Source organism: Anopheles funestus, chromosome 3RL (genome assembly GCF_943734845.2).
Source record: "Anopheles funestus chromosome 3RL, idAnoFuneDA-416_04, whole genome shotgun sequence".
Taxonomy (NCBI): Eukaryota; Metazoa; Arthropoda; class Insecta; order Diptera; family Culicidae; genus Anopheles; species Anopheles funestus.
This window is the reverse complement of record NC_064599.1, coordinates 73439090-73511178: the sequence shown is the minus strand read 5'-3', so window position 1 is coordinate 73511178 and position 72089 is coordinate 73439090. Positions and strand designations below refer to the sequence as shown.

General features: G+C 39.0%; 1 protein-coding gene and 1 long non-coding RNA gene across 5 annotated transcripts; both read right to left on the bottom strand.

The window, feature by feature from the left end:
• Nucleotides 1-21032: 21032 nt before the first annotated feature.
• LOC125770385 (uncharacterized) lies at nucleotides 21033-28703 on the bottom strand. 4 transcript variants are annotated; one of them, XR_007419201.1, is made up of 4 exons: nucleotides 26691-27365; nucleotides 24256-24356; nucleotides 22489-23539; nucleotides 21033-21919 (listed from the first exon to the last, which is right to left on the bottom strand). It is a non-coding gene; the product is annotated as an uncharacterized LOC125770385 (long non-coding RNA). The 4 variants fall into 4 exon arrangements; XR_007419200.1 differs by lacking the exon at nucleotides 24256-24356 and having other exon boundaries at nucleotides 22489-23640; XR_007419198.1 differs by lacking the exons at nucleotides 21033-21919; nucleotides 24256-24356 and adding an exon at nucleotides 24781-25595 and having other exon boundaries at nucleotides 22997-23014.
• Nucleotides 28704-40209: 11506 nt separating this feature from the next.
• On the bottom strand, nucleotides 40210-65864 carry LOC125770379 (protein TIS11). The gene is made up of 4 exons (XM_049439878.1): nucleotides 65397-65864; nucleotides 64027-65293; nucleotides 45664-46307; nucleotides 40210-45529 (listed from the first exon to the last, which is right to left on the bottom strand). The coding sequence occupies exons 2-4, from the start codon at nucleotides 64084-64086 to the stop codon at nucleotides 44614-44616; spliced, it is 1620 nt and encodes a 539-aa protein (XP_049295835.1). The 5' UTR covers nucleotides 64087-65293; nucleotides 65397-65864; the 3' UTR covers nucleotides 40210-44613.
• Between the last annotated feature and the right edge of the window lie 6225 nt (nucleotides 65865-72089).

Here is a 72089-nt window from a genome sequence, read left to right as displayed (position 1 = left end):
TGCACAAGATGAGATTTACGGTTGCATGAACAGTTGGTGGAACATGTTGTCGGATAACAGCATCAAAGCTTACAGATTCATGCTAGATAATTGATAACTGTTATAAACTATGTTGTCATACAATCAGAAAAATAATGTCATTATAGATGCAAATATATTTTCTTAACAGAAATATAAAAAGGTAGATAAGCTCTAAATTGAATGAACGTACAAATTAAGTTAAAAGAGAATTAATATTTGAAATAAAACTCATATATCTAAAGTTGAAAAGAAAAAAAATAAAAGAAATGCGAAAGAAGCTAAAAGAAAATTATTATTTAAAAGAAGATCAATATATCTATTAAATATTAAGCTGATTTACAAATTGAAGTATGCTATAAAAACAAGAAAGTTCCATTAAGGGGCTTTTATAGTAACATTTTTCTATTACTATATTATTAGTACTTAAGTAGATGTTTAAAACACTTTTAGCAACTTTTCAGTCCAGTATAAATGTCACATAAATGTTCATATCTCGGTCGCATACACTGTTTTGGGAAAAAGCTGACATTATGGCTAGTTTCAAAGACAGAAGAAAAATCCTACAAACAATAGTTTTCTTTCGCAGCGCATGCACAATGTGACAGCCCAACTCTTTCCATTCCATCTCGCCCGGCACAATGACAACAAGCTATTCAATGTTGATGTGTGTTTGTATCTCCGAAAAATATGACACTGACAGCTAAATGCCGCTCCGGCTCTCCGACTTAAAAAGGATGCAAATGTGCATCCGAATGTAGAGAAACGAAATGTGTCTCGTAACCGAACAACGGACTCCCAACCCCTTGGCAGTGGCAGCAACAATGACTGACTCTGCCGAGTGACCCGTTACTAAGCCGTCAAGATGAACGATGTGAATAAACTGTACATTTTGTGTGGCCTTAGCGTTGTGCGGTTGGTTCGATGGCCAAACTGCACACCATACGCCCGGTGGGTGGTACGATAATTTGCATCAACCGCTTTGTTGGTGTCGCCCTGAGTGCTTTTTTTTGCTTAGTGCAGCGAACTGTACCACGCCGTGCCGTTGTTTCACTTTCCATTGAGTCAGCTGCTGTTCCATGCTTTTTTGTGCTGCAAATGGGGAGCTCAAAAATGGAGTAATGGTATTGAGCAGTGTTTTTTTGCACTCTACTGTACATGGCTACACAGCAAGAATCAATTCAAGTGTTGCTCGACACTTAAAGGTTGCCGTTGCTTAGTCAGCATAAGTATTTCTGTAAAGCAAAATTCAAGTTACATGTTTAAGTAATGATTACAATGTTACTATATAGCAATGCTTTTAAAAATTACGCTTATGCTAAAACACATATATTAAATTAGATAGGTTAAAGATAATTGATTATATTTATATGTTTTATATTTTATATCTTGGTGCATTTAAAATAAAATAAACTGACAAAAGAGTCTATTTTTGTATGTTTCAGGCTCATGCTGGTATGACAGTAACATAAATTACTAAGCCATAAAAAATTATAGGAAACTTTATTTTATAGCAACCTATATTTTAAATTTTTACTAACAATTCTGCGAAAACTATGAATTATATAGGATAAAGAAGAAAAATTATAGCAAAAAATTATAGTAACTATCAACAAAGTTTTTTTTTATTCACTCAAAGACCGCCTTTGTGTTTTAACATTTTATGAGAAACTGTTAAACATTGTTATTAAAAACGAATTTTCTCATTTTTCCCATCAGCTTTTATTTTTCTTTCTATCTTTCAATACCGCACCGGTGTGACATTGATGCTCAACCACCAATCAGTGCGAGTTCGAGGTACGGAAATTCAGCAACAGTAGCGAAACACTAGGAAATTCCATCTCTTTGCCCTCTCGCATCTTGTCCCCCCCCACACATACCGAATCACCCTTTGTCCCTTCCAATTTTTGTCCATCATCCGGTTCGGTTGAGTCGTTGTCATTGAACGTGGTTCCACAGCAGCTGCCGCGGTACACTATTACGTTGATTATGCTAAAGATGTTACGTCTCCAACCGAAGCCATCGCTTTTGTCCGATGGCCCATCACATTACAGACAGCTACAGCTGGGTGCCGTGTCTCTTTCTCTCTGTTCCTTTTTTCCATCTACCTCATTGTACTGCTTTTGGTGTCTTGCTTTGGTGAGCGCACGCTAGACGAAACATTAAACCTGTGGCGCACTGATGGAAGATTGATGACGTTGGGACGCGCTACTGCACGCTGCACAGCAGTGTGAATGCACACCGCAAAGCGCAGGCAACGGATGGCCTGCGCGATGGACACTTTTTGGGAGGGACAATAAACTGGCCACCCTCAGTTTGCCTTGGCCTCCACTACCAGGGGGTGCCGCCACAAGGGCTACGGGACCGGGGTCTAAAGAGTGCCGCCCTGCCGTGTGCCCTTTAGCAACCGTTAGCGCATTGCTGCCACCGCGGTGGTAAGGCTGATTGCTTTTCACCGGTGTGCACCGGGGCTCGTCAGCCCTAGGCAGGGTAGCTTATGAAGACTTAGCCTTATAATGTCTGCACACGCTGGATGAAACAACCGATGCGCACCGAATGGTCATGCAGGCTGGCGAATGAGGTCCGCTGTCCTAATGCTGATGCACTTGAGCACTAACTGTCGAAGTTTGCTAGAGCGAACGTTCTTCGACCGAGCTTCGATTGTGGAACATTACAAGAATTGCCTAAAGCACTGCAAAAGCAAGATGGAGAAAACTTTGTACCGGTCTTGCATTAGACACTGCCTAATTGCTGTCAAGTGTTGTAAGTGAATTTTGATGTTCCATTTACTAATTAGCGATTGAGTGTTTTATGTTTGCTTTGTAATTATTTTAATGGTAAGTACGCTATTTCCTGTACTTTATCTAACATTTATATTATATCAGTTGATGGTTATTTATTTTTTGTTGAACTCAATTCTTTACTTTAGTTGCTTATTTGATCTTTAATAATTTCCTTCTATTATTTGCAGACACCAACAACTACAGCTGTTTTTATACTTATCATGTTTTACAAAAATAATTATTTTTTATTGTTTTTAATTTCTACATGTTGCTTTATTTAATTGGCGTTTTATTTGTTGTTGCAGCGTTTTTATTTATTTATTTGTTTATTTATTTATTTTTTGTTATTTGACAAGCAACTTTGACCATTTTGTATTTCTTAATTGTAATTCTTTAACTTTAACTTCTGGTTGAACTGGTTATACTAGAATCCACACATCTAGTTTAAACATTTTCACACAAGCACGTTTTTCAAATGTCATAAGTTAAACTTAAAGTGCCCTAGGCTTTTGTTATATTTCTTAATTTAATTGTGACTGATTGCTTTACACTACTTGCACTCGTCACAAATTTGCCATTTCGGTTAATCATTAGGATAATTTTAGTTGGAAAAGCCGCATCACAAGAGTATAAGCTGTAACCTTATTTGTTCGGCACACACATCGAAGCAGACATTTTCCACATTCCGCAATGTCTTAACCACCACTTCAGCAGATTTAATTGAAAAGTTCCGATAAGCGGGTGCTGGCAACAGTGGAGCAGCAATGGTGGAGAACAAAAGCCTGTTGCCTGAACCACTTAAGGGGGCCACTAATTTTCTTCACCTTCACCATGACTAACCCCCTCAAAAGTGCCCACAAATTAGATCGGATCCGAACGGTCATCGATATGTACGAGATGTGGTGTGTTTGCCCCTGGTCAAAAGTCAAGAGTGTACGCCTAGAGCACGCATGGAACGGACCGTTGTGAAAGTGAGAGTGTTTGTCCCTCAGCTGGTATGGTGGGGTTGTGGTGAATCTGCCATTTTCTACCGTAAATGTTCGATCGTACAACAGCATATTAGCACTAGATGATGGTGGTGATCGGGTGGTGAGAATGACTCACTCGGTCTCACCACTGCCTTCGGCACGGTTTGACTGATTTATCGAGGTCTTCTAGTGTTGCTGCCTAATGTCAAGCTCCACCTCAACCAGCGCAGGTACTGTTGCGGCAATGGGCGACGGTGGACGACCCGGTGGCAACAAATGGACGATGAAGCTTTTCTTTTTTTTTCGCATCTGCAAAACCACCCCAGTGCCGGGCGGACCAAGTGTGGCGAGCAGAAGTACATTATCTTTCGCACTGTTATTTATTTACTTTATGATACTTAACTTCCTAACCCTTGCGTCCTCTCAGACGAAGCTGCAGCTTAATGTTACGTGCAACAACTGCAGACAACCTAAGGGTAGGTGTGTTTGAAGCGACTGATGATCGAGCTAAGGCTACGGTACGGTTTGCGGTTGCAAAACGGCGCAATGATCCTTGGCTAGCTGATCGTTGCGGTCGGTGTTGAATGAATCGGCTGAAGCAGTGAGTGGTTGCACTCAGGCAAATGAAGCAGAAATGAGCAGAAGCTCATTTTAGGATGTCGGTACAAAATATCTTTAACGTGTTTAGCTGATCAATATGGTTAGCAATTAAACTGATCGATGTAGCTATCAAGAAGCAAAAAGCATACATCTATCTACACTGGAAGAAGTCATGTGATTGATTCGATTTCTAGCATTGCATTTGCTAGGGATTGGCAAATACATTATCATTCACTTTCATGCTCTCAACTGCTTGCCATTAATCAATAAAACATTCCGTAACGAAATGATCAATTTCATGATTTATTTATGTTGATTGTATACAAAAAGAGTACCAGCTGGAGGACTTCTTTCAGTAGTTTGCTCCAAACTAAATTTTTCACTAACAATCTTATATCTTTGATCTAAGTAATTCTGGAATATCTATACAGTTAATCCCTTAAATATCTATACTGTGATATATTCTTCTTTCTTAGCCTAACGACCTCCAAGGTCACGCCGGCCATTTCTGGCTTACTGGACTTATTTTTGTCACATAGCCGGATAGTTAGCCCTTATTACGGGGGACACGGTCCGGATGGGATTTGATACACGGTTCGGTCGTGTGGAACTGACTCCGTTTAACATATATGCCACTTGGCCGTCCCATAACCACTGTGATATATACATATACTGTTTTTATAGTATTATATTATAGCTGTATAGTATAGTATTATATTATAGTATCTCGTAGTAGTAGAATAGTTACAGAATTAACTTCATTCTCTGTTCGTAATTTATTACGCTTTAAGGCGATTTTCTGAAGGAAATATTTAACAAAAAATTATGTAAAAAAACAAGTGATTCAATTAGAAGACATTTTCAACTGTAAATCGTTATAAATCGATCAATTTTTCCTCTTCTGCAAAATTTTTTTGATGTCCTTATCTCTAGTTTTTTTTTTGTTTCCACTTTCATCTTCATCATTTCTCTTTAATAATCTTTCGTCTTCGTCTATTTTCATCATTTTTCTCATTGCTAATATTTTTCTATGATCAGATATTTTGTCTTATGAATTTTCTTTTCGGGTTTTAAACAAATTACTAAGCTTCACAAACACAGAAATGAAAAAATATAAAAAAAACAAGAAATTAAACAAAAATTAAGCAAGAGCTAAATAAACTAATGAAAAGATACGGAAATATGTAGAAGCTTTAAAGTAAATAAACTTTAAAACCAAAAATAAATATATTGAAATTAATAAACATTTTACTATTTATGCTGTAATCTATACTATTCTGATTCATTCTGATAAATCTTGAAATCATTCTGTTAGCTTTACTATTGCCAGCATTGTTTATCAAACATATTTCTCTGGTTTCTATTCAACATTTATCAAATTGTTGGTGCATCTAGCTTGCTCAACTAACTATCACCTAAGTAAACACACACACAAAAGTAGGCCAACACAACATGAAGCACTTCATTCCGCTGCATAATCTCAAACATCTTCATGCCCCATATGCAGCGCAATATTTGTCCACAGGCAATAGCAAAACCAGCACATGTTGTGTCCTTCGAAGGTGATAAAAGTTAAGATTCAGCAGAAAAAGGGAAAAAAAACGAACCCGATGGTCGGTATCGCAGCCGTCCACTGGAGCAATGGTATCGCATAACGCATGCTAAGATGGTTCGAATGGCCAACCATGCACGATGATTCCGTTCCCAAGAAAACGGAGGCCCGTTGCATATCGGAATTCAAATTTTGGTTTTTTTCCTTTCGCACCAGGCGACGGCATTCTGTTGCACTTTTCACACTCACGCGCATGTGACGGTTTTTGCTTATCGATGCATTTTGGGATTCGGTTTGGTTGGTCTTGTTTATTCAGAACAGCGGATAAAATGTCTCACATCTGGTTGAACTAGGCACCCATGTGCCACCACTGGGTGCATGGAAATGTGATACGATCAGCAGTTTTGGGTTTTGCTGTTCTTTAATCATTTGGGGCTATCATTGCGGTATCGAAGATAACAATAAACGACAATGATTTACCCTTTGAAAATGGGTTATAAATTTGTTATATATCCAGAAAAGTCATTAAAAACGATTCTATTTAACGCATGTTGCATTGTTTCCTATTTTTTCTAAGTCTCTCTACATTCTTCATATGATAATGTGCGATGAAATATGATTGGAATTATCTGCGCCAAAAAGTATGCAATTTGTGTTTTTGTTTATCTTTATATAAATCTGATGGTACCTAAATTATGACAGTTTACATATTTTTAGACCTAAAGATGACTTAAAGATATATATTGCATAGATCTAGGCGTTTGTAGCCAAGCAACTGGCTGAAACAGTCTAATCTCTCACAATGAATTCCCTTTCTAACAAGTTTTTCAACTATTTTTTTTCAACGATTTTGAATATATAATTTTCATAACTTTTTCAAATATTGACATTAATTAAAAATGTTACATGCTCATCTATCTGTCAATATGGCACCGTGAAACTTATTTTTTAACATATTATATAAATGGGATAGAAATGATCCTCTCGAAAGAATCGGCTTATAACTCGTTATAAGTGGATTGACTGTATTTTGCTATTATATTTTTAAAGATTATTATTACAAAATATGAAAAAATACAAACATTTAAGATAACTTTTCCTTAGAGACTTCCCTGAACTTCCGGCAGCTATATCAACTATAACTTGTTGCTAAAACAAGTCTCAACAGAAAGATGAATGGTCAGGCAGCAATGCTTACACTGCTTGAATCACGTTTCTTTTTAATGCGATGCGTAATTTCTCATACAATCTGTGAACGCAAAAGTTGTGCAATCATGTCAGCAAAGCTGCTCAGCTGTCCGGACCCTTTGGGAGACCACCAATGCGAAACGTAACGGCGCAGTTACCAGGACGATAAAGCCGATCGTTTCACACTATCAAAATCCCAACGCCAAACAATAACTGTATGCCAGCTTGAATCGTAAAACGGATAGCCAGAGAGGTGGCGGGAGAGAAGCTAAGGGATCCGAGTGGTTCGTGCTGACCACTACTATCTTTGTGCAGTGTCAGCTGTGTTGGAAATGAATGCCTACCCATTCTTGAGCGCGACGTTATCGGCAGTAACGCCGATGATAACAGACCGAAAATATTGCTCCGGATTATATTTTCCTCCCTTCGGTTTCTCTCTTTCTCCCACTTTCCCCCCAATTCGCATCGTCACAATGACGTTCCGATGGGTCTCCCGACGCTAAGGTCCCGTAAGGTTTTATTTGTTCGAATCGGTCCTGCACGAGATATCGCGCCCGGTAAAGGTTCACACTTAAGCAAACGTAAAGCATACGACGAAAGGGGCGAAAAAAAGACGGTTTTGTAACACAATCGTGAAAAATCGAAAGAAAAGCCAGAAGAAAAAAATCCGTTCCTCATCGTCAACTGTGGTTCGACGCTTTGGTTGTGCTTCCGATAAGACGCAAAAAAAATGTCAACAACATTCCCACCGGACCCAACCAACGGACTGATACGACACCGAAGGATCACGTCACGACAGAAAAAAAACGTCTTTCTCGCTTGAAGTTGTGTCAAGCATCTTGAAGTAAATAAGTCAACAGATTTTTTTTATTCTTACTTCCATCCACCGTTCTTTAGTGTTTTCTCTTCCGTTCCGAACGAACGACGGGGTTCGGGCTCTTCTTCCATCGAGCAAACACACAACCCGTGGTGCTATCGGTGGGTCAATATTTAAGTCACCGGAAGGCTTACACGGAAGACCTCATAATATTATTTAGTGCCAAGTGATACCGGGCTGGAAAGTATGTGCGACCGAGGGCGAGATAGGCTGAAGGTGCCATAAAGCGTGTATGCGTAGCCAACCACCAAAGCCACTTATTACAAAACCCCGCGCGTCGACGTCTTATCGGGCGTTGATTTAGAATCGTTCCTTATTCGCACCGAGATTCGTTCCCGTGTGGTGGTACGCTTATCGGGCGAAGCCAGCATGATAGATGGGTGATTGTATTTTTGTAAAAGAAGGTTTTTTTCCCCCTTTTTCCATCCATCATACCCACACCCATCTGCCAGGCGTTTCACTTTCTTCAAAATAGAATCGTTTCATTGGATCACTTTTTCTTTACATTGCGCGAGTGCACGGCAAAGCGGGTTTTCAGCGTTTAACAGAGGTGCAGTTCGTTTCTTACACGCAACACAATTGAAGAAATTGTTCATCGCTCCCCTATTTTTGCATGTAATATCTGGTAAATGATCCCTTAAGGGCGCCACTCCTGTTAGCTGATTGATACCATTGATGCCTTGACTGCTTGCGTACTGGGTGAGGATCATCGATCATGTTTAAGCTGTGAAATGGGTGTAGCTTAGATGGGCGTTGGAATGTTTAATTTGTGTGTTAATTTGACTATCTAATGCTAGCCATTTAGCAGCTTACATTATACTTTAAAGAACAAATGTTAGCAGATTTCTTATTAAGTCACCAATGTTATAAGTGTTAAATTGTATCTACCATTATAACTTCAATATAATTTCAATTTATACGTTAGAGAAATTCGCGATAAGACTTATCACTTATCACAAAATACTTATTAAATTTAAATTCTTCCAATTTTTTTATAAATTTTGTTGAAAGAAATGAAACAGAAATAAACTTATGTACTAGCTTACAAAAAAAAAGTAAAATATAAAAGAAGACGAAAACATATTCGTTAGTACAGGGAAGTGGAGGGACTGGAATGAAGGAGTAAGGATGGGATCGATGTTGTGGATTGCTTGAAGCAGAATACTCCAGAGACTCCGGGTACTCCACCACCGAGCACTCTGTAAAAGCTGAAGATCCTCAGTTCCTTTTCACCACTAGCTCTCCATAAGCTATCTTGTTGTGGGCCACCAGATACAGAACGGATCTCTGTACGGATGCAAGCTACCGAGTGCTGATGTTTGCCCAAACTAGTCACCAGTTTTTGTTTGACAATTTCTACTCTATATTCAAGTTCGAAACCCCTGGAAGCTCATAAATTAAGAGAATGTTTTCAGAATTACTTTCTAGATTTGGGTGTTCTGAAGTCATTGAAGTGTTGCCCATCGATTCTACGCACATACACGGTCAAAAGTCCTACTTAAATACTGTATGTATGTCTTTCAAAAGTGTTGAAGAAAAGTGTCCCATTTGTTGTCGTCAACTTAGAACTTACTTCATCTGTTTCTTATTGTGTTAGATGGTTGTGTGATAGTTGTTTTCCTGTTGTTCTTTTAGAATTCTGACAAAGCCGTATGCATCTCCACCATTATGATAAGATAGTCTAGTTCTTTCTGAGAACCTCGGAAGAATTTGCTGAACGAGCATTTCGTTTCGGTGTAATGACGTAAAAGGAATATGATACAATGATAGATGAAATCTCCATAGTTAGAGATCATGGAATGTTGAGGTTAGGATTCTTCATAAACATTTTTTCTGTAAGATTTATGAAGCAAACTTTGACAGATTTTGATCCGAAGGTAATCAACTTGATCTCAAATTTAAAGTGTTTTTAACTAACCTGAAAAAAATTATCTAATTTTCAAAAGATCTAGATATGAGATTGTAGTACAAAACAATCAGGAAATAGTTAAATTATAGTCATAATCAAATAAAATAAAAAAAAACTTTGAGGTGAGGATCTTTTATGATCAAAACAAGCTAGACATTTTGAGGCAATCCTGTTCCTGTAAGGTTATAGCTCTTTACCCTTTATTCCCACTCTTATTATGCATGACACATTTTATTGAAACGTGAATCGAATAACAACACATCTGCCCGTGGAAGTAGATCAAGAAAATATCAACAATGTTCCAACCACAGATCGTCCCCAGTTTCTTCCGAGATCGATTCAATCATACGAAACCATCGTCCCTGACCCAGTTTAAGTTGTTGCAGATTGGCGAAAACTGATCCACGCCAATACGGTGCACAGCGATGCGGATGCCACCGTTTGACAATACGCGGTGACAAAGAAAAATCTGGCCATCGAGATGGAAATGTGAAGAAAATACAAATAACATCATCGTCATCACCTGCAGCTGGCAGCATCAGCGAATACTTTCGCGTCATACTAACCGAAGCGTTGATCGGCAGATGCGTTCCGATGTGTTGTGGTATGCTAGCCATGGGACAGCATAACCTACCACATGCAACCGGTACAGCTACGAACGTGAATGAAACTTTCCACCTCGCGTGCGGTGGAATGGAGGCAAGCAGTAACGCCTTGACCGAACTGTTTACCAAACAAAAGACGCAGCCGTCGGGAAGCTCGTTTCCTTCGTCGCAATGTGGGGAAATTTGTAACACCGGCAATGCCGGCCATCGGCGAACAAAGCATCGGAAATGGGAAAAAGGCGAGCAAGTCCATTTCACGGTCAGACGGTTTGGATTTTCGGGTGGTGGCAATGGTGAATGGTGATGTGCTCCAAACAGAGACCAATCTGTGAACCAGCTTGGTCTCTGGGTACACACTGTCGAGAAAACAACAAAACCAAAGGAGAGAGAGACAGAGTGAAAGAGACCCACCGTAATGATAGAGTACGAAAATAGATGTTCCATCTTTATAGCACGATCGGTGTAACGCCGCTTCTTGCGACGGTAAACTAGGAATATTTTTAGCGGGTCGTGTGATTTATTGTAAATAATGCAGCTGAAACGATGCGACGCGCGTTTTACTTGGCCGACCGTGCGGAAGATGGGCTGGAGGTCAATTGGAGCCGGTGCAATGGAGGGCTTCCTGTTGCATCTGATTCTTCACACGTATGGACGTGTGGATTGTATGCATTTTGTTGGTAGCAGAGGTCGTGTTTTTTTTGTTTACCTTCGTTCATTTCCCATTTGTTTCCGAACGAGGAGAAAATATCAATGACCGATCGAACAAAGTTACACAAAGTTCGGTAACAACGGTTTTGGCATTGGAAAGAAAAGAGTTTCATTCGTTTTAATCCATTTGATTCATCAAGCTATTCATATATGCTGCCCAATTATAGCTAGTATGATAATTTAAAAATATAATAATCCTTTAAGAATCTCTAATATTTTGGCAATAAACATTTATTCACAAATTTGTGATGTTTTATAACTAGTTACACAAGTCACATACAATTATAGTATACCTTGTGTACAAACATATTCTGCAAAAGGGGGTCACGTATAATTGATTTATAATTCATAGAAATAGAAGTTAAAAACAGGTAACAAACATCTGTAAACTTAGAAATGTTTTAGAACAAAGTTTAAATGTAAAATAAAGTCAATATTATAATATAAAATATTATTAATCGAATGTTATACATAGTACTTCAAATAAAAAATAAATTTAAATGAATAATTAAAAAAATATGGTGTAAATATGACGGTAAGCATTGATGAAACATACGAAAGTAAGCAAATGAAACTTAAAAGTAAAAACAAGAAACTATTTAATATTACAATTATTAATGAATAATGATGCAGTATATCTGTGTACCTTGCAGTATATCTTTACGACATATAACAATAATAATAAAATAATAAAAGTTGCATATCTGTATTATAAAAATAAGTAAAAAGATAAATTACAAACAGTCAATAACCATAAACTGTGAAATAAACTATTCCCTACTAAATTATCTTCGTTTATTGTAAAAATAATAATAAAACAGGTAAATCAATATACAATTTCTCATAATTGAAAAAAAGGATATTAATGGCATTTGTTCTTTTGATTAGAAATATGTAAACAAATTTTGCATACAACTTAACTGATAAAGTTCCATTAACATTAAGAATGTAAGTAAGAAAGTTTGATAAATAGATGCCCACTTACAAGGAACAAGTGAATGTAATAAAATATGATATTAAGAAAAAAAAAGTCTATTAATATATAAACGAATAATTGGTTAGTAATTAAAGAAGGAAGATTAAAATCAAGCAGAAAGGAAACAAATATGAAATAAAATTACTAAAACACAAAAGCAACAGTGAGTGCTATAATACATTCATATGAACCATAGATACTTCCATCAGTTCAGCGTACACTGACAACTGGATAATGCCTGGTGCTCTAGCTGCCGCTCACACACTGTTATTATTCTAGTCATGGATAGAAACATCAAAATAAACTGCAGACTTCGTCTCCCAGTGCGTCGTGTGCTTGTCGACCGTCTCGCACCATGCCGGCAAGATGCAGCATTTGACTAATTTTAGCATCCGCAGCCGCAACCGATCCGGTGGAAAAACTGTTTATTTTCGTGAATCGGCTTTCCTTTGGCCGTTTGTCTAGAGACTATTTTCACGGCCTTCCACGCCGTTCACGTTTGGCTCCAGGCCGACAAAAGCCAACACCATGAACCGATGGTCTCCACGTGAACGACCTCGGTCGTTGCATGCGAAGGGCCACCCGGTCATAACCTGTGCGATCTTTGTCAATATTACCTTCTCCCTCGGGGTGAAGGAAGTCCTTCGATGCCGTTCAACCCGTTCATCTCTGTTCACTGCTCAACTCACCCTCAATGGCGTTCAATGTCAATGTGATGTCGCTCATTACTCACGTGTCGTGTCTGTGTTGTCGCGTCGCTAAATATGGCCACATCGTACTTCCGGCCTCGTACCGGTGCGCACACAAAGGAAGACACGTTCCGAACCGGCAGGAAAAACCCACTCGGGCGATCTTCTTCCAGCAGGAAGTGTTTGACCAAACAAAACCGGACACACCGAATCACCCACCCCATTTACGATCCAACTCGTTCGGTTCGTTCCTTCGCAAAACGGAACTACTGCAAAAGCTCCACCCGCGGTTGCTTCCGGTCGAAGCAGTTTTCCAACCCGCTCACTCCAGAAGCGTTAAAGAGTGAATGTTTAACAGAAAAAAAGGTGCAAAACACGCTGGCATAGCGAAAACACACCTCCAATTAATCGCTTAAGGTACACGCACATGCAACACCTGGTCGGGTTTTGTGCACCGAAACCATTTGTGGTCGATATCGTATTGCAGAAAATGGAGTAATTCCGGTTTTTCTCCCCCTAGACAGAGAGTGTGGAAAAATGCAGGAAGTAACCGATGGGCCGTAAATTCACACCCAAGCGTGTTTTCCTTGCATTTGATGTACGGTTTATGGAGCGAAAATGGAAAGGTTTCCACTTTTTTCCGCACGGCTCATTCAGTCAAGCAAATGTGTGGCAAAAATAGCCTTTTGGAGAAAGATGTTTAATATTTACTAGATAAAACTAAAAAAAAATAACTAAATAAGTTAAAATAAAACTAAATTAGTTAGAATTATTAAAAGATTTGTGCTTTGCCAAGAAGTGAGCCTTATCTTCATTTTGTTAAAGAATTATTTTTACTTAAGCAAGGATACTCGGAAAATATTCGACTAGAAATGTAGAGTTTAAACAAGGTTTTTAAATAAATTCAAGGTCAGTCAATTCAGTCCAGGTTACTGGTCCTATGTTCCGTAACTAAGATATATTCTGTGGATATTTCAACATTGTTTAATACCTTTTAAAATAGCTCTCATCTAAAGTAGATTAATATTCCTGAGAAACAGACTGTAAATATGTCATCTATTTACGCTCTTCTAGCATCAGTTTTTAGCTGATCTACAGGCACCTTTGTAAGAGAATAACAAATGGTTTCATATTCTTTAACATCTACAAAGGTAAATTATTTTCCAAATGCCAATACACATTTTTCTTAAAGTTAAAATTCAAGAGTAACATAAAATTGTAAAACTTAGTTTTCTTTTAGCCTTAAATTTGTTAAGGATTAGTACCCGATTCTTTTCTACAGTTTCTAATTGTTAACATCATTGTTTTAAATTTTCCTTCCAAATAAGCTAAAGAGTCAAATAAATGATTAAATATTATTTGAAAAATAGAAATTATGCTTCTGACCAAAACATCTTCGAAATAGTTCCACAAATTGTTACCTTTTTTGTTGCTTCCATACAATTTGAATATGTATATTGAATATTGAATATGCTAACGAATGAAACCATTTAGATTCACGCTGGACATGTAATATGAAAGACATCGGACAACCTAGTCCTTACGTTCGTGTACTGTGCACCACGTGGCCATCACTAGATGGGAAAAATCCAAATTTATCCGGAGTCGGAGTACTCTAGTCCATTCTGCAGTCGTTTCCGTATCAACTCCGAAATTTGGAGGATATCAACAAGATGATACGGAACAGCAGAAACCACGCTTACGAATTTACGGAAAACTAACTATTGTAAACTCATAAAAATTGTGACTAAACCTCTCTGAAATCTCGACGACAATGGAGCTTTAAAAACATTGATGCTCAATAGCAATACCAATTAAAATCTATGAAAAAGACCAACTAAACGTGTTTTAAACACCAAAAGTTCGAAACATTGAGCAAAACTGTGGAAAACTCCGAATTCGAATAATCTCCAATAATGCGGAGTTGACTTCGGAGTTGAATCCCGATTCTGTCGGAGTCGAATCCGGTTTTACAACTCGGAGTTCTCATCACTAGTATGAACTATGGTAGAATAAAAAACATGAACAAAATACAACAAATGAAATTGTGTTTTTGATACTTAGCCGAGTTATAAGTTATAAGTAGACGAGTAAAAGAACCATTGACGACAGCAAGAAAAAAAAAAGAACTGAGATAGATGATGCACAAATGCAAATGAGATTATAGCAACTACGTTTACTAAGAATCGCTGCAAAGATACACATTTTTATCTTCAAGTTAGTTATTTCTATTTCACATTCACTCCATTTGCGATCAAATTATCGGAACAGCAAATGGAATGTAGGCTGTGTAGGTTTGTAGTATGCAAATGGGAACATGAATGGCGCCTCGAAGCTAATCGAGTAATCGCGTGAATTATTTATCACCTTAAAGTTTATCTAGTCATGTGCTTGTCTTTCCCATCTGGCACCTCGTAGAACTGCAGCAAACGGTACCGATGGCAATGGGGATTAACCATTATATTGGTTTATTCAAACGATGCTTAGCAAATTTTATTATTATTGCACATCTAATGATTGAGGATGTGAACAAACCTTACACGGTATCGTGCAGTTTGCTACTCATGTTTCGTGATGGATTACTTTTTTTTTCTTCTTTCTTCACCCCTTTCCTCTATGCACCATGAACTTGTGTTGCACACCGTACCGTGGTGTGGGTCACACTCCTACAAAAGGCAACGAGCCGCACTAAGAGAACGATACTACGGTTTGAGGCATGCTGGATCCCCGTTCGTACAGGCACCACAGAATGCAAATCATCGCAAACCGCTTAATTAAATGGTAATGAAGTCTCCATCGGCATCTTTTTTTCCCAAATGACGTCATGTTGGCTTTTTTTTCCCACTAGCACCCGAACGTCTCCCGTACGCCGAGTGAAGTGTGTGATCTTTGTGCGATATTTACGATCGGGGCAAGTCAAACGCCACTGCCCTCCAAATGATTTGCTTATTATACAAACACTAGCTTGCAGCTGGCTGGCAGCAAACACCCTCATACAGCCGGCTCTCGGCAGGCACGGTAAAAGATCGGACCGATACTGTCCGATGCCCCACCGGGCAAAAATGGACAGCCCCGACCAATGGGCACGTGGGGCACTAGCGGGCGTCAAAAACTTTAAACGCCCTCTGACTGGCCAGCATAACTCAGGAATGCGCTAGTAATTAACCGAACTACACTTGCTTGAACATTTTGTTTCACTTTTTTTTCTTTTCGTTTTTGCTGTTGTGTGTTTTAGAAGCTGCTTGGGAAATTGAGGATGATGAGAAGATTGCATAGGTGATGCAGTTGCGAGCAGCTATTTTCACGCCTCAAACATTTTCTATTTGCACTTTACGTTCAACGCGTTTACGCTGATTGCTATATTAGGACCGGTAGCTGGCATGACGTGGACATGGAGTGAAGTAGAGAATGATGGGTGTAGCACAAACTTATTACAGCATGTGAAAACAATGTGAACATTTATTGAATTAGAAGATAATTTTCTGTTATATTATTTTATTTTACAAACTCAAAGTATAGCAAAAATTTAAGCAAAAAAAAATAAATTTAAATTAAAATTTTTAAAATAATTATGTAAAATTAAACATTAATTTATATATTTCTTTTTATTTATAAACTTATTTGTTTTTACACCCAATTTTAACTTCAAATAATTTTGTCATAAATTACAAAGAATGGCTTGTAATAAGTGGCCTTATGCTATGTAAGAAAAATTGTCTATAACAATCTTTTTTAATACGATTTAATTTGTAAAAATAATAACAAAATCAGACTATTTGTTCTTTTAACATTTCAACATTTAACAACGACACATAACAACAGATTAAAACGGAAATATGGACTAGATAAGACATAAGATAAGCATTAAGGAAACAATTGTTTTTTAGTAAAATATTGTTTAATTTAGTATATTATTAAAACAAACAGAAACAATTAAAGTGTTAGATTGTAAATGAACTATAAAAATGTACGAAATTGAATGAGAGTAAAAACAAGAAAAAATAAAAGGAAACCAATAATGTAAAAATATATAAACAAAAGCAGCCTTCTCGTTGCTTTAGAATTTATTCTAAAATATAAAGTTTAACTAAAATACACCTACCAGATGCTCTACCAGAATACCAGAATTTATCTTCAATTTTAAAGCTCAGTAAAATAGTTTTAAGATAAAATAAAATTAAAAGCCTTTAAATGATATTTAGTTCAGTAAAACAACGAAACAATGAGTAAAGAAAAATAAACATCAAGAATGCAAATCTTTTTTTGTGTGCTAATTAAGCTTCGGTTTCCAAATAAAATGCTCTAACAAGCTTCAGCTTCTTCAGGCAAATCAGCTTCACCTAGTTAAAAAAGATTAATTTTTACTCATTTATATGGTTTCTTACATCCCTTAAACTATGCCGGTGCGTAAACGGGTGGCCTGTTTTCAATATTTCATTTGTTAATGGCGTTTTGTTAGTGTTCGATTTCGATTCGCACATTTCATCACTATCTGCATCCATATTTCATTGAAATCTATTCTCATGTTACCCTTGTACGAAATCGATTGCCAACGTTCGTCGAAACACGTGTGAAAGCGGTTCGAAAATCTCATACCAAGATTGTTCAGCGCAGATAAACGGATAGATCGCGATTGTTAATGATTTGAACTTGTTTGAAGTGTTAATTAGTGGTTTTAGAAACATTCTTAACATTTAAAGTTTAACTACTTTTTGGTTCAACTGTTCACAATCTCCTTACATGAAAGGCTTACGTGTTTGTCAGTTTTATTGTGCAATTGGGGTAGAGAAATAGATTTTTTTAATTAATAGAAAAAATCATCTATCAAACGAATTTTTAAACCAGATCTATGGCGTTTTTTTTTTCTTCTGCGTGATCTGTCTACTTTTAAAATTTTTTTCCTCTTCGATCCATTTCACACATCACCAAAACGTTCGCTAGTCCTCGCGAATCCAATCGCCGGATAACTGATTTGCACCTGGGGGGCTCTGAAGCTTTCGATGGCGATTACGCGAGCGAAACGAATGGGAAGAAAAATGCTCCCATCGGATCAAAAACATACTCGGCTCGGCCTGGTCGGTTAATAAATACAGCTGACTCTTTTTTTTATGCTAATCCAATAAGCCGTCGAGCAAGTTTCGATTGCTGCTGCGCAAGCGTCCGGTCCAGGCGGTGGTGAAATTTGCATTTTATTGGGTTTGCCTTCCACCAGCAGTCTCCAGCCATCCTCGAAGGCAAACGGAGAAGTTTAGCGCCGAACCAGCCGCACGATTAAGGATGCATGATAAAACTGCAACTTTATGGCACATATTTAGAAAAGCGCGATGTGTATCCTACAGGGGATCCCGACTCTGGTAGTAGCTTCGGTTTCGCGCTGTGACGAGGTTCAGCGTTTATTTTTTTATTGATGTTGTGTAGCCAATCTTTCGAAAGGATGACCGTGTCACCGTCTACCCGGGGGAAGACATTTTTAATACACCAACCACTAAAGCTGCGCCTCATCTTTTTGCCGTGCGATGTAAATTGCGATGGTTCGAAAAGTGATGGCTTCGGTGTTACCTAATCTCTTTATGTTCATGCCCTCCTGTTTTGACTACTATGTGTGTTGTCTTTCCCTCACATGATCACATTTCCATTTGGGCAACTGATTTTGGTCGTATAATCGTTCGGATGGTGGAAATATGATAAAGCAAATAAATGCACATAATCTGCCCGGACGGCATTGTCTCTTTACTCGTGGTGGTCATAAAAGATATTCGACGATACCCGCTGAATGGTAGGATATAAATCAATTCAATGTTGAATAGTGATAAAAGGGAGATAAGAATGAAGATCATTTATTAACGACTTATTCTGGAGGTTTACATATTACTCTGAGCAGCTTTTAAAGATTAACAAATCGTGGATCGTTAGGTATCATTCTAATGGCATGACCAGCCTACTGGACTTCTTCATTGTACTGGTAAGCAATCAGTAAACTTCAAAGTATCGGAGACGTCTGTTAATACTAGCTGGAACTCTCTCAGAAGGTTTCTTTCTTTGGGGCGAAGAAGCTACTTCAGGATATAATGTAACTGGTTGGGAGCCAGAATCCTTTTCCTCCTCCTTCAACATTTATCAGAGCAGATTGGTGATCTACTAGTTTTCTTCTTTCAAGAATTCCTATGGCTCCCTATCCCTACTATCCCTATGGCGATAGATGGCACCAATGGCTACATTTTCTTGTTGGACGGCCATGCCCTCAGATGTATGTGTCAGAAGTTATTCGGCGAACCAAGTTCCATACCCTGTTTGAGAAAATGTAAAATTTTCCTCATTTTTGCACCAAGTTTTGTCTATAACTCAGTCGGTATCCAACGGATCGCCAATCTTTAACCTGTGGTCGATAGATGGCACCAATGACTACATTTTCTTCTTGGACGGCCATGCCCTCAGATGTCTGTGTCAGAAGTTATTAAAGAAACCAAGTTCCATACCCTGTTTGAGAAAATGTAAAATTTTCCTCATTTTTGCACCAAGTTTTGCCTTTAACTCGATCGGTATCCAACGGATCGCCAATCTTTAACCTGTGGTTGATAGATGGCAAAAATGGCTACATTTTCTTCTTGGACGGCCATGCCCTCAGATGTCTGTGTCAGAAGTTATTAAAGGAACCAAGTTCCATACCCTGTTTGAGAAAATGTAAAATTTTCTTCATTTTTGAGTAATTTAGCAAAATTAGTAAATATGGTATATTTTAATGCGAATTTTGTTGCAATAAGTTTCTTTTCACTCAAATAATGCTTTAAATTAAAAAAAGAATAAAAAATCTGAAAAAAAATTCAAAAAAATTTTCCACTCGAAAATTTCATAAGGCTTACCCCTTACGTTTTTTTTGAGAAATTTTGCAAAAAAAATTAAATTGATTTATTTTAATGCCAATCGGTTGCAATGTGTTTCTTTTCACTCAAGTAATGCTTTAAATAAAAAAAAGAGTGAAAAATAATCAAAAAACCAAAAAAATCAAAAAAATAAAAATTTACTAAGGCTCATTTTTGCACCAAGTTTTGTCTATAACTCGGTCGGTATTCAACGGATCGCCAATCTTTAACCTGTGGTCGATAGATGGCACCAATGGCTACATTTTCTTCTTGGACGGTCATGCCCTCAGATGTCTGTGTCAGAAGTTATTAAAGGAACCAAGTTCCATACCCTGTTTGAGAAAATGTAAAATTTTCCTCATTTTTGCACCAAATTTTGCCTATAACTCGGTCGGTATCCAACGGATCGCCAATCTTTAACCTGTGGTCGATAGATGACACCAATGGCTACATTTTCTTCTTGGACGGCCATACTCTCAGATGTCTGTGCCAGAAATTATTCGAGGAACCAAGTTCCCTACCCTGTTAGAGAAAATGTAAAATTTTCTTCATTTTTGAGCAATTTAGCAAAATTTTTTAATGTGATAAATTTTAATGCGAATTTGTTGCAAAAAGTTCCTTTTCACTCAAATAATGCGTTAAATTAACAAAAGAATAAAAAATCGAAAAAAATTTTCAAAAAAATTTTCCACTCGAAAATTTCATAAGGCTTACCCCTTACGTTTTTTTTTGAGAAATTTTGCAAAAAAAATTAAATTGATTTATTTTAATGCCAATCGGTTGCAATGTGTTTCTTTTCACTCAAGTAATGCTTTAAATAAAAAAAAAGAGTGAAAAATAATCAAAAAACCAAAAAAATCAAAAAATTAAAAATTTACTAAGGCTCATTTTTGCACCAAGTTTTGTCTATAACTCGGTCGGTATTCAACGGATCGATAATCTTTAACCTGTGGTCGATAGATGGCACCAATGGCTACATTTTCTTCTTGGACGGCCATGCCCTCAGATGTCTGTGCCAGAAGTTATTCGAGGAACCAAGTTCCATACCCTGTTTGAGAAAATGTAAAATTTTCTTCATTTTTGAGTAATTTAGCAAAATTAGTAAATATGGTATATTTTAATGCGAATTTTGTTGCAATAAGTTTCTTTTCACTCAAATAATGCTTTAAATTAAAAAAAGAATAAAAAATCTGAAAAAAAATTCAAAAAAATTTTCCACTCGAAAATTTCATAAGGCTTACCCCTTACGTTTTTTTTGAGAAATTTTGCAAAAAAAATTAAATTGTTTTTTTATAATGCCAATCGGTTGCAATGTGTTTCTTTTCACTCAAGTAATGCTTTAAATAAAAAAAAGAGTGAAAAATAATCAAAAAACCAAAAAAATCAAAAAAATAAAAATTTACTAAGGCTCATTTTTGCACCAAGTTTTGTCGATAACTCGGTCGGTATCCAACGGATCGCCAATCTTCAACCTGTGGTCGATAGATGGCACCAATGGCTACATTTTCTTCTTGGACGGCCATGCCCTCAGATGTCTGTGTCAGAAGTTATTAAAGGAACCAAGTTCCATACCCTGTTTGAGAAAATGTAAAATTTTCTTCATTTTTGAGTAATTTAGCAAAATTAGTAAATATGATATATTTTAATGCGAATTTTGTTGCAATAAGTTTCTTTTCACTCAAATAATGCTTTAAATTAAAAAAAGAATAAAAAATCTGAAAAAAATTTCAAAAAAATTTTCCACTCGAAAATTTCATAAGGCTTACCCCTTACGTTTTTTTGAGAAATTTTGCAAAAAAAATTAAATTGATTTATTTTAATGCCAATCGGTTGCAATGTGTTTCTTTTCACTAAAGTAATGCTTTAAATAAAAAAACGAGTGAAAAATAATCAAAAAACCAAAAAAATTAAAAAAATAAAAATTTACTAAGGCTCATTTTTGCACCAAGTTTTGTCTATAACTCGGTCGGTATCCAACGGATCGCCAATCTTTAACCTGTGGTCGATAGATGGCATCAATTGCTACATTTTCTTCTTGGACGGCCATGCCCTCAGATGTTTATGTCAGAAGTTATTCGAGGAACCAAGTTCCATACCCTGTTTGAGAAAATGTAAAATTTTCCTCATTTTTGCACCAAGTTTTGCCTATAACTCGGTCGGTATCCAACGGATCGCCAATCTTTAACCTGTGGTCGATAGATGGCACCAATGGCTACATTTTCTTCTTGGACGGCCATGCCCTCAGATGTCTGTGTCAGAAGTTATTAAAGGAACCAAGTTCCATACCCTGTTTGAGAAAATGTAAAATTTTCCTCATTTTTGCACCAAGTTTTGTCTATAACTCAGTCGGTATCCAACGGATCGCCAATCTTTAACCTGTGGTCGAGAGATGGCACCAATGGCTACATTTTCTTCTTGGACGGCCATGCCCTCAGATGTCTGTGTCAGAAGTTATTAAGGAACCAAGTTCCATACCCTGTTTGAGAAAATGTAAAATTTTCCTCATTTTTGCACCAAGTTTTGCCTATAACTCGATCGGTATCCAACGGATCGCCAATCTTTAACCTGTGGTCGATAGATGGCACCAATGGCTACATTTTCTTCTTGGACGGCCATGCCCTCAGAAGTCTGTGTCAGAAGTTATTAAAGGAACCAAGTTCCATACCCTGTTTGAGAAAATGTAAAATTTTCCTCATTCTTTCACCAAGTTTTGCCTATAACTCGGTCGGTATCCAACGGATCGCCAATCTTTAACCTGTGGTCGATAGATTGCACCAATGGCTACATTTTCTTCTTGGACGGCCATGCCCTCAGATGTCTGTGGCAGAAGTTATTCGAGGAACCAAGTTCCTTACCCTGTTTGAGAAAATGTAAAATTTTCTTCATTTTTGAGTAATTTAGCAAAATTAGTAAATATGGTATATTTTAATGCGAATTTTGTTGCAATAAGTTTCTTTTCACTCAAATAATGCTTTAAATTAAAAAAAGAATAAAAAATCTGAAAAAAATTTCAAAAAAATTTTCCACTCGAAAATTTCATAAGGCTTACCCCTTACGTTTTTTTTTGAGAAATTTTGCAAAAAAAATTAAATTGATTTATTTTAATGCCAATCGGTTGCAATGTGTTTCTTTTCACTCAAGTAATGCTTTAAATAAAAAAAAGAGTGAAAAATAATCAAAAAACCAAAAAAATCAAAAAATTAAAAATTTACTAAGGCTCATTTTTGCACCAAGTTTTGTCTATAACTCGGTCGGTATTCAACGGATCGCCAATCTTTAACCTGTGGTCGATAGATGGCACCAATGGCTACATTTTCTTCTTGGACGGCCATGCCCTCAGATGTCTGTGTCAGAAGTTATTCGAGGAACCAAGTTCCTTACCCTGTTTGAGAAAATGTAAAATTTTCTTCATTTTTGAGTAATTTAGCAAAATTAGTAAATATGGTATATTTTAATGCGAATTTTGTTGCAATAAGTTTCTTTTCACTCAAATAATGCTTTAAATTAAAAAAAGAATAAAAAATCTGAAAAAAAATTCAAAAAAATTTTCCACTCGAAAATTTCATAAGGCTTACCCCTTACGTTTTTTTTGAGAAATTTTGCAAAAAAAATTAAATTGATTTATTTTAATGCCAATCGGTTGCAATGTGTTTCTTTTCACTCAAGTAATGCTTTAAATAAAAAAAAGAGTGAAAAATAATCAAAAAACCAAAAAAATCAAAAAAATAAAAATTTACTAAGGCTCATTTTTGCACCAAGTTTTGTCTATAACTCGGTCGGTATTCAACGGATCGCCAATCTTTAACCTGTGGTCGATAGATGGCACCAATGGCTACATTTTCTTCTTGGACGGTCATGCCCTCAGATGTCTGTGTCAGAAGTTATTAAAGGAACCAAGTTCCATACCCTGTTTGAGAAAATGTAAAATTTTCCTCATTTTTGCACCAAATTTTGCCTATAACTCGGTCGGTATCCAACGGATCGCCAATCTTTAACCTGTGGTCGATAGATGACACCAATGGCTACATTTTCTTCTTGGACGGCCATACTCTCAGATGTCTGTGCCAGAAATTATTCGAGGAACCAAGTTCCCTACCCTGTTAGAGAAAATGTAAAATTTTCTTCATTTTTGAGCAATTTAGCAAAATTTTTTAATGTGATAAATTTTAATGCGAATTTGTTGCAATAAGTTCCTTTTCACTCAAATAATGCGTTAAATTAACAAAAGAATAAAAAATCGAAAAAAATTTTCAAAAAAATTTTCCACTCGAAAATTTCATAAGGCTTACCCCTTACGTTTTTTTTTGAGAAATTTTGCAAAAAAAATTAAATTGATTTATTTTAATGCCAATCGGTTGCAATGTGTTTCTTTTCACTCAAGTAATGCTTTAAATAAAAAAAAAGAGTGAAAAATAATCAAAAAACCAAAAAAATCAAAAAATTAAAAATTTACTAAGGCTCATTTTTGCACCAAGTTTTGTCTATAACTCGGTCGGTATTCAACGGATCGATAATCTTTAACCTGTGGTCGATAGATGGCACCAATGGCTACATTTTCTTCTTGGACGGCCATGCCCTCAGATGTCTGTGCCAGAAGTTATTCGAGGAACCAAGTTCCATACCCTGTTTGAGAAAATGTAAAATTTTCTTCATTTTTGAGTAATTTAGCAAAATTAGTAAATATGGTATATTTTAATGCGAATTTTGTTGCAATAAGTTTCTTTTCACTCAAATAATGCTTTAAATTAAAAAAAGAATAAAAAATCTGAAAAAAATTTCAAAAAAATTTTCCACTCGAAAATTTCATAAGGCTTACCCCTTACGTTTTTTTTGAGAAATTTTGCAAAAAAAATTAAATTGTTTTTTTATAATGCCAATCGGTTGCAATGTGTTTCTTTTCACTCAAGTAATGCTTTAAATAAAAAAAAGAGTGAAAAATAATCAAAAAACCAAAAAAATCAAAAAAATAAAAATTTACTAAGGCTCATTTTTGCACCAAGTTTTGTCGATAACTCGGTCGGTATCCAACGGATCGCCAATCTTCAACCTGTGGTCGATAGATGGCACCAATGGCTACATTTTCTTCTTGGACGGCCATGCCCTCAGATGTCTGTGTCAGAAGTTATTAAAGGAACCAAGTTCCATACCCTGTTTGAGAAAATGTAAAATTTTCTTCATTTTTGAGTAATTTAGCAAAATTAGTAAATATGATATATTTTAATGCGAATTTTGTTGCAATAAGTTTCTTTTCACTCAAATAATGCTTTAAATTAAAAAAAGAATAAAAAATCTGAAAAAAATTTCAAAAAAATTTTCCACTCGAAAATTTCATAAGGCTTACCCCTTACGTTTTTTTGAGAAATTTTGCAAAAAAAATTAAATTGATTTATTTTAATGCCAATCGGTTGCAATGTGTTTCTTTTCACTAAAGTAATGCTTTAAATAAAAAAACGAGTGAAAAATAATCAAAAAACCAAAAAAATCAAAAAAATAAAAATTTACTAAGGCTCATTTTTGCACCAAGTTTTGTCTATAACTCGGTCGGTATCCAACGGATCGCCAATCTTTAACCTGTGGTCGATAGATGGCATCAATTGCTACATTTTCTTCTTGGACGGCCATGCCCTCAGATGTTTATGTCAGAAGTTATTCGAGGAACCAAGTTCCATACCCTGTTTGAGAAAATGTAAAATTTTCCTCATTTTTGCACCAAGTTTTGCCTATAACTCGATCGGTATCCAACGGATCGCCAATCTTTAACCTGTGGTCGATAGATGGCACCAATGGCTACATTTTCTTCTTGGACGGCCATGCCCTCAGATGTCTGTGTCAGAAGTTATTAAAGGAACCAAGTTCCATACCCTGTTTGAGAAAATGTAAAATTTTCCTCATTCTTTCACCAAGTTTTGCCTATAACTCGGTCGGTATCCAACGGATCGCCAATCTTTAACCTGTGGTCGATAGATGGCACCAATGGCTACATTTTCTTCTTGGACGGCCATGCCCTCAGATGTCTGTGTCAGAAGTTATTAAGGAACCAAGTTCCATACCCTGTTTGAGAAAATGTAAAATTTTCCTCATTTTTGCACCAAGTTTTGCCTATAACTCGATCGGTATCCAACGGATCGCCAATCTTTAACCTGTGGTCGATAGATGGCACCAATGGCTACATTTTCTTCTTGGACGGCCATGCCCTCAGAAGTCTGTGTCAGAAGTTATTAAAGGAACCAAGTTCCATACCCTGTTTGAGAAAATGTAAAATTTTCCTCATTCTTTCACCAAGTTTTGCCTATAACTCGGTCGGTATCCAACGGATCGCCAATCTTTAACCTGTGGTCGATAGATGGCACCAATGGCTACATTTTCTTCTTGGACGGCCATGCCCTCAGATGTCTGTGGCAGAAGTTATTCGAGGAACCAAGTTCCTTACCCTGTTTGAGAAAATGTAAAATTTTCTTCATTTTTGAGTAATTTAGCAAAATTAGTAAATATGGTATATTTTAATGCGAATTTTGTTGCAATAAGTTTCTTTTCACTCAAATAATGCTTTAAATTAAAAAAAGAATAAAAAATCTGAAAAAAATTTCAAAAAAATTTTCCACTCGAAAATTTCATAAGGCTTACCCCTTACGTTTTTTTTTGAGAAATTTTGCAAAAAAAATTAAATTGATTTATTTTAATGCCAATCGGTTGCAATGTGTTTCTTTTCACTCAAGTAATGCTTTAAATAAAAAAAAGAGTGAAAAATAATCAAAAAACCAAAAAAATCAAAAAATTAAAAATTTACTAAGGCTCATTTTTGCACCAAGTTTTGTCTATAACTCGGTCGGTATTCAACGGATCGCCAATCTTTAACCTGTGGTCGATAGATGGCACCAATGGCTACATTTTGTTCTTGGACGGCCATGCCCTCAGATGTCTGTGCCAGAAGTTATCCGAGGAACCAAGTTCCTTAACCTGTTTGAGAAAATGGAAAATTTTCTTCATTTTTGAGTAATTTAGCAAAATTTATAAATATGATATATTTTAATGCGAATTTTGTTGCAATAAGTTTCTTTTCACTTAAATAATGCTTTAAATTAAAAAAAGAATAAAAAATCTGAAAAAAATTTCAAAAAAATTTCCACTCGAAAATTTCATAAGGCTTACCCCTTACGTTTTTTTTGAGAAATTTTGCAAAAAAAATAAAATTGTTTTATTTTAATCCCAATTGGTTGCAATGAGTTTCTTTTCACTCAAATAATGATTGAAATAAAAAAAAGAGTGAAAAATAATGAAAAAATCAAAAAATTCAAAAAAATGAAAATTTACTAAGGGTCATTTTTGCACCAAATTTTGCCTATAACTCGGTCGGTATCCAACGGATCGCCAATCTTTAACCTGTGGTCGATAGATGGCACCAATGGCTACATTTTCTTCTTGGACGGCCATGCCCTCAGATGTTTATGTCAGAAGTTATTCGAGGAACCAAGTTCCATACCCTGTTTGAGAAAATGTAAAATTTTCCTCATTTTTGCACCAAGTTTTGTCTATAACTCAGTCGGTATCCAACGGATCGCCAATCTTTAACCTGTGGTCGAGAGATGGCACCAATGGCTACATTTTCTTCTTGGACGGCCATGCCCTCAGATGTCTGTGTCAGAAGTTATTAAGGAACCAAGTTCCATACCCTGTTTGAGAAAATGTAAAATTTTCCTCATTTTTGCACCAAGTTTTGCCTATAACTCGATCGGTATCCAACGGATCGCCAATCTTTAACCTGTGGTCGATAGATGGCACCAATGGCTACATTTTCTTCTTGGACGGCCATGCCCTCAGAAGTCTGTGTCAGAAGTTATTAAAGGAACCAAGTTCCATACCCTGTTTGAGAAAATGTAAAATTTTCCTCATTCTTTCACCAAGTTTTGCCTATAACTCGGTCGGTATCCAACGGATCGCCAATCTTTAACCTGTGGTCGATAGATGGCACCAATGGCTACATTTTCTTCTTGGACGGCCATGCCCTCAGATGTCTGTGGCAGAAGTTATTCGAGGAACCAAGTTCCTTACCCTGTTTGAGAAAATGTAAAATTTTCTTCATTTTTGAGTAATTTAGCAAAATTAGTAAATATGGTATATTTTAATGCGAATTTTGTTGCAATAAGTTTCTTTTCACTCAAATAATGCTTTAAATTAAAAAAAGAATAAAAAATCTGAAAAAAATTTCAAAAAAATTTTCCACTCGAAAATTTCATAAGGCTTACCCCTTACGTTTTTTTTTGAGAAATTTTGCAAAAAAAATTAAATTGATTTATTTTAATGCCAATCGGTTGCAATGTGTTTCTTTTCACTCAAGTAATGCTTTAAATAAAAAAAAGAGTGAAAAATAATCAAAAAACCAAAAAAATCAAAAAATTAAAAATTTACTAAGGCTCATTTTTGGACCAAGTTTTGTCTATAACTCGGTCGGTATTCAACGGATCGCCAATCTTTAACCTGTGGTCGATAGATGGCACCAATGGCTACATTTTCTTCTTGGACGGCCATGCCCTCAGATGTCTGTGTCAGAAGTTATTCGAGGAACCAAGTTCCTTACCCTGTTTGAGAAAATGTAAAATTTTCTTCATTTTTGAGTAATTTAGCAAAATTAGTAAATATGGTATATTTTAATGCGAATTTTGTTGCAATAAGTTTCTTTTCACTCAAATAATGCTTTAAATTAAAAAAAGAATAAAAAATCTGAAAAAAATTTCAAAAAAATTTTCCATTCGAAAATTTCATAAGGCTTACCCCTTACGTTTTTTTTTGAGAAATTTTGCAAAAAAATTAAATTGATTTATTTTAATGCCAATCGGTTGCAATGTGTTTCTTTTCACTCAAGTAATGCTTTAAATAAAAAAAAGAGTGAAAAATAATCAAAAAACCAAAAAAATCAAAAAATTAAAAATTTACTAAGGCTCATTTTTGCACCAAGTTTTGTCGATAACTCGGTCGGTATCCAACGGATCGCCAATCTTCAACCTGTGGTCGATAGATGGCACCAATGGCTACATTTTCTTCTTGGACGGCCATGCCCTCAGATGTCTGTGTCAGAAGTTATTAAAGGAACCAAGTTCCATACCCTGTTTGAGAAAATGTAAAATTTTCTTCATTTTTGAGTAATTTAGCAAAATTAGTAAATATGGTAAAACAATCCTGGGTTTTTTTTGTCAATTTTTCCCTATGGTAAAACTCAAAAATCTATAGTCAACGTCTCAAAAATGTTAATGATAAATACAGATTAATAATTATTGTGTTAAGGTTAGAAAACTAAAAACCGGTATCAATATGAATTTAAAAATGAAAACTAGCATTAGCAATGAAATAAACAATATACATACAATACAAAGTAAATATGGTATATTTTAATGCGAGTTTTGTTGCAATAAGTTTCTTTTCACTCAAATAATGCTTTAAATTAAAAAAAGAATAAAAAATCTGAAAAAAATTTCAAAAAAATTTTCCACTCGAAAATTTCATAAGGCTTACCCCTTACGTTTTTTTGAGAAATTTTGCAAAAAAAATTAAATTGATTTATTTTAATGCCAATCGGTTGCAATGTGTTTCTTTTCACTCAAGTAATGCTTTAAATAATAAAAAGAGTGAAAAATGATCAAAAAACCAAAAAAATCAAAAAAAAAAATTTACTAAGGCTCATTTTTGCACCAAATTTTGTCTATAACTCGGTCGGTATTCAACGGATCGCCAATCTTTAACCTTTGGTCGATAGATGGCACCAATGGCTACATTTTGTTCTTGAACGGCCATGCCCTCAGATGTCTGTGTCAGAAGTTATTCGACGAACCAAGTTCCATACCCTGTTTGAGAAAATGTAAAATTTTCCTCATTTTTGCACCAAGTTTTGCCTATAACTCGATCGGTATCCAACGGATACAAAAGTGACAGAGAATTTTCTCTCGAACATTAGCCTAGCAGGAAGGCAGAAGGACTTGATTTAATCATTTCTCCAGAACTTGAATAACAATTCATTCAGTCATTTTCGTGTTGTAGTTATTCACCTTTGCTTATGATCATTTAAGCTACAATTGCTTCAGTTCCGGTTGCATCATTTTTCAAAAATCTTACCCTTACGTGTGTCAGAGCCACGACTTGATATGCCGCTGGAACCCAAAGTTCATTGCCACAGCAGCAATAGTTATCGTTTGCTTTACTGTAAATGACACTAAACGCCATAGACAGGCAAAACCGTGGACACACGGTACTTTAAGCTGATGAGAAACAATATCGCTACCTTACTAACCATACCCCCCATGCAAAACGTGAGAAGATATTGACGTCTGCGACTGGCCATTTGTTGAGTGTAAACCATCTACAGCTAATGAAGGAAAAAATATCACCCCTAGAACGTGTCGCACCTAATGGTTCAACGAAAACTCGGTCCGAACCGTAAAGGCAGCGGTGTAGTTGGTGAAGTTGGTGGAAAAATCAGTCCGTCTATGGCAACGACAACGAATCACCCTTTAAGCACGCGCTTGGCTCCGGATTTGCTGGCCCTACGCGCGCTTCTAATCAGCAACCGACCGATAACGATAGAGTGCGTTGAGTGTAAGCATCAGTACAGGGTCCCTCCTTGCGATAAGATAAGCCGCTATCGTAAGTGACCCAAAAAACAAAAGGAAAAGAAATGGTTACGTACGGCAATGGCGTTCGACACCACTTTGATGGGCTTTGATTAGTTGCGTGTCCCCACCCCAACCCCAAGCCAGCGCGTTTTGTGCAGACAAGTTCTTGTGGCGTTTTGTGGAGGGCTCAAGTTTTATGGATGCTTCTGGTGCAATCGGTTGATTGTAGTTAAACGTTGTACTGTGCTTATCGATAGAGTTTTATTTGTGTTTTGGGTGGTTTTTATTTTTATTACATTTATGACCGATTGACCATTTGGTTTTTTTTATTTTATGATGAGAGGTTTTAATTAGTAAACAGTGCGCTTTATTGAACAGTACCAAAAACTATCGCTTTTAAGAACTTGTCAATTCGCCATTCGGGCTTTCAATAGCAAATTGGTCTATTTTGTATGTGTAATTTGAAATTGCGAAATTGCGAATTTTTTTATCAAATATTATAATATTTTCACTGAAGAGACATTTATTTTCCAGTAATTAAGAATAGTTTGGTCCCAAAAATCTTGAGGTCTCAAAGTCCTTAATTCTAATCCATGACTTAAACGAAGTTTCATAGCAAGTATCTATTGTTGTGCAATTTGTTAGACATGAGGACAGCATACGAAACGTAAATGTATCTTTCAGAAGAACCAAGATTGGAAGTGTTTTAGGACACTTCGATAATAATCGACTGTAGTGTCTGATAAGTCACCGAGTAAGTACATAACACTTAACAGAGAAGACTCAACTGAGCAAAAAGGAAAAGAGTACTTGAACATTTATTTGATTCTTAAGTTAATATTAATAAGACGACTAATACTAATGGCGGATATTAGTACACAAAAAATACCTAAGATCTTGTACTTTAGTGTTTAGGCTATACTTAAAAGTCGTCGTTACGATGAAACTAATAACATTTGAAAGAAATTTTATTTCAAATTATTTTTTTTACATCATTAGGTACTTCACTCAACAATCGCTGTTTTACAAAGTATTTAAAATAATGGAGTAGAAGAAAAGTTATTGCATAAATTATTTTTTTATAACGGTCTATTTTAATAAACTATTAAACTTTGTTTGTTACTATTTTTAGTTTTCATTGGATTTATAATCTTTGATGTTTTAAGTATGTTAGCTATTTTTAATTTATGTACATAGTTTTCATAAATGACGTGTAGCTTAGTAATATCTATCTAACAAAGGATGTTACACATTTTACCAACAATCCTCTTGCATATATCGCATGTAAAAATATAATACTCCTATTTTCATAAAAACTTTTTCAGCATATCATCGCTTAATATCAAAACTTAAAACTAAGACAAAAAACAGAAAGCTTAACGACCCGATTTTGCCTGGTTTTTGGAAGTTTCTAAGAATGGGCAAGTTTCACTAACGCGAAACCTCTCTCGTCCTGTTTGTCCTTTCCGGCAGTTCGTTCCTTCCACCATTAGTTATGGTTCCTTGAAGGTTTGAAATGTTGTCTTCTAACCATTGTTTTTAAAGCTACCCTAAGATACCTTTATAATTTGTGCCCCGGTGTGCAGAAGATGGAAGAGATGGATGGATCATCCATCCGTACCGGTGGGGTGTATGTATACCTGTCCCGGACAGGCAACAGCATGCAGGTAGTGGCGATTCTTGGAAGGTTCGTGCCAAGATCTCATTTCATGTTTCGTCCACCATCCACCGGTTGCTCAGGTTCAGGTTGAAAACCGTTAATGGTTCTCGCTTCCATCTCGGTTTAGGCTGTGTCCCGTAACCAATGATGGGAGAACACCCGAGGAACTAACATTCAGGGTCATTCGGCGCACGAGGGCATTTATGGTGTTTTTATTGCCTTCACACTGCGGGTGGTTTCTTCCCAATTTATATTTTTTTGCATGCGCAGGAAGTTCATCAGGATGTCCTTCCTTGGGCAAGATGTAGAGACTCCGCCGTAAGTGCGGAAGCTTTGTTGAAGCTCAAGCTTTTCCTAAAAATTCTGGCATAATACGAGAAGGGCTTCGGAAAAAATAACCTTGAGCAGTTTTGGAAAATAACCGGGGAAACCTTTTTGTTTCCATCCCAGCACAATCGATCGATCATGGATGTTCGACAAATCGACAATCGATCTTTGGCCATTTTGGAGTGTTGATCGAAGCCACAGCACAACACTCTCAAGTCGCTTTGGTGTGCTTGGCGTTTGAGTATGCTTGGAGCGTTCTTAACGTCGTCTACGCCAGTAAACCAACGACGAATGGGGAGATGCTTATCGGATTTACAAATTTGAAGGCGCGTCACACTGCATGGTCGAACGTGCAGAGGTGCGTGGGGATATTTTGGGTGTTTCTCCCTCCTGCCCCGAATCGGATCCCAGGGGCATTCTGGTCGTTTCCATTAATCTTTCGATCATGAGAAATCCGTTAGAATAAACTGAAATGGCATTTGATGGTTAATACTGGTTGGTCTTCTCGCTTGAGGCGTTGCTGATGTTGTCTCGGAGACCGTTGACCTTCGTTTAAAGGTCCAACAAGAAAAAAAACGGGCGGTTCAAGAAATGGAACCTTCGATTTGAATATTCAAACTTGCTGTGATGCTATAAAAGGCATCGGAGTAATCGAAATGATCGTTCTTGTTCGCTATTAACTGAAACTCGTTCCTTTTTTTTACCTAGAAGATATTACATTCTACCGTTAAACGATCGATCTTGAAAAATGCAATAGAACCAGTTAAATGTACCATTAAAACACACCGTAAACATTGCAACTTGTACGGTATGAAAATAAATGCAAACATCCGGGCAAGAAAAATAAAAACAAGCAAAACGTCCTTCGAAAGCTTGATGATCGTTTTGCAACAAGCGAATGACGTCACGGTGTACAACGTTCTCGCCCTCCCTGTCGCGAGCTAGTACTGTGGCACGATTGAAACCTCGCGGCTCGTCATACATTTGCACAAAGTAACATTTAAATGTTAAATCAAAAGCAATCGTTCACTCAGAACGACCCTTACGGTATGAGTTTATCAGCGATGGTACGAGGGATTAGGGCAAGACTACATTGTAAAAAACGCGGATGAGAATGATCTGCATACAGGTATGCCGTGCGGATACAGACAGATAACGCATGATTGATAGTGGACGTTGTTGAATTAATGTGTTATTCTAAATATTTTGAATAAATGGTATTTTTCATTCCTATAACCACAGGACTTGACAAAAGACACTAATTCACAGGAGATATTGACAATAACAAAAATAAAATAAGAGGAAATTGCAAAAAATAGATTAATTCTTGATTTATTTCTTTCAAGAAATAAATATTATCAATTTAGTTGCAAATATAGACATTACGATGATGCCTTAGGCATGGATTACTTCGTATATTTTGTTATTGAAGAATTCAGAAATTAGAGAAAAATATTGCTCATCAATTTGGTTGAGCTTTACTTTAGACGAGCATCTTTCAAAATGAAAATGACAGTTCAATAGCTTAGTGCTGTCATATTTTACAAGAACGGATAAACCAATATCCAGTTGTTGAGTGCCCGGATAACCGAAGTCTATTACTATAGCTTAGTAAATATTATAGCAAATACAAAAAAGTAAATAATAACAAACTAAGAACAAATTTCGTAACTAATTAGAAATCATTTTAATGTAATTTAGAAAATGAAATTCAGATATAGCCCAAGGTTTCGTAGATACTTAGATTTTCAAACAACTCAGTAAATTTATAGCGTATTTTAAGTAAAACAACTCCGTTCAGCATCGTTATGGCAAATGTTGTAAGCAACTGTGTATTACAAGTATTGAAAACAATCTTCCATCTAGCCACCACCATTGTCACCCCAAAAGTGTGGGAAGCATTCGTCAAACTGCGAATGAATATGTGCATGAAACTCGTTCGAATCAAGCCATGTAAACAAGGGACTGGGGGGAATTTCTCTGTCAAAGATGCAAATCAATCCCGTACGCTGCACACCACTATTCTTAGCATCGAAATGAAATCAACAATCAAAAACCAATCTATCTGTGGTGGTACCACCTTCGACGAAACTGTGGTCCAGCATAAAAACATTGCACACCCTTTACGGTTTAGTGATCGTAGTGTAACCAATTTGGTGCTTCATCATTCCCCAATGCTGCAAATATTGATAAATCTAACGAAAAAGTTTTTTTTATTTGTCTAAGGCTCTTTTTTAGGTTTTTTTGTTCGTTGCGCTTAATAGATCGCTACAGTAGGTTCGAGGGTGGAAAGCCAATTGACTGTCAACGTCGATCAATTAATCGATCGCGCTTCGTTACCACCACCATCCTGGCGTGACGTTTCGATTAGCGTCCAACAACCGCAAGTCACCGAAAAGGGAATAAAATTGTGCATCGATTGGTTTATTGGTGCTTTGATTATATACAACACAATTATTGCCAGCATCAAGGGTGACGTGGTGAACTACGAATTGAGTTCCCGATGATTTTTATGCAACTTTTCTTCACATTTGAATGTTTAAAATGACCCAAAAAAATGTACCTAAAAGAAACGAATGGAAGGCAAGAACCAGGTAAGTAATAAATGGTATATTTTACAACAAGCATTCGTATTTTATTTATTTTTTTGGAAGAAGTTGATTTGTTCATCTCTCAACCCCAAATAAAGCACCAAGCGCTTCTGATGGAGCATTGATTCGTTGAGGAGTTCGTTTCGTTTCCGAACCCGGATTTCGGGTTTTGCGAACCGGATCCGGTTTCCAACGATGGTTTTGTTTAGCGGTAGTCCTTGGGGTGAAGTTGTTGTTGACAGCCGTAGCATCTTTCCGCGTTCCGGTGTGCTGTGTTGATTATGAATAGTCGTCAGCGAAAAGAATGTAGCTGTTTTCTTATTTAATTGAGTAAAAATAAACACTTTTATGTGCTATGCTAGCTAAATATTTACATTTTATTGATCGTATTATTATCTAAAGTCGTTTCAAAAGTAGAAGAAAATCTCAAACCATCGAGCTATCAGGGTGAGTTCATCAGTGCCGTTCGTATGCTCAAGGTTAACCACTGATACGGATGCAGAAACGCAAAAGGTCTTAAAAATGATGATGCTTTTTTAAATATTTCCACACAAACGGATAATAACATAAAAACCGGTTGATTATTTTTAAACGGCATTTTGATGAGCTTACGAAGAAGATTAGGTATTTAATTATAATAAAGAATTATGTATCTGAAGAATGCGTTTAATAGTAATAGAATTCTATAAAAAATTGATGAATTTCTAAAATTAAATTAATTGTTACAAGTTTAGAAATATAAATTGCTTGTACCACAACAGGAACAATTTCAACAACTTTTACCGACAGCTGAGCGCATTCGAAAGAAATAACTCTTTGTATGGTGCGGTATACTATTGCTAACGCACCGGCGGTTCCTTCACTAGGCCTAGCGCTATGGTGTAAACGTTTTGTAAACACCGTACAACAGTAGCTTCCTCACCAATTACCGTGCCCACGTGCGTCACGCAATCATCCAAACGTTCGATTGGTAAATGCATTGCATTCACCCGCGCCCCTTCAGCCCTTCCATCCTTTCACGCTCGATTACTCAACTCAGCTTACCCGAGAGGCTGGGTTGGCCGTGTCAAAAAAAAAGAACCATAACGTTGATGGCGGATCTATTTAGCTAACAATTTAGCAGCCCCATTTCGATGGTTCGGACAGAATCATTTAGCGTCTTCGATGATTGAAGATGAATAACAAAAAAAACAGCAACATCGTATGCCTCGTTGCGTAATGAAATCAATCCTTGGATGGTTTTGATATATTCCTTTTCAGTTATTGAATTCTGACGACACACGTTAATGGGTTTCCTAAACGGTAAGACTAACAAATGCACCAATGCCTTGATTGGTAACCGTGCCTTTCGTCAGCATGGATGGTGCCTTACAAATCATGCGGCTCTGCTGGTAAAGCAGGAAGTTTTAATGAATTATACATTTATGGCATGGTAACGATGGCGCCTTGATTGTCTTCCAATTTAAAGAATTAATTTTTAAATTTTGTTTTACTTTCAAAACACAAATTCTATAAACCGTTAATCTGCAGCCGTGATGAAACGTAATAATTCACAAAGGTTTTTTCTGTTGCGAAAAGCATGAACTGTTAAATTTTAGTTACGGCTAGCAAGAAACCGCATTTCACCACTTGGTCACCACGTGTGGTGAAATAGTGTAGGACGTAACGCATGGTGTAACGACGCGCTCGGCCTGAGTTCAAACCTCAACTGAAAATGTATAAAATCCCAATGGTGGACCTTCGATCATTAGGCGTGAGTGAATGTCAGGAAAAGAATCTTGTGTGTTTTATTCAACTTTTGGAAGGTAATTTAATTCGAAAATTAAAATTATTTTCTATAGTGAGTATAGATTCGATTGGATGTATAATTATACGGATTAAATTTTAAATTGGAAATATTACAAAAAAGGGGAAAGTCTTAAACTTTCTTCATAGAAGATGAGTACGTTCAAACGAGTTTGTTTGTCTGTAAGCTTACCTAATCTCACCAACCACTAACAAAGGCTTGAACTAGCCCCATACTTCAGGAAGCATGACACACAGTCTATTCCCTCAAGTGTTGTCCTCTTCTACCGGTTAGCCATAAGTCTCTCCATAAGACACCTACCAATTGTCTAGGCGAAGTGTGCCCTAACTATCCATTACACCGCAAACAGTTGAGTGACTCAACAAACACAAAGCAAACTGCCCATCAGCACGAACAGAGTGGACAGTGGACCAACCGAACTCATGTGCCAACTGTTGTACCCGTTGTACGTGACTAAATGAGAACTAAGCAGCGTCCTCCCGATTTCTGGTACAAAACGATAGAGGAGTTGGATCGCTCGGCTTCACCTAACGACGATTGAGCTTGCTTGAAGGAAGACATGCATGACAGTAGTTGATTCACGTGCTGCTGCTGGATCGACATTCATGTGTGGCTACCTTTCTTGGTCTATCATGGGGACACGTTTAACGGAGATATTCTTATCCAATGTTTCAACGAAGGCGCCTATATTGGTACGATTCCCTTATTCAGCTTAGAGCCGTGGAAAGCTTCGAGCGAATACACATGTGCGATTATGACTAGCCGTGTCGCGCTAATAGACACTTTTCATTCAACTGTTGCAACCGATGAAGACATAACAGGGTCGTCAATCATAATTGAGCCGTTTGTACACCGGCAGCGAACGTGATGTAATCGGTTTTTTTTAGTTTTCGGAACTTATTTGTTTGTTTTTTTGTGATAGTAGGGTTTGGATAGCGAAAGCTCTTGTAAAAATTGTCCTTAAAACAGTGCGTTCTGTTGTCTTAACTCATACTCATTACTGCACGAGCCCTCGCACTCGCACTGCACTCGCAATATTATATTGAAATTATAAATATATTTATGACTAAGCAAATGACCATGTCATCAGGATTAATCGAAGTTAGTTACCCCTCCCTTAGGGCACACAAGCTAGATAATATGAGAGTATGAAGATTTGGACGTATGATGAATACGTCTAACAAAATAATGGTCAATCTAACAAGATCTGTCCGGAAAACAGTTAAAAAGCCAAACAATAATATCAAGTCAGACATAGGGAAAAAGGTAACGAAATTTAAAAAAAACAACAGCAAAACTGCAGCAATAAAAAGCAAAATAAATAAAAAAATATGAATAGAAGAAACAGGAACAGCGAGAAAATTTAAATACTAAAAGAAAAATAACCATAAGTCATCGAACATAATTTGAAAAAATATAAAAACAATGTAATAAATTGATAAAAACACAAAAAAAAACATGAATAAATAATACAAAAGAGTAATATAAGTAAAACAGACAAGAAGAAAGCACAACAGAATGCATAAAATTGGACAAAATTCGACAATAAGGATAATACAAAGAAGATCAACGATTACAAGAAAGAAAATATAAATACATCGGAAAACGGACGATTACTTTGCATATACAATAAATCAGAAACAAAACAAAAAGAAACTACAAAAACTACATACTACGGTGTCAACTCTTACCAAAGCCAATTTCCTGATTATGGTACAAACGTGCGTGCCCCGTTGACTTATTTTCACAATTTTAATTTACACGATTGTTGTGTCATTTTCAACAAAATGAAGGCAAACCTACTAGGACACTGGTCTTCGATGTTGAAGCAAAAACATTCCTCACCCGAACCGGAACTGTGCACAGTTCCGTTCACTTCCCAGCGCACTGGATCGATGCGCGTCGGATCGCGTGTTGGATGATGGTGGTTTTTTTTTGCTTTCTGCGATAACCTTAAACCCACGACGCGAACAGCTAAAGATTGTGAAAGTGTTCAACAAACCCGGATTGATGTAATGAGAAGGTTGGGTGTAGTGGGAGCAGCAAAAAAAAAACATAAAAAAACAAACAAAAGCAGCCGAAACGAAGTAGATAAAGTTGCACACAGGAGCACATACATCACCAATCAAAACACTAGACATAATGAATGAATGATAACGTGTAACATAATAAGAAAAAAAGAACAAAATTACACAACAGAAGTACATTTTCATTTCAAAATATTTTATTTGTTCTTAACAAAAACTTCTAACCATTCTTTTGGCTTTTTACAATTCTTTTTTCCCCATTATTTTAGTCAGTTTGGAAGGGAAAATCAACTGTCTAACTTGTTTATCAATGTGTTTTTTACTATTATTTTTACACTTTTAAGCAACACCACGTTGTATGGTTTGCTGTTTACATGGAAGACTGTGTTGATATTTGTTCTCTTAACTCTTAACACTTCATCGTGCCACCACTCTACCACCTTTCGAGTGTGATTCAACATCAAGATTTTATTCTATCTGGATGCATCCCCTCTACGTGTCATGCGTCTCAGCTTGATTGTGATTCATTTATCTACCTTTTACGATGTGTCGTGTAGATTTTTGTGATAGCAACCATACTTTAATATCAAAACACACCACTCATCATCCAGGGCTGTATGAAGAAGAACTTGGTTTTAACCTTTATTTGTTGCGAACATTGAGTTGATATTTTTGTAATAAAGAAAATAATTTATCTTACAGAAGTCAAACACATTGAAAGCAAACTATAAATTACTGTTTGTTTTGGGAGATCGTTTGCATCTTGCGTTTTCTGGAGAGTGTTTTGATATGGAAAACCTTTCTGGCATTAAATTCATTAATTGTTAAACAAACATTGTATAAAAATTTTGTTGTGTAAAACTCAATCGGCAAACAAATCGGCAATCAAACAGGCGTCAATCCGCAAAGGGAAGTATTATTGTCTTTTTCACAGATCACTGACATGTTTGTCACATTTGCAATACCTGCGATTTTCTTTACTATTTAACTTGGCTAAGGCGAGTTTCTAAGCGTAAATATTGTGCAATAAGTAGATAATAAATTTACCTTTGTGGTTTTGAACGAACATGTCTTTTATACCAGATTTAAATACACGCAATGCAGGACTCCCGGTGGCGCAGTGGTAGTGGTGTCGGTCTTTCACGCGACAGGCCCAGGTTTCAAATCCCATTAGCGGGACGATCTCGACTCGACTCTCGCCTCAAATTCTCAAATAATCATACCAAGTTTTTGAATTAGCAAAAGAGCAGAAGAAATTGAGTATAAAAAGAGTAAAACCGGGATATTTTATATTATCATCATAAAGGAGGATAATATTCATAAGGTACGGGCGGGTGGGAGGGGAGAACTCTTGACACTGAAAAAAGAGAGAAGAAAATATGTACGACAGAAAATCTACTTTTCTTTCTAACAGTAACGAAACAAAAAAAACACGACACAAACCCCACTTTTGATGGGTTAGCTTTTGTTTTTATATAATTTTGTGTATTGTATTTTTTTCTTCGTTTTCATTTTAATGCTTAAACTTGTCCTTTACGCAGAGACAGCATCATACAATTCCTCTTCAACCTGTTCGAAGTGTGTTTGTGTAATGGTTTGTGTTTACACAGTTTAACGTATATGATCACGATTGGGTTTTGTGTTTTCTTGTATTTAGTTTTTTTTCTGCTTGTTTGCCACTGTTTTACATCTCGATGTAAACAGATTTTATTTTTTTTTAACTGAAACGCTTACATCGATACACTTTTTTATCATATATTTGTATATATTTGCTGGACAAACATATCCACCTTCACATACGCCGTCTTCACACACGCATTTTCCCTTACCTTAATGCTACATTTTACACATGAACAATTGGAAAGAAAATCTACCACACACGCAATTCGCGTATCACACGGAACTAACCCAGTCAGCGTACGCACGCACAGAACAGATCGCACATTCCGTGTTGGGAGCTTTGTAAGCAGACTATGCTCAAAGGGTTTGTGGGGTAAGATTTGTCCGCTTAATGATAAACTGGGTGTCTGGGGCCGGTTTTACGGTTTGGCTCTATTTTGCGTACGATTTACTTTTGGAAGCACATTTTAAAGCACTACACTACAGCTCACGCTTGATGTTAAACGGCGCTCGCTGCATGCTGTTTTATTAAGAGTGTATTTAGAAGGAAGACAATAATAATCAACGCACGCTCACAGAGCCACAACCGAGTGACGACAGACAGACGCGCACAGTTCCATTTCCATGGCGGACCAAACTCAACTCACTTTACCACAGAGTAATGTCACAGCCGCTCCAACATCCCATATAGCACGTAAAGCTGTCCGGTCTGCGTGTGCTGATCTGTTGGTTGGGATTAGAAGCGCTTACACACACGAGATGGTATGATTCGATTCGATTCTCATAAGGCACTCGCTTGGTGAATCCAAAATCATAATATTACATGCATGTACACACAACATAAAAAGGTTTTGCAGTGTTCCACATATATAAGATATGTATATATAAAAAAATATAAACATGCAGAGTAAAAAAAAAAACACGGACCTTACCGCGGAAAATATAAATTACTACAAATGTACAATGTGTATATATATAGGGTAAATAGCGCAGTATAGAAAATTAATAATTATTCTTTTTTTTAATTACATATAAATCGATGATAATAAAATAGTAATAAAATAATAATTATAATAATAATAATAATTACAAAATAGTAATAGCGATCGTACGTATAGACAAACAAAAAAATAAGAAAATAAAGAAAAAAAAACTACAAAGATTAACCTGTGCTTTTGATTTTAGTTCCTGTCTCACCCCTCCACTTGGTTCCATTATTTTCCTTTTCCATCTAAATGATCGTCTTTTTATGCGCTTTACACATCGTTCTCTTGTGGGTCACCGTTCACTGTTCTTGATTCTAGCTATTGATGACGGTAGGACCTTTCTCTCTGCTAAACAATTTCCTGCTGAAAGTAACGGTGGCTGTTTGTGTCTTCTGCTGCTGCTGCTGCTGCGTTATGGGAGGCTCCTTTATAAAGCAGAGCGTGTGTGTGTGTGTGTGTGTGTGAGGTGGTTTTTTGCTGCTTATTTTCTAAACATCTAAACGTGCTTTAGCTTAGTGATCACTTTTTGTTTTGTTGTTGTTGTGCCTTTTGTTTTGCTTGTGCCCTCTGTTTCTTCGTACATTTTAATTCGTCTTTTTTTTGGAAGATTAATGTAAGTATAAATTAGTGATTCAAACACAAACACACATCTTTGCTGCACGCACCAGAAAACATCACATTTCTGCTGATAAATAATCTCTCATCGCCAAAAAAAAAACAAACAAACGAAAAATCCCCATATGTGGCTTACAACAGCGGATGAGTGAGTGGTCTTTTACATTGCCTTTATTATAATCTAGGGAATTAGGTGGGTGAGTCGAGGTCCCAGAGAGTGTCTAATTTGGCTCAAATGTTTCATGTCTTATTTTGGGCCATTTTTTAAATTATTATTACTATCCCAAAAGGACGAATCTTATTACAACACCAAAAACACAAAATTTCATGCCAACTATTGTAAAAAAAATACAAATAAAAAAGTGGATTATTAGGTGACGTTTACACAGTTCAAGCTATTGTGGCAAGTAAATGATCAGGGTGCGGCGCGTTGCCATATTGTGGTGCTGTTTTGCTGCCTAATGCATATAATTTATGAGCGGGTTTACATTTTCAGCAATATAATATATAATTGAATTTACTTTAGTTTTTTTTTTCGTTTAATTCTTTCCACCATCTATATCCGTGTGGGGGTGTGAGTGCATTAGTATTTCTAACCGTTTTTCTTTTGCTTCAAAGGAAGTTGAGAATAAATAAAATAAATTAAAAAAAGGGATTCTATCGGTGCGCAGAAACAATTCGTTGGTTTACTGTCTATCTATAGTTTCGTTATCATCACCCATATTTCACACACGCAAAAAGAAATATATATATAGTCGTACGGTTTATAATGTATGTGTAATATAGCACATTAATACATAGTTTGTATAAAAAATACGAAATCAGTTTAATAATATGACTGCCTGGGTTCGGGGTCAGGGGAAATTGAGGAAGAAAGAGAGAGAGAGGGATACATAACAAGGTTGCAACATTGACGTTTTTTCAGTTCATGAAACAAAATGGAATACAATAAAAAGAAATTGAATTCGGTGAGAAAAAGTACAAAAGTATGAAAGGCGGCTCGTGACAGCGTATAATAAATGTGTGCAGATTAGATATTATCAGTGTAGGAGTGATAAAACGAAACACACCAAACACTGGCGTAGTCTTTGCTCCTTACTCTCTGTATTACCAACAAGAAATGTGTGTTTGCGTAGATGTAATAAATAATAATTAAATAAATCTGAGTTTAGTGACTATAAATGTGGGTTTTCATTCGTACAATAATATTATGAAGAAAAAAAACAAGCAACAACGGTGCGCGCAAGTGCTGTATAGTTGGAAAAGTTGAAGAAACAGTGTTAGAAGTAGTCGATATCAACAGGTAGTCTTTTCGATGGGAGCGAAAGCGGATTGTACATTATGAGCTTTTTTAAAAAAAATGGTGGCATATTTGTGCTGTCGCTCTCATTCTCGTCATATCAAACGGATTATATATATACGTTCTGTCTTCTATTTGGCAAACTCACTTTATCTCTCTCTCTCTCTTCGTTCTCCTCTGTTTCATTCTCTTCTAAGCGCATTTGCTTTATCTGCAGTTAAGTGCACACACCGACAGATGCGCTTCCTGGTGCGTACCCCTCCCATACGGAAGATGGCTGAATAGGGGTGTGTGTGTGTTTACTATCAATAGCTTTTTGATATCGGTTTATCTATCCTCCTGCTATTTGCGTTTTGTTTTAACGTTTCAGGCAAAATTCGCAACACCTGATATAGATTTACTTTCCAATCAATTACACACACACACAGCCCCCCGTGTTTTCAATCACTTCATACGTTTATACCGTTAGCGAAAGAAAAAAAAGTCAAATAGCTATATGACAATTATACATCTATAAAGGGGAGACAATAATTAAAAGAAATATTCCAATAATATTATTACTAGCGTACCGTATTACATCACATAAGAAACTGAATCAGACGACAAATAAGGGTGTATGTAAATATAGTGCAAAAATCAATAAATATTTCCTTCTATCCGTTAGTTCTTGTGTTTCGTTTAGTAGTTATTTCCTGCGCATATGTTCCTTTTATCTCGTGGCGCACATATTTTCATTTCATTCTATCCCTTCAGAAAAAAGGCAATGTACTTTCTCGCTATCTCTCGATCTTTCGTTCGAATAAGGTTTAAATATAAATACGTCAAAATAGTTCTGTAAATTCCCTCACCCCCCAAAAAAAAGCTCACCATTACTGAGACCTATTGTTTTTTTTTCGGTAGCATGTTAGCTGGCAACACTATCAGCTGGTGTTGCGTATATATGTATCGGGGAGTCATCCATTTAATTCACGAGCTCCATACAATACAGATGGAAAAGGATGCACACACAAAAAACCTGCGTTATACAAGTTTGTTAAATTCTTTACACAATTAGCAAAACAGAGAGAAGCTCTCCCTCTCTCTCTCTCTCTCTCTCTCTTTTCAGAAGAAAACACCAACGGGCGCCCGCGGTGTGTTACAAAAACCCAACAAAAAAAAAATCCCATCCGAAAAAATAGTTCCTCCTTTCTACATATCACACCAAACAGAAGGACGTCAAAATTTTAGAACAAAAAGTTATGCTTTCTAGCGTACCTAAGGTGTGTGTGTGCTCTGCTGCTACTGCTGCTGCTGCTGCTACTGTCGCTGACTCTATATATTGACATATATATATAGGGAGGGTGTTTTTACAGTGAGAGTTGAGCGTACGGTTCGACGACGGAGCTCAACATATTAAACACCGGAAGGCGTTCCTCCTGCCCAATGCCAACCGTGGTGGCCATATTATTAACACCCGCGTGACCCATCGATCCACCTGCTCCTCCTGAACCACCCATCTTCATGGCGACTAGTGAGGGTGATGACGGCGGTGGTGTGGCCATTGGCGACAGGCCCTCGATCGGGCTGGCCGGTGGACTGGTCGGGAAGAGGAACGGCTGTGGAATGGCACCACCCTGCTGCAGCGTGGGACTGATCGCTTCCGGGAAAAAGTTCGCCATCGATGTGGTTGGGCTCAGGGACAGCGAGCCGATCGGTGAAGCGCGGTCAGACCCGGTGGACATCGACAGTGCCGGGCTGAGTGGCAGCTGATGATGATGATGATGGTGTTGTTGCTGATGATGATGAAGCTGCTGTTGCTGCTGCGCATGGGCCATGGATGATTGCTGCAGAATGGCCGTTTGCAGCTGTGCCATCGACAGTGCCTTGTGCTGCTGACTGTGGTGATGACCGTGTCCATGATGATGCTGCTGGTTGTTGCCGTTAAGCATACTGGGACCGTTGTTGCCGTTTCGGGCCGCACCCTGCGACGACTGGGACGATGAGTTGTTGCCGGCAGCGGCTGCAGCAGCCGCGGCCAACCGTGCATGATAAGCCGCCACGTTGCGGTTGTGGTTGCGCGCTTCCTCCGCATTGTGCACGAAGTGACAGCGTGGCCCGTACGGGCAGAAACCGACGCTGTGGAACGTGCGGCACAGTTCGGTCTTGTACTTCGGGTGGCGCTGCAGATTACGCAGCTCCTGCATGCCGTGCGCGAACTGACACTTGTCACCGTACTTGCACTCTCCCGCCTCCTCGTACGGTCGGCAGAGCTCGGTTTTGTATCTAAAGTCGGAAGAAGCAGAAGCGACAAAATGTGAATTTAGGACAAATGTCAACATTAGCAAAAAAAATGTGCAAACGATTCGAAAAACTTGAATGCCGTAACATTAAAAAAAAAACAAAAACAAAACACTTACCTCGAGGTATTTACTTGCTGTGGCAGCGGTTCGGACTGCGTTCGTTCCAACTTCCGGTGACCGGAGGAGGAGGAAGTGGTGTTGCTAGTAGTAGCGAGCTGGTTGTTGTTGTTGCCATTGTTGCTGCTAATGGAGTTAGCACTGTTGCTGCCGGTGCTGCCGAAACTCATGTCCTGGGACAGCTTGATACCGTTGAGCGCGATCATCTCCAACAGATTTCCCACCATCTGGCGGGTCGCTGGTTGGGAAGCGGTACGGAACAGGGGATGATGGTGTGTCGCCCCACTGCCACCATTATTATTGCCCTGCTGTTGCTGCTTGTGCTGGGTTGAAGCATCATCCAGATCCAGCAGCAGCCGACTCAGCGGGATCTTACGGTGAAAGTGTGGCGATTGCTGAGATTGCTGCTGATGCTGCTGCTGCTGCTGCTCAATATGATGGTTGCCGTTAAGCGTTTGCTGAGCGTTGCCACTGCCATTGGTAGCGACCAACGCAGCGGTAACATTGAAGGTGGGCGAAAACACGAACGCGTTGCTAGTGTTCGACGCACCACCGGCAGGGGTGATGTTGTGTACGTTGCCGCCACCAACACCCCCACCTCCAACGATCATCTGTGTGTTGCTCCGGGAAGTGTTCGTCTGATTCTGGAATCAAAAAAGGAAAAGCAAAACGTCACAAATTAGTATTCTGAGGAGAATGTCTATAAAAACATGTAATGAAAATAGCAGTGCTGGGGAAATCTGATTCAGATTTATCTGTCTGCCTCTGAAAACAATACTCGATTGTCTTTGACTTCGTGAAGACCCCATGAGATGAATCCTGAAGATTATTGAAACTTTGAAATCTTGAAGATTCACTAGTTTTTGAATTCCTAAAGTTCCTGAAGTCTGAATAACTCAAGATTCATAAGTCTGAATAACTCAAGATCCATCAGTTCGCAATGCTCCTTCTGCCATCCAGAAACGTTGGAGCTATCCACAGCTATCCAGAAATTCATGAACTTTTAAAAAAACCTAAATTGTCATCAAAGTTTGATGAAACTCAGACGAATCCTTGGAGATTCATGGATCTCTAAAGATTTATATAGAAAACCCACAGAATCACGTCATGCATTCGTAGCCTAACAGCTACTTTACATATTTCATCTGTATTCAAAGATTTATTGCTAAAACTCAAATTTTCAAAACTTAAAATGCGATATATCATGAATCCTCGATATTTTTGGGAGTGCCCTCAGGATACGAATGATTCTTCATTTAAACTTTATATGAATAACTCGTCTTAAAACGTTCATGAGATACAGGCACCAGAAAATAGTATCTGTTGCACCCTACACACGTTTTTGCACGACGCTCTATCTTATCAACACTGTGGCAGCGTAGTTCTCGCCCATCTATAGAGCGGCAAAATGGCAAAACAGGCCGCATTGCGATAAGGACCTGACACACAGAGACAGCCCGACGTGTCGTGACGTGGTTTTTGTTGTTGTGCGAACCTGTACAATTTGTGCAAAACGTTGTCGGAATGTTGATAGCGGAATGCCCGTCTCATCGTAACAAACTCCCCCCTTTTTCGTGCTGATCGATAACGGGAGAACCCCACGTGTAAGGAAAAATTCCCCTTGGAAATAGGGGACGACTTCGTGTATCGTAATGTCGGAGACCGGCCCAGGAAATAAATGACTACACAAGAAAAGAAAAAAACTGGGAGACGCATGCTTCCAAACCCTTCGCACCCCAGAGGTCTCCTTCTTTCTCTCGTTGCATAACCTAACAACTTCGAATCCATCTGGCGCTGTAAAAGAGCAGCTTTCGCGCGCCAAAACATAAAAAAACGAGCACCTCAACCACCTTCTGCTGTCTGAGCAGACAAAACTTTCACAACCTTGCCGAAGGACGTCAACTAGAGACAGGGCCAAAACGACAGACGCATTATTCGGACATCCGTACGGAGTGTATGACACGTTGGTTTTGTTCATATTGTTTCATTTAGGAAAATGTGCGTGCCTGTTTGTGTATGAGTCTGTTTTGATTACAATCCTTCATCCCTGCTCCACCCTGTATCACGATGATTGAACATATGAGACAACCATCATCGTCGTCGTGGGCCACACTTCACCACCACTCTCACCCAACCACAACGTTTTTACTGGGTTTTACACACCTTCTTCTTGTGCCGTCACTGGGTCGGGTTTTCGAATGGGCCAAGTTTTGGTTGTGTCATAATTCCTCTCCTCCCCTCTACCTGTCTGATCACGCAAGCAACGACAGCCAATCCTCCACAAACAAGCTGCGCACACGCCGAATGGTTCGCGTAAATGTTGCATACGGTCAAAACCAAAGTGAAAGTGTCCTAATTTCTCAAGCCCGGTGTTCAAGTTGAAGAAGCAAAAGGAAAAACAAAACAAAGCTTGTGCTTACATTTAAGAAGGAATAGCAGTTGGCGCCACATTGGATCCCACTTTCGCTACCCTGTTGGTTGTTTTGGATCTCTTAAGTTCCTTGGGGTTACTGTCTTCGCTATAATTGAAGTCTAATGTTAAAAATATGTTCTTAATGTTTTTGTGAACTATAAATTGCATTTTTTATTACTCCTGCCTAACATTACAAACGCTACGATAACGAATAAATTGATCAAATACAAAAAAAAATGGAAATTATAATTCATGAAGTCGATTTTCCGCAATGTAGCATAACCGAAGACGGGGGCACACAAGAGACGAACCCCGTATGATAATCTATGTTGGCTATTCCTTACTCTCATCACACGCTCTTCTCCCTGCTAGACATGCGGACAGGCACATGTGGTACACACACCGGGACAGCAAAAACACGTGACGCGCGCGGCATGAGCACATGCAGTGGATATCTTGGAAAGGTGTCCGATGAGGGATGATGTAACGCTATCATCGTATTATTGGAGAAGAATGCCATCGAAATGGAAAGGATGTGGAAAGGAAGGAAAAAAACACACAAAACGAACAAAATAACCGTTACAAAACACGGTGCGCGCGGGCTCTGTTGTATCGGTTCCGATTGGGGAATCTCTTCTTCGTCTAAAGATTGCGTGAGCAGCAACATATTACAGGCGAAGCTTCATTCCAGGAAAAAAATGAAAGTGAATACTTCTGAATTTCTGACCGTCGCTCTCTCCCTCTTTCTCTCTTTTGTAGGTGATGCAAAAACTTCACACAAATATGAGCCTTGGGTTTTAAAACAATATATTTTCCTTAATGTAAAACTTCCTTTACTTTAAAAAGCATTATTTGCGTGTGAAAATATATCTACGGAACTTCCGCACACAAACAACTAGGTAAAAACACCCCCAATGGGACAACAATCTGCGAACCTTCTTCAGAGTTCTATGAGACATACATAAGTCTTTCGACAGAGTATGGGAAAATTTGTCAAGTGCCACCAACTACCTTTGTGCAGTAAAACTACACATCGGAACAGCGACCAACAAGGAAGTTTTCAAGGGAACGAAACGAAGTGTGTGGGAGAGAAAACTTGGGCAGCATTTTTCCGTTCCGTTCTACCGTTGTGTGTTTTGTTTTTGCAGCAAGCAAAATGTCATCCGTAACGGGGCATTGTTTTCAGCTTTTCGGTTCACATTTCCCACGCATGTTTGGGGAGCTCTGTGCCCAGACGTAAGAGACATGCATTGTCTCTTCAAGCTTTGTCCTTCAACTCTCAGTGGCACATAATCATTAGAATTATGTTTCCTGCATTATGGGACTTGTTTGCTGCAATGACACACTTCAACATCACAATCACGCTACAAAACCCTAGTGTGATCTTCAAGATTTCCGTAGCACTGAGAGCAGAGTTGAGTTATTTCACCACCATATTAGTAGAAACGCTTGAGAATAGAGAATATCATGGGCGAGAAGTTGGTGTATTTCCACAGTCCAAGATACACACCTCTTTACTTTAAATATATGCACCTAAAGATATAAGGGCTAGACACACGTGGAAGAGGCTTTTGGAAGGAAACAGAAGAAAACACCGTTTCACGAAAACCGGTTCCAAAAACCTTCCTTCTTTTGCTCTTTCCACGCTTTGGTGGGAGTGAAGGTTTCATGAAGTTTTGCAGCAGTACAACACACGAAAGAACAGCTACAGCACAATGGTAACGGTGCCTCTCCCAGACGGAATGGATTGTCTGATAGCTTATATACATACATGACAGACCAGTAGCCTACCGGTTCACCAAGTATAAAGCGTGTGTAATGCAAAGCTTCCGTTTCGAAAGTGAACGTAGGAGTTGTGACTTTTAATCGTATGATCGTATTCTTTGATGTTTGTAATTTTGTTCGTCTATTTCTGGGATTTTGTTGGGAATATTCCTGATCTCGTCTATTCGTAATTCTTCATGCTATAATTATTGGTTCAATACAATTCTTTAATAGATGTTTTTTCTTCTTGAAGTTACCCATATTTATTCGATGCTTTCGAATGTCAACTGTATGCAGACAGTGGATCTTACCTTGAGACCTCACTGTCCACAGTTTCCTAGGGCTTGTTTATTAGCCACGATCGTGCCACACGTTAGGATGACAGCTCTAACAGTAACCGTAAGGTGGAAGGGATGCAATGCAAGAGACCGTTAAATCGTGCAAATGAAACTCCCCCCCGGCTTAGGGCTACACACGATCCAAAACCGGTCTCTGTACGACCGAGGACAGAGACCTGACCGAATCGATCAAGGCGAATCTGATTGTGACACAGGCCGCTCACTCTCTCTTCCCCCCCCGCTTAGCAGGGTTTCTTCAGGAGATCTCTATGCACCTACAAATGGATTAAGGAGACGACGTGCAACATGCTAATAATTGTACCGCAACACCACACCTTTCCATTTCATTTGGCACGCTTTAGTTGGCTGTACTGCACACCCACCACCTGAGGGTAATCGAAGATCTTGGTAAGGAAAACTCCCAGTAAACACACTGAGAGTGCACTTTCCGACCGATGGGGTGGTCAAATGCAGCATTAAACCTCTTGTCTCCCTCTCTCTCTCTATCTCTCTGAACACCACTTAGTGGCAACAAGGAAGTTAGTGGTTGACGACCACACGACCGACGGGCTATCAATTGCCCGGAGGAGTTGTAGGATAATTTACGCGATCTGCAATTACTACTACGCGCATTAGAAAGATATACCCATGATTTGGGCTCTACCGTTGGTTGCAAGAGGTGTCCTTTCATGTTCTCCCCCGTTCGTGGTCAGTTTAGCCTAAGGCTAATAGAAACTCTGAAGAATTCCGAGTACCTGGCTGACTTCCCATCGCCAACACCAAAACCTCAACAATTGACGCCTCTCCATCACCCAAGAAATGTGGAGTTAACCTCACATTTTTCTTGCATCCCCCATTCCCATTCTCTTTTATCATTTCCATGCAAAACAAGCTCTAGTTTTCAATTTTCAATACAAATTGTTGGAAGCGAGAGTGGGGAACACAACTAACTGACGTCCCCGGCGACTCTTCCGGTGGTTTAGCTCCTCTCCCCCACACACACATCCTTCTCGGGGGCTCCATGTGCCCGGTGCAGTGAAAATGAAAGTGAAAAGGTAAAAACCGTAACAACTTCACGTCTTCGTGACATCCTCCACTTCCAACCAGACTAAGGGTGGAGGATCGATTTTTCTTACCTTCACTTTTTTTTGCGCTAGACTGCGCACATGTACTCACGGTGTGGGAGTGGGAGGGCGTATTGGTTGGTCGGCAGTGGCTAAAGAAATCAGTGCCCTTTCTCGTTTCCTGGATGTGCAGCACAAGTGCAAATGCGCGAGGTGCAAGTGCAACACTTTGCAAAGCCCTGGGCCGTTTATGTTACAGTTTCGCAGTAGATTTCTCCACGCTTTTATCAGCTTCGATCTCGCGGATAAGCAGAAGGTCGCAATAGAGAGCGAAAATAAGGGCAAAAAGCAATAACGCTTCAGGTGAATTTTCACTTTTGATTAAGTAAAACAAAACTAATGTATACCTTATTTGCCCCAGTATCTACTTTTGAGCGGAAAGTTTAAACCCCAAAAATGTTTGTCTTCTGCGCTGATTGCTTAGTACTAAAAGGTAACACGAAGTAAATAAAATAAGCTCTGTATTCTGTAAATTAAAATAATTTTTGATTGCTCAATAATCCTCCGATAGGCTCTCCTCAATAAATTGTCCACACATCTCAACGACTTTCTTCAGTACTCCCGGATGTTGGGAAGTCCAAACTTTGCGTTTCACAATCGCGCGTCGGCAAACCTTGGAATTGGCACCCAACACGCTCCTTTAACCACAGTGTGTGCAATTCGCGACGCGTGTCATGGCAAATCATCCGTTACATTTTATTGCAAGAGCACAGCACACGTTGACACTTGTCCGCGTATAGTATAGTATGTCCCCGTCCATCGCCATGTGTCCCATATTTTCGTGCAAAACCAGGAAGACCGGTGTTGTGTACTATTCCAACATGATGCGCACCTAAAGCACGATCGCCACACATAATAGAGCGACGAACGTGCGCGCGCACGCGCTGTTTTAATTCACAATTGAATGGCTTGGTCAATGTCAGTGAAGTTGGGCGCGTACGAGAGAGCGAGCGATTGGTGTCGTCCGTTGCTGTGTGTAAAAGCTGGAGAAGGAATTAGGTTTCGTATTCCGGCCACCGTTCACGATGTGTGTGTCCGAATACGAGCGCGTAAGCGGGCGCTTCTTCTGATACGCTTTTACTTTCGTCAAGGTCAACGCGGCGCAAAGCACTCGAAAAGGGTGCAGGAAAAACGGCAAGAAACCGTCGCAACACACAAACTGTTTCCAAGCCAAGCCAAGACAAAAGGTGGTAGAGTTCGATCTTCAAGACAACCTTCCGACAATATGCTAGAGCAGCCCACTGCCAGCACCTCTCCCCCAATGTACGCGTGTGCTTGTCTCGATTCACAATCAATCTCCAGGGGTGTTGTGTGAACCTCGGCAAGCACTTGGAAGGGAAGGAAAATCGTTTGTTTGAAGTGAGGGTGATTTAGGCCACCGACACTGTACACCTCGCGCGCCTGAAACTTGTGTGTTACACTTCACACACTGGGCCGTTTTTTGTTGTTGTTGATTTCGTGCGACTAATCGTGCGATCGCATAAGCTTGTTGCTGAATAATGAATGAAACATTTTGGGGCGGAAACACAGCGTGTGTAACAGAGCCGATGAGACCTTAAGTTCCGTTTTGCAAGGTGGTGTGTTTGTGGGCACAAAGATTTTGTTTATTGCGATTTGATATGACTACTTGAAATGAGAACCGATCATCAACGATCAGTTTATTCCTATAAAGAGTATTAAAATAGTGCCATAATTAATTTCCATCTATAAATTCGGTTAGCATTATAATTTCGCCATTTTCCCACAACATCCTCACTTTACTCAGACCAGCGACAATAATGATTATCTACTATATCTCGTATATAAAATGAATCTGCTCCTCATTGTTATAGCATCTTGTCTCAAGAGGCTTTTTTTTGGAGTGTCATTTGCACACCACACACACTGAAACTGCTCACTTGGGTTTTATCGTCATCACACAGCAACAAGTTTGTTGCGTGTCTACGGATAATTATTTTCGGGTAGTGCTAAACCTTCACCAAGCTGTCTTACTCTTAAAGCTCTCCAATACACGCTCCAGTGGAGGAGTGTAACAATACTCGAAAATATAGTCAAACAGCCCAGCTGTTTCTTCATATAAAATACGTCCCCACGATGGTGGTGCGACTTGGAAAAGTTTCAATAAAATATGACCGTAAAACAAAATCAATCAACAAGACGACAACCTCCCTCCAACAGATTATAACACACCACCGTCAACGAAATATTCTTACGTGTGGGGAGATTAAATGCAAATAATAGTATACAATATTACTTTTTAGAATAAATTACAAGCATAACAAAAATTATACCATTGAAGATACTATTTGCAAATTTATAGCATTGAAGATACTATTTGAAAAATATTATAGCATTGAAGATACTATTTCAAAAAAATTATAGCATTGAAAATACTATTTGAAAAAAATTATATCATTAAAGACATAAGCAAAATTATAGTACTAAAACTACTATTCGAAAAATTATAGCGCCAGAAATAAAAACTGCAAAATTATAGCATAAACTAAATTTCGTTTACAAAAAAAATGCATCTTAGCAAACGTGCTTATGTTAGTATTTTAAAAACGATTGCCTTTTTAATTATTTTTATAAACAAAAAAAAATACTAAGTGGGGTGGCATGTGATATGAACACCTTACATTAAAGTTGTTGCCATTAAGATATAAATTCATTACATCTCTACAAGGATTAAGTTATGTACCGGACGTGCTCGGAATTGGAAACGTTCATTACAAAGCAAAAGTAAAATCACTATCATATTATTCAACGTTACTCAGACCGCGTTAGGATGATTGAATTACAACACACGGTATAATAAATTCTTCTTTTCCCCCCGATAAGGGCATGTGCTTATGGCGGATGCAAAAGAAAATACACCGAGTGCAATGACTGTCTACTTTTCGCGAAAACCACCTACACACACAGAGAGAAAGATCCACAGAAATTGACAGCAAGGAAATGAGGGAAATTGAAATCGCGCCTATCATAAGGCGGTTGGCACAGAAGCAGCAGCAAAAAAACACAGCAGCAATTGAATATCGTGATAAATTTTCATCTCGTTACCATGAACGATGATCGTGGGCTGTGCACTAAAATGCAACAAGTATAATAAAAATGTTGCGTGGGCCAAACATGCGCCCGTCGCGCGCACTGTGAAAGGGCTTTTGCCTGGCTGGGCGTTTCTTACGAAGGGAAACCGGTGGCCGCCTGCCGACTTAATTATGAACACAATCTGCACACACATTTCCGCGCAAAAATCCTCCCACACAGGGGCGAACAAAACAAAAAACAGATTGTGTTTTTGTTTGTGAGATGCGGATTATAAAAAAGGCGCATGATTGTTGGTGGGACCATGCAACATGACACTATCTGGTTCCCTCCTACTGTTACGCACGACAAACACCCGAGAAAGACGTTATTATGCTGCCCAACGACTTCCGGTAAAATTGCTACTCTTTCGGTACAAGATGATAAAGTACTTTTTGTTTCAATTTAAAGCCCGATGCTCCATAATGAGACTCTACAGTTACTCATTTTTTGCGTCACCGCTAATGAGCTAATCTGTCAGTGCTTATTTTGCTAATTGACAGCTAGAGCTGGCAACGATCAAAGACCGACAACCGGATATGCATATTAATTCGATTTTTTCCCGTCCCTCGTCAACTGATTTGAACAACCAAAAATATTTTTTCCTATCCTTTTGCAAAGTTGGAGTTTCCCCCGCAAAACAATGGCTACTGACTCTCGCTCTCTCTCTCTCCCTCAATTGATTTTACATTTCACACCCGAGAAACTGGGATAAAAGTCCAAATACGGAAACAACGGACCAACCAAAAACCTGGAAAGGGAGAAGAGAGGAGGTGCGAAACAATCACAAAACGTTCCACTGATTATGTAAAAGTCACCCTCAACAAAACTTCAACCCTAGTTCCTTTCATCCCCAGAGTTTTTTTTCTTTCTTCATTTTGTTGACCACCACCGCCGCGCCGTGTGTTTTGGTTTGCCAATTTTTAAGGTTTGGTCACCAAATGCTTACATCCGTTTCGGTGTGTTGTAGTATGGGGGATGGGGTGTGGGTTTTTAAAAGAGGGGTTTTTGCTCACCCCCTGAGAGATGGGTGGCGGCTTTCGCGCCTTTTTTTCACGCCAAAAAGGAGTTTGCGCCACCACGCGATTTTGAAGTGGTTTTAAAGTAGGTAGGTAGGTGGCTGTTTGGGGTGTGAGAGAAAACTTGCTCTGTTTGCCGTCCCCACCGAAATGTAGAAGAAGAGTTTTGCAATGTATATGAAATGAAAGCAAAAGTGTGCAATTTACAACATTAATTTGCATTTGAGGGAGCAATTTTCTTTTTTTTTATTTACGAAAACTTAGCTTTTATGGTAAATTATTTTATAGCGTAATTGAACATCTGGGCGAATTATAGCATAAAATAAAATTATTATTATTATTATTATAGCAAACCAAAGAGTTCCGTGGGTCTCGAATATCCAGGGAATTCAAGAGCAATATCGTTTATACTTGACAGTTATAGAATCGCCACTATAATTTGTAAAAAAAAAAGCTCAGTAAAGGTGTCTAACTTCAAAATTCGCGTCGAATCAGACACAAAATGAATTGCGGGGAAATAATTGTAAGAAAAAGTGCTTCACTTTGGAAAGCAATTGAAGAAATGGAGAAAAAAATGTAGATCTCTTCACTCACGCACTATTACACAACCAACCTGTGTACGCAATGGCAACACTAAACCACAATAAGAAAACCATGTGGTGGTCGACTAGACCATCCCCCCACCCCTTCCTCATAATTCGTATCTGCAAGACAACCTGCACACACACGTAATAAAATACGCACAGACTCACCCCCCGTTGGGCACTCAACTCCCGGACCAACTTACGCTGGGATCTTGTCCACTTCTTTCTTCAGCGATCTCGCATGATCTCGTGCGAAGAAGCAACCCCAGCTTCAACTTCAAACCGGCAAACAAGATGACAAAAGCGGGACACATTTCCACCCTCTTCTCTCTTTCATCTCTTTTCTCTGGGAATTAAACAGGAAGAGGGAGAAAGAAAAAACAAACCACCACGGAAGAAATACATAACAACTACTGCTACTGCCACTTTTTTTTTGATGAGTTTATTTTCTACTACCATCGTACACACACGGCATCACCGGTAGTGGTTGTGATGGTGGTTGGTTCCGCACTCGTAACACACCGAGAAAGGGAGTGCGTGTTCCATAATAGAGCGACGGAGCATCATCATCACGATCATCTTCGTTTGTTGGTAAAGGGGTTTTCGCTTTCAATATGCGCGAGCCGCCAATATTGTGCCGATCCTCTCCTCGCCCCGTGCAGATGAAGGAAAGGAGAAGAGGAAAGTTGTATAATTGGCGGAAAAGCGCAAAATGGAGAAACGAAACGAAAAGAAATGGGGCGTTTGGTGGTTAGTCGCAGAGAGAGAAGTTCCTCCATTATGCGTGTTGGGCAATGATATTAGATCATGAAGTCATTTCTGGCAAGTGTCTAAAGTTGTTGGAAAATTAAAGCTAATACTATCAAGAATTCAATTTGGTAGTGTTCTTGGCGCTTACAGACACATACGAACCATATGTGCTCAAGACCGAATCTTTTGACTTCAAAAAACGCTGAGGAACTTCCAGACAACAAGCGCTGGCGGACGGGGCCCGCGCGAATAGGGGAGTTTCAATCTTTTTTCACAACCCCACAGAGCTAACCATTAATATTAAACATGCTGCATAATCATCATCAGTTGTGTGGTGCAGGATGGCAATATGTAGAATAGCATGTAAAGAAACAGGCTACATTACATTGAAAAAAAAAATGCTCCCACTCCACCAAGTCACACCGGTAACTTGCGCGATACCACCGAACTGGAACCTGTTTTTGTACGTGGGTGTGCAAAAAAAAAAAATAACTGAACACATTTGCAGCAACTGAAGCAGCATGAATTTGCATATTAAAAGCCTAAAATAGTTTTTTGATAAATACAAAACTTTGGAACTCTTTCAACAAGAAAATTAAGATTTTATGGAGTAGCTTTTTTTTATTCAACAAACTTTTTTCTCTCCTTCCGTACAAGATGATTGAAGAGCTCGTCACTTGAGAAATAAAAAACAAAAAAAAAATGAAGAGCAATTAGTGATTCACCTTCCCCCTTAGGGCAACTGACCGCTTACAAACCATTACCATTTTAAGCCGGGAATATACGATGTTTAAATCAACGAAACGCAACAATTGTGGTTTATGGTCAACTCTTCTTCCCTCGATCTCTCTCTCTCTCTCTCTATATTACATTGGCTGATATGCTCGACATGCTTCCATGGACCCCGGGGCCACATAAATTGTTGTCCATAAAATAAGGAGTATTCTACCTCTGTTCGAAACAAAGTTGCCACATAAAGTGAAGCTACTTTAGAGTGCTTTCGTACTTGCTGTTGCTATAAACTACTCCCTTCCCGCTTCAAGGAGGGGGGGTTCGTGATGGTTTGAATCACTCAAGTAAATCCTTTACGCTCTTTACACTCACAGCCATCAGGGTGCACACACCAGAGTTGGTGACGCAAAATGGTTCATATTTTGAACTTATCTATCTAAATGGTAACACGCTATTTATGCAAGCGTGCACACACATGTTACAACTGGGGAGTAAAATGCTTACGCGCTTTTGGAATTGATAACACACACATACGGCCCCCCTTCGGTTTTCATGACACGCGCGGCAAATAGAGAAAAAAATGCGCCCATCCATTTTTGCGTGCCTTCCTCATTTTTGTTTTCCCGAGTGTCTTTCGGTCTTTGTTTGTGGCTCCACATGTAGAGGAATTACCACTTATCATAACGTTAAAAATAAGAACTGTTTGTTGTTTTCTCTTGCGTTGTTTTGCTGATGAAGGGAGGAAAAAAAAGAATTCATTCAACGAGAACAGACACACACACAACAACAAAAAAACAGCGGAAAAGAACATGGAGAACATCGAAAAAAAGGGAAAGGAACAGAGCAAAAAATAAAGGAAAAAACACACTCACGCGTAACACTCGCCTGATGGTTGGTTAAGCGAAATTGAAAACGATTAATTTATGCAATTATTCTACCACGTTCTTTTGGGAGTGTGTTTGTGTGTTTTGGCCACTGCCCTGGGGGGTTGTGTTTCCGGTATAGTAACTCCCCCCGCTCCCGGCGTGTGATTGACGACGACATCGTCTAAGACTTTGGCAAAACTTCCAACGTGCCTTAAATGGTTCGATTAAAGGCAAGAAGTGAAGGAAACAAAAAATAGAAACATTAACAACAACAAAAACTCTTACTTTTCAATTATACCAACCGCGATAGAGGAAGTTATGGACCACTTCCAAACCGAGAAAACAAAAGCTACAACCGCCTAAACGCGAAACCGTCGTATATTCAACTCCACAAAAGGTTTACACACCATAAGACTGAAGAAGAGAGAGAAAAAAAGCACACGCCGGTGAAAAAAGGAGGAAAGGAATTCGCCCGAGAGTCAGTAGTGTAGTGGAGAATAGACCGAGACGTAACACACAACACACAATCGAATTGTTCATCACTTTTAGGCGGGTGATGAGATGTTGAAATGGAAAACTCCCGCGACTGGCGAAAAAAAAAACACAACCAGGCGTTGAAGTTACTCTGTTGGCGCGGCCTATAGCAAATAGCTCCCCTTCATGTGAAGGAAGAGGAATGTGCCTGCTGGCTGTGTATATGCATGGGTCTGTGGAATAAAGTTCAGGAAGTTTCGAACATAGGCACACCAGCAGCAACAGCAGCAAAAAAAACCTGCACCAGACAGACCAGTCTCTCTCACTCTTAGATAATCTGCTTCCGACTCTTCCGGCGTGATTGGAACGGCGATGATGATGATGAGGAGTTGTGCAACTTAATTTCACCCCTCCTGGTTCTCCCCTTCAAACGCCGGCCACCCCCTTCACAGGGTGTTTTTTTGCTTTTCTCTCACTTTCTTTGCTTTACCAATTTTCCTTTCGTTCATTAACAACAATACCCATCATCAGGTCGCGGGAGGAAGATGGAATCATTCGCACAAGACCAATGTGGAATAAAAAAAAAGCTTTCTTCCGGTGAATTTAACCCACATTCTTCGCTAGGCTCGCGCACAACACATGTTTTATTATATCGTCATGCCTTTCGATGCAAGCGGAATATTTAAACACGTTGACGGGTGTCAATTTTTTGTTTTTGCAGGGTTACTAAAGAAAATCAGTAACACTTTTGGGGTTGTCAAAACATTTTGTTTTAAAAAGTTTGTGTATAACGTATGGTTCAAGAGTTGAATCAAATAATTCTTTTTTTGCTTCAAAAATTGGTTAGCTTAAGATAGCAATGAAGTTTTTAATTTATCTCGCCAGAATTTCATAAAAAAGGTATAAAACATTAATTACATTAGTTTTCCATAGTAAGACAACTTTGGTGAGAAATTTTGAATGCCAAATGTCAAATGTCAAATTTTATTTTAATCAGACGCAAAAAAGTAATTCGACACAATCCTTTCTTTTACTGTCATTTAATGATTATTTTTCTGTCAAAGTTTGAATATGTCAAAGATATGACAAAGTGTGCTACATACGTTTTGTTTCAAATTCCCTTTAAAATTCTCGATGCCAGCTATTAACCCAACCATTCGGGAACTTAGATATATTTATCTCCTATTATTGCAACCACTGCCCACCATATCCAGAGCAGCACTTTTCCCACGAAAAGGCAAGAGGATCGCTATCGCACAAGGTCACAACAGTGCGTGTCTCTACAGTAGGGTGTGGGTAGAGAGAGAGCCACACCTTATCAAGCATCTGTCTGATTCCGCCCCCTTGTGACTTTTGTAGTCACATTTTCGAAAAGGAACTGTTTGGAGAGGTTATAGGAAACAGGCCACATTGCCTTCTCCCTTCTTCCCAACGTCAACTTCGATATTTAGGTATGACAAAATCCGGAAAACGTCACACTCCACTGGGGGACTTTCCCTGCTCCCTATACACACGGGAAAAATGAGGGAAAAATCAAATAAGTACCATCATCACCCCCCATCGGTGGTTGTTGCATTTGCAGTTTGTTGCAACACAAGCCAGAAGGGGGAAAACTGTTGTCCAAGGTTTTTAAAGCTATGGCAGACTAATGGCGGACAAAACAACAGTTAGCACGATGCAACAGGGAAGTTATTCGTGTCGAAGGGTAACAACACCGGAGACCCGAAAAAAAAACGCACTACCAGCATATAAAAATGTTCCGTTGCAATGGGACCCCCCTACCTTCGTTCTCTTCCTGCCCTAATAAAAGGAGCTTTATCTTTTCGATAGTTCGAAAGAATTCGAAAACGTTCTGAACAAAGGGAAGGGGACCTGCACAACAATGCGCACACACCCGCATGATTATTTTTCCCACCCATTCTCATCATATCCGCCCTATCGAAATGTGACCTTTTACGAAAGGGAACCAAGATATATATATACACACAAACGGTTAGGATGAGACGTACCCGAATTACTATCGGAACGGAACCAAACACACAAAGAGGCAAACCGGTGTGGACACACACGACCGTGACGACCTTGTGTATGGTTCCTTTTTTTTTTGTTTTTGCTCCCGGAAAAATGCTGCAATGACGAACCCTGTGTGCACTCGGCGTTCTTCTACAGGGTCTCTCCCTCTCACCGCCTGGGAGAGCCTGGCCATCATCATCATGATGGGGCATATTATTGCAGAATTCTTTGCAGAAAAAAAACACCAACGATACGCGGGGCCGTTTGTTGTGTACTTGAGGCCCCCGGGGGTGCGGGAGAAGAACGTTAACGATGCGTGAAGGAAGTAGTATAGGTACGCAAAAACAAACCCTTCTCTCCGTTCTGTTTTCCGTTTTTTCCTTTTCTGCCCATCAATCCCTCTTTCCTGTGTATTCGTAGCGTTAATGATTTGAAAAATTCATTACTCACCATCGTCGGGGGGTCGGGTTTATATTTCGTGGATCACTTTGGTGATTCACCTGTTACGGCCAGCAACAACACACTTTATACGCTTGATATAGAGCAAACTTCAACAAGAACCACCACGATTGGCATTTACAAAACACAAACCTCCTCCGGACGGACAACAGAGGGGAGAGAGGAAGCGAAATGTTACGAAAAAAAGCATTAAGAATGCAAAAAAAAAAATCGGCAAAACTTCCGTAAAAAAACATGATGGTGAAACCCACACGTCGTCATCATACACCGGCCGCAGCAGAGTTTGTGGATGCATGATATGAATAAGGCAACGCTAGTAATAGCAACACAAAAAGCAATCTAATCAATGCTAATGAGAGAACCGTACAAAAGAACCGGTCGAACGACACACCACACAACTACGACGACTCCACACATTCTGCTTGTATATGGAATGAGTCTCACACTGTGGTCGCACCAAGAAGTCGCGAAGTCGCGATAAACATTCTATGCGCGAGACACTTTCCTTTACGGTTGCGGCGCGACAATGGCGCCAAAGTAATAGAATTTTGAGCAATAGACAATCAAGATCATCACAAAAAGATGTCACAGACACACAGACACACACCACATAAGCCAAAGAATGATTTGTGGTGATTTTAAATCAAGAGCAATTAAATACAACATGACCTCCTCTCCTGCCGCTCTCCAGTTTTTCAGTCCATTGCGCATGTGTGTGAAGTTTGTTGTTTACCCGTGGGGGAGACACCAAAGAGACAGACATCATCCTCCCCCCAGCAGCGAAAAAAAAAAACCGAGGATGTGAACTCCACACATCTGGACAGGCGGACACGACATCATAGTTTTCTTACCATCATGTTTCTCCTCCTGAGGGATGGAGACGGACACACACTCAATTGGGTGTATTCAATTTCTTCTCATTGAAGCCAATTTGTGCAGCGAAAGAACGCCGTACATTGCGTCAAACGAGAAGACCCCGCCGTACGGCACCAGATATGGGAAAGGAAGAATATATGAAGTAAACTACTCCCCTTCTTCCCTCCTTCCCTGGGGAACTCCTTGAATCTCTCGCTCGTTCTACGTCTAATTCCGCGAGTTGATCACTCTAACCAGATGCGTATATAAATGGACCATAAGAGTGCGTATTTATTAGCAAAGAGCTTAACACTAAAAACGGGGGATTTTGGACGCAATAAGTCTCATCGAGAAGGAGATGCGTTTTCCAGGAAAATATCGATCGCCTCCAGGACTGTAAATTTGTGTTCTAAAACCGTTGTCTCTTGGTGATATCATGTGACACAAATCCACCTCCGGGTGGTGGACTGGTTCGTCTTGAAATGTATATACAACACCACACCGGATCAAGGTTGATACACCCTTGGAGTTTGTGGTCAGAACCTGCCTTAGTAGGAAGATCTCTTTATTGCTATGATTTAAAACAATGTTGTATGCGTTTTCTTCTACGTTATAATGCGTGTTTTTAGATGACTTGTTTATTGTGGTGATTCACCACTACGCCACTGTAGTCACGTCATGAGAATGACACAAATCCATCTCACAAAGTGCTCTTAGATATTCGACTTGAGGAGCAAGTTTGATAAGTTCTAGAGTAAAGATAAAGTCTTTTTATTCAAAATAAGAACTAATCCTATTAATCAGACCTCTGAGAATCCTAAAGAGAAGCTTGGGCTCCCATATTTAGCTTGCATTTCGTCTTCGTCATTTCGTCGTACGATCGTTTGCAAAAATAACAATATATAACTTGCACCCTTCATCTTGCGGAAGGTGATTGCGAATTTTAAGACCGAATCGATGTGCTTCTCTGTCTAGCTCTCTCGCTGTATGTGGGGGTCCCTTTAGTTCCGCATGAATACGGAATTGTGGTAGCAGAAAGACTTCGTAGGACACCGGCGTTTGCACGGCGACGACTCTGATGGAAAGATCATTCGAAAAACTCAAGGCGCAAGGAGAAGAAAGGTGGCCACGGAGTTGTTCTCCTCCTTCTTAGCCAACCGTAACAACAACAAAAAAAATAATAAAACTTCCCGGTACCACCATAACGGCGCGTTGGAGAGCAGTGAAAGTTATGACTTATTTGCTGCTATTGGTGGTTTTTTTGCGGCTGCTGTCGATCGATCGAACTTCGGGAGGGCGCGGGCACACTTCCGGTGTAGTGTCCACTTCTCGCTCACCAGTCCTTAACCCTCCCTTCCCCCTCAAAATCCCGAGTGTTTTTTTTGTAACCAATGCAAAAAAAAAATAAAGCAAAACAGCACCCACCATCAATACCGGTGTCTCCACAAAAAACGTCACACACAACTATAAACCTTATGCAAATGACAATTTCACTCTTGGGTCCTCGAATCAAAAAAAAATATATATTGGCTGTGTGGAATCTCAAGTGGAAAGAGAGAAGGGTCCTTTCCACAAGGAGCGAGACGAAATTTGGTTTGCAAAAAAAAAAAACAAAACCATCATTTGTACTACCCCCAACAAGAGAAACTATCAAGCGCAGGGTAAAGAGGCTACACGAGAAACACAGACTTTTATTTTACAAACCCTGGGCCGCTTTTGGCTCTGTAGTGACGCCACTTGGCGCCATTTGTACCTCTTCCCAAAAAAAAACCAATGAGGTTATCTTTCCATAAAACGCAACGATAAAATGGCACTCGAGTTGAATGTGTGGTGCGTGTTGTGTAGAGTTAAATATTTCTTCTCCCTTCCCCAAACGAATCCTTACCTTGCGTGGATACTCTCCAAAATCGTAGAGTGACGCGCTGTGCATTATCGCAGTAGACATGTTGTTGCTACGGAGGATGCGCTCGTTTTTCAGGCTCTTTTTTTCTAATGGAGATTTTTATTCCAGCCGCTTCACACGAGGCACGAATTTTACTTGTTGGTATCGCACGCACTACTAACACAGGTAGCACATACGCACTTTAACGCACACTTTTGCTGCTAAAAAACACGCAAAAAGCCTGCGGATGATGACGAGAGCTAGAATATCTCGCCGATTCGCGCTGATCGATTTACCTTTTGCCCGATCTTGTTTGCGGGCGAATGCACACACAAAGAGGCACAATACCACACACGTAACACAAACACAAAAGCTCACTTTTGTATCACACTCAGGAGGCGCGCTTTTGCTCTCGGGGCCGCACACCAAAGATCACTTTTTGGTTGTATCAGCGAATAAAAAAAACCACACCACAGAGAGAATCACACCACCGCCACTTTTGTTAGGGTGGAAAAACAATAGTAGTAAAACAAAAGCTCAAAAACTTAAAATATCGACCAACACACTCATTCGCTTTTCCGGGGAACTATTACAGCAGAGGAATTCCTTCCGCAGAACACTTTGCTTTTTTTCCTTCCTTTTTCTTTTTTGTTGCAGCAAACGAAATTGATATGGCGGAGAGACAACCGAGCGCGCGTGTATAATAGCGATTTCGTTTTTTCTCGACTCCGGAAAATGCACTATTTGGGCCGTTTTTAAATAATGATTTTCACTTTGAACAAATCACAAACCTCTCTCGTTACTCGCTTTGCTACGATTCACTTTCTTTGAAGCGCGCGTTTAAATTGTGCAGTTCTTGAAACCGGGCTCGTACCAGTGTGGGTGCGCTGTCGTTTTATTTTTCTTTTCGCGAACGTTTTTCGAACTTTTCGCAGGTGGAGCTTTGCTTTTGAGGGCCAAGTGAAAAAGGATTTTGTTCGTTTAATTTTTTCCTTTTTTTGTGTGTTTAGTTTCGAATAATAATTTGCGACCTGATTCGCAAAAAAAATGAAATCGAAAATGGTTTCCGCCGCGGGATCACACACTATTCGTACTGGAACTGCGCGGAACACTAATAATGTTTCACTTTTGCCACTACTACTGAAGAACGTTTACACTTGGTAGTCGAAAAAATGTTCCTTTTTTCTTCGCTATATCGGGAACGGTGCGTTTGAGAGTAGAACGTCGGGGACTGTGTGACAATTCACAAACCGAACCTGGATGACTGGTTCTGTAGAACGAGATAAGAAAACGAACAAACAAAAAAAACAGCTTAATATTTTTGCTTCATCATGTTGCGGCAATTCGATAGTTTTGTCACAAAAAATACTTACATTTCGTGTGCAGTTTCAAAAAACTGTTGCTAATTTCTTGCTACACACCGATAACCGTGTTTCGCGGAAAGCTTTACCGGACGCAAACACACACGCGGCTAACTTCTTGCGTTTGTTCTAAGTAAATGCGCGAAAATAAGTTCCCGATAGCACACGATTTATTTCACCGGAAAAGAGAAACACTTTTCGAAACAATGTGTCCTGTAAGTGCGTCAATGTTCACAATTTAATTCCGCTGTGCACGCGCTGTACATTTGCTGCTTCAACCGATCTTTCACCTTTCGATTTCTGCACTCTGCGCGTAACGCGTGGGCTGCTGCTGCTGGGCCTGAATGCTAAAGACTCTTGCAGTTCAACTTGGCTCACCGAACTTGTTCGCAATTGCTGCGCAAAGTCCGCTACGATCTGCACTGGACGCCGCTCGTTTCAATTCTGTGCCCGTGTGTTGTACACGATCACACTTGGTGGCTCCGGAATTGGAATCGTTCCCCTGTCGCACACCACTACCAGCGCGCGCGGTTTGCACGCACACTACGGCGCGGTGCGCCCATCAAAGGGGTGTGCGTGAACGAATGGCTTTACCAGTGTAATCGAAGCCCACTGTGGTGGTTGCGCGTGTGTGCAACCTGCTAAAACTGGTGTGTGTTTTCAAGCCGATTTTGCGACTCATGTAGTTCGGGTTGTTTTTGTGTAAATTCACGAAATTCACATTAAATGAAGAATGGGAATTATTTTCCCTAAAAAGTCACACCATTCGTGGTAGCAGACCGATTAGTTTGGGTGTGTGCAGGATCGTTTCAAACTGTTTTTCACACTGTACAACGATCGAATGCAGTAGCGAAGTGGGACCTGTAAACGGTGCGTCCGTCAAATGAAAATGAAATGAAAAGGAAGAAAGGAGGAAACAAACAAAACAAGTGTCCAACACACATGCACACATTCGCACGCATTCCCTACAGCGAGCAAGCGACTAGAGAGAGAAAGTGAAACGGGGAGCGAATGCGAGTGAGAACGAGACAGTGCGTACATTTATTTCCCCTGCCAGAGTGATGGAATTGAGTGTGTCCGTATGTTTTCTTCGCGTAAGTCGATGCGGTTCGATGTGTCTGGGTGTGTGTGTGTGTTGGTGCAATTGGTTCTTTGTTTGCATTTTACGTAGTGCGTTTTGCTACTCTTGTGGGGGGGTATCTACATTATCGTACGATTCACGGTGCGTTCGTGCGTGCGTGTGCAGTTGTGTGCATTTTTTTTCTTCACGCCGGAAATGTGACAAATTTTTGCTTAGCAAATTGCTCTAACCGGTACAACCGTAAAAGAGCGTGCAGAATGCATTGTTTTTGTGTGATAATGTGCCGGGAAGGGCGGGGGAAATTGTTTAGAAAATGGTGATAACAATTGGCGGACTAATTAGCGTCGACCCGGGAACCTTCTCTTCCGGGGACTGTTCGACGCATGATTAAGCGGGCTTAAAAATGGAGAAGTTTTGTATCGAAATAGGATACTTTAAAGCAGCTTCAGATTCCTGCACTCGCTTATCCAATTTCAAAACCTGGAGTGAAATTAATTGTAAGTATTTATCGATTTTTTATATTTAATTTATATATCATTTTTTTATACTCTCATGAAACATCAGACTTTTTTGCCTCAAAATGCCTCAAGATTAAATTGTTCCAGTTAGGGATTTCCAAACGCATCTCCTACCTGTCGTACTGTAATATTTTTTTTTATTACCACTGTTGACACCTGATAAATGAGAAACATAAAATAATTTCACTACTCCAGTACCTGAGCTTCAATTTTCTGCCAATACGTCAGGACCAAAATTGTCCCTTTTTTTGCTGATCGCTTTCCCGATAGATTACCTCATACGACACACGAGTCCTAAGGTAAGATGGCACCTGATTGGCAAGAGGGACCGGTGTGTTAGGGGTCAGATTTTTTTTTCTATTACTAAATGAATTTTCTTTTCTCCTTTTTTTGGTGCCCTACCCTGTTATTATCGCCTTTTTTTTAAACCAAAAATCTACACTATAGCCGAAATGGTAAAAAACCGACCCAGAATTCTAATATTTTTACCTGCTCCTTTTCATCACCAGGACCATGTAGAATCTTCCCGAGAAAGAGGGATGGAGTGCGTACGAAAACAGCAAAAGCAGCATCAGATAAAACGCAGGATGATATGGGACGTAGGATTTCGTTGGCCCACATCCCTTTAGTCCCTTGATCGCGCCACTCGTTTGCATAACCGTGACGAACGATGGAAGAGATCAGATGATCTCTCGAGCAGCATGGTTGAAACCATCGGCACCGGCAGCAAAACGTTGAATCCCTTCCAGAAACCGTTCGATTTGGGATGCGGAGATTACATAAAAATATACGATCCATCGTGATCCCTACTCCTGGCGCAAACGTTCTTATGTACTTCTCCTCCGAGCCCTAGCGGACTGGCCACAATCAAATTCGGACTCGTAGTAAGACGCAGCCGCATTTATTGCTTCCTTTTTGGCATTCCAGGCACACACAAAACCCCGATCGTCAGGATACAACCGGACTCGTGTGGGGGTGTGTGTGTGTGTCTGTGCGGGAGGGCAAAAAGAAGAAGAAAAAACACCCACAGAAGAACCAAAGTCAAAGCAGAATTACCATTAAAAGTTGTATGTAATCGGAACCCAAGAAGGAACGACCGAAAAGAGAATCGTCCAAAAGGAGGAATAGAAGGGCAGAAGAAAGAAAAGGAACACACAAAAAAAAACAACGGACACGCATCGAAACAAGTTTTCAAAGTGGAAAAAGGATTCTTTCTACCCGTGCCTTCTGCCGGCCTTGTTCCTGTTGTGCCGTTTCGTCCTGCACGGCACCCGAAATTTTGGTACGGCCGCGATCGTAGGATTTTATGATTCTGAAATTTTGGTACGTTTTTTTCTCTCTCCCCTGTGTACTGTTGTTGTTATTTTGTTTTACTGTTTTCTTTCAAGCTGTTCTCTTCTGCTGCTCCGTGTGTTTCTGTTTTGCTTTCTTCCTGTAACTTGTTTAAATTTTTTTTTCGTTCTTCTTTTTGGCTTCGTTTTCTTTATTCCCCGGTTTTTTTGTTGGTACTATTGTTTATCATGTTACTCGTTTTCGTTTATATAACTTCTATACTCATTTTAGCTGGTGTTGCTTTTTCATTTTCCGTTCCTTCTTTGTGGGTCGTGTCCTGTTTCGTTGCCTCCAGGCCGGGAGTCGGGAACGTCGTATGCTGGATGATGAGAACGCCTGAAGCGAAGGAAACCTGTAGCTTGAAGATTCCTTCGATGCATCCGCGACGCATTGTAAGTATGTTTGGTTGAATCTGATTCTTTTTGTTTTTCGAAAGAAACTTCATCTAAATGCGCAGAATTTGTTTTTTTTTTGTAAATAGAAAATCCATTGTTTTAAACTCGCGACACAGCATCCAATCCTTCACATCGCTCCACCATTTCTAATGATCTTGTTTCAGCAGAGCAGCACAGTTTGGTTGCGTATTTCCTGGAACTGAAGGCATGATCCTTTCGATCCAACCCCGAATGTTTTGTAAACAAAAAGCAAACGAATTGATGCTGGTTGGAAAAGCTGTTCGGGAAGTGGGAGAAAGATGTTTTAAAATATTAAGACCAAATTGTAATTTGCTGTACACAAGACTCAAGATCCTCTAGACTGATCGTTTACGACCGTAAGCAAGTAGCTTGCCGATTAACGATCGCTAGTGTTGAGATAATTTATTGTGAGGCTATTAAATTGGCAGCTATAAAACTGTGCTGATTGATCTGTTTCCGTTTTGCTGCGTTATGTTCAAGACGATTAATTAGTAGCGTATTTTATGTTGCAGCTGTAGGTTTTATGTAGCACTTAAAGGAAATCGTTTCGAAAACGGGACAAAGCGATCGGTTTTGCGGAATTGTATGTTTTTTCTTCAATTAAATTTACATGGCTCAAGTGTCATGTGATTATTTGGGTGGTTTAGAAATCTGTTTATACCTTTTCGTTTTTCTGTAATTTATTTTTCAAATAAATCTGTGCTCATTTCTTTAATCTGGCTCACCGTTCGCTAAGAACTGTCGGTGAAATGACGCAAATGATTAATACCTTCGATGCACTCCCCATCCTGCATTATCGATGATTGTGGCCTGACCCGACAACCTCCACGCTGTACTATCTTTTATGGTAGAATCTTTTCCCATGCTGTTTAACAAAAAATAGCTAACTGATACTTGTTTTTAATGAAGTTTCAGTAGAAAAAAATCCCTCACCGTCAATCTTCAAATGAGTGTCTGGCTCTTTATTAGCCTTTAGTCTTAGGAAAGAAAAAAAAAAACAGTCGTGACCTTCCTTAAGAAGGGCGTATAGGGGGTTGATTTGACAGCAAGGAAGAAATAAATAATTCTTACAAAATGTTAAAACTCTTCAATGCGTTGCAAGAGTACAAGCAAGAATTCCGTCGCAGAACTTTTAGTGGCTTGGGTCTGTTGATTGTTGCTTTCCCCTGTCCCCGGCTCAGTCGGAACGTTGACGTTACAAAACTTAAACAAACTTACCCTTATCTTTTCGGACGGATGGTTGGGCTACTAGCGGACCGGCGGTCCCCCGTGACAGTCTGCTCTCCAGAGCTGCACATGTGAGCCAGATCAAAAAGCGTAGAATGATTCCGTTCGCCCCGTTGTGTCCGAATGGTCCGTTGTTGGAATCGGTCTTATCAGCCGGGTCGCGTCATTAACTCGCTTGTTATACAACAGCCGTGACTAGGCGCGTACTGGACATTTTCAGGTCATGCAGGACGGGTTGATAGAAGCGTACCCCTGTGTACGGCGAGGGTTTCTTATCATTCGTGTGGCAAACACGGTGTTGGTGTGCTGGAAGTCAAGGATGATGTGGTGCGGTGGGGTTGAGAGTTCAGACTGTACAATAAAACTTCTTTGGGCGTTAAGAAAACGCAGTGTAAAGCGGGAAAGTATAGCAGCATGTAAAGTTTGTTTAGCGAGATAATTTTGAACAATTAAATTTTTTGTACTGTCAAAGTATGAGGGCATAACGAGTAACGTTTTTAGCGAATTTTTCGTGTAACGAACAAATCTAAATGATTAATACAATGTACATTTCAATGAGCTAAATACTTTTTTTTGGTGTTCGTTGCCGCAGTTGAGACATTGAAGAAGCTTGGAACTGATATAGAATGGTCAGAAGCTACTCAAATTAATGCTGCTTCAGTAAAAGAACCAGTCGTTGACGAACTGGGGGCGTTGGACAATAGTTTAGGGGTAAAAGTTTTAAAACAATTGCATCAGATTTAAACGGAGCAGATGAAAAGAATAAATAAAGAATGTATAATTTGTATAACTTATTGTAAATGTAATCAGGTGATAACAAATATATACGCTTTGATTGATCATTACTTAGGCGTGGAACGGATTATTAAATTTTTCAAATAAATTATGTGGAAACGATTCTCCCACATGAAGACTAAAGCTTTGGAACGGATTTAAATCGTTATGAGAGGTTTAGCTATATTTTGTATAAATATTTGTGCTTTATTGCACCAAAATTGGTAGTTTGGCTTATGATTAATAATGGTTAAGTTAAAAATCCAATACAATATCTTACAATTCTCACTTTTCTTTTCAGATCCTCTCAGACAAACCAAGTGAAACATTGCACATTCGTCAAATGAGAAGCGCCAGCACACGACGAGTATATCACTGTCCCGATATGTGTGTACGCAAGACAACACAATCGGCGCATCCTCACAAGCAATCAGTAAGTAGCAAAGTAACTGTCAGCCACCCGTCCATCGTTCGGTGAGCTGCTTCGTGTTGGATGTACTTGTCTACTTGTAACTCCGACGCGTTGTTGTCTTGCTAAACAACGACCGCAACGGTGGACACGCAGGGTGCGGTCACGGATTCTTATCGCGTAACGCACCAGATATTGCAAATATGTAAACACATGCCCACATTTATTGTTTCACCCCCCTGCGGGACCTGTCCCGGATGGTGGGCAGTTTTGTCAGAGTCAGTACATTTTAATTAACACCCCATTGGGCCCAGGAGGCTGACGGGGTGCGTTTGAAGAATAGTCGATTAGATACGCAAACCGACGCGTACACGCTTTCAGGGGCCAAAGACCGATTGTGTCGACAGTCGGCAGGCGTTATAAGTTCTTCCTGGAGTCACGAACCGTAATACCCGGCGCGGTGTACGTGAGACAGGCGCGATTCGCTTCCACGTGCTCGTGCCATAGTGCGCGGCAACAAATGAACAAATGTCCGTTCTGCGCTGCTACTACAACAAACTGATACAATTCATTTCCCCATCGTTTGTTTGTGTGCTGGACTGTGGTCAACGAGCGCGCACTACGTTTCAGGTGCGTTTTTTTTTTCTCGTACCGATAAGATGACGGACATTCGTAGATTATATGCGAATCCGTCGCGTAGTTTTGCTTTGGTTTCTCTTATAACTATTGCATTGTGTCGACATTCCGATAGGATGTGGCAGGTGTTTGAATATAAATTATGTTATGATAATTTCATGCATATTAAACGCGCAAAGTCATGATTATACACGTTCATCGTACTGTGCCGTTTTCTTTGTTGGACGTTTGAATGTCGAGCCGACATTAAGAAATGTATGTCTTACCATCCTTGACATACCGAAACTGACCTTGATGACGAGATGATGAAAT

Excerpts from the sequence above, each read along its gene's own strand:
- LOC125770379 (XM_049439878.1), bottom strand. The coding sequence starts at position 64,086 with ATGTCTACTGCGATAATGCACAGCGCGTCACTCTACGATTTTGGAGAG. Across the intron at positions 46,308-64,026 it reads TTGGAGAGTATCCACGCAAG|AATCAGACGAACACTTCCCG; the intron begins GTAAGGATTCGT and ends TTTTGATTCCAG. Across the intron at positions 45,530-45,663 it reads CAGCAAGTAAATACCTCGAG|ATACAAAACCGAGCTCTGCC; the intron begins GTAAGTGTTTTG and ends TTCCGACTTTAG.